The following is a 72,089-nucleotide window of genomic DNA, read 5'->3' as shown; positions in this document are numbered from 1 at the left end:
ATGTGACATAAAATTGAGATAAAATATAAATGGGAAGGAAAAATGACTCAAATACCTTTGATCTGACATAAATTTAAACTAAATTGTTCTTATTTATTGTATGTATGCAATGTAAAGTTATAGGCATGCATTGCATGCGCATAGATTTTATATGATGCATACTTGTAAATGTGTAATGAGATAGGTGGATAGTAAGAGAGGAGATAGGTAAGAAAATTGAGCAAAAAAATTGAACATGAAATTTTGTGGAATGAGATAGGTTGATGGTAGCTTGTTTGAAGTTTCACCTGAGACCAAATATTAATGGTTGAAACTTAATGAAAACGAAAGTCAAAACTCATTGGTTAAGGTTGAAACTATCAAGATTTCTAGTTTTAACATTTATTTTGAACCATAATAGGCTAAAACTATTCTATTTGGCATAACATTATTCATTTTTTTAAGGATCAAAACCGAAACCAACCAAAACCAAAACCGAAACTTTGAACAATGAGTTGGTAGGAGAGAGGTGAGAGGTTTTTTAAAATAACTTTAATCAAATCAAGGGTAAAATTATACTTGGGCTTATGTATGTAATAATTTAAATAGTATTTCTAATCTAGAATAGAGATATTTTGATGTTTCTTTTCTAATCTAGGATAGTGCTACCTAATCTAGAATAGGGAGAAAGATAATCCCGAAGCAAACAAGGGCATAAAGACCCACATAACATTATGAAACTAGTGAAAATACTGTTGACCATAGTCACTATGCGAATTTGACGAACCAAATTCATGTCAAATCCTATTTGAAATTTTCGTAAACACTCTTCTTTATCTTATTTTTCAATGCACTACACAAGATCTAATAGCATGCAATGATCTGAGTGATAGGGTTTGATAATGAGTTAGATACAACCAGTGTTTTCAAAGGCGGCTATAGCAAGGCGGCGACCCAATCGTCTAGCCATGCAACTAGGTGGCCTGCTAATGGCGGGCAGGCCGCCATTTGTCTTTTGGCGGCCCGCGTGGCCAGCTTAGTTGTTTCCTCCTCTCTTGATTGATGATAGCAAGCGATAGTAGTAACGGCGGCGGCAGCCGGCAAGTAACTCTTTTTTCTTCTCTTTTTCCTCTTCTCTTTCTTCTTTACTTCTTCCCTTTCACTCTCGGCGTTGGTGATGGTAAGCGGCAGCTAATGTGGTGATCGCCTTTTCTCTCTCTCAAAATGGGATTTCTCAAAGGAAGTCGGGAAGAACTGTCTCAAAAAAAGAAAAAATGGGAGAAGCTTTAAAAGGCCACGTGCTCACCCAAAAATCTCTCATTTTCACTAGTTGGCAAGCACCCATAGAGCAACTTTTATTAATTTTAAATGCATTAATAAAATATGTAAATATGTCTATATACTTATATATATGATATATTTGTAAATTATGATATTTTATTGTTGTGATTGTAAACTAGAAAAAAATTTATATATACTATATTAATATATGTATATATATCATATCATATCATATATAATTATTTTTTATTTTTTATTTTTTATATATTAAAAATACTAAACTGCCTTAGCACTTGGTGATGGGGTGACTGCCGGCCCACAACCGCCTTTCAATACATTGGTTACAACTATGCAAGATGTATTCAAGTCAAATCAATCTCGGAATCTAAAAATCCACTCAAATAAATTGTTGTTAGAGTTGTTTCGGTTGCTTTTTGATTCAGATGGGTTAAAATGCATCACATATTGGCATAGTGTCACGTATTCTGGCAAAATTCAAACCATGACCAGTATGAACCAATTGTGTGGAACTTAACTCTCTTTCAGAAGATAAGGACATTCTAATCATGTTGGTGCATACCCTTGTCTAGTAGTATTTTGATTTTTGAATATGGTTTCTTTTTCTTTCTTTTTTGTTGATCCTAGCACTGTGGGTTGCCCTTCATTTTATTGCCTTTTTGGAATTTGTATATCTCTTATTCATCGGATTCCCAAAAATTTTGGACAAAATTCTTGGTTGTTATTTTTACTGTTGTTTGACTTGTGGCACAGGATTCTTTTTTGTTCAAGTTCTTAGAGCATTTGAGTTTCTGTTCGCATACTAAAATATTTGTCTCAACATTTTTCTGTTTTCGGCAGATTCTACCTTAAGCCTACTTGCTTCTGGACCTTATGGTCTTATTTTTGCCTCGTTTGTGCCCTTTTATTTCAATATCCCTGTTACATCATGGTTCCGCATATTCAGCCTACACTTCAGCGATAAGTCATTCATATATATGGCAGGGCTTCAGGTTATCACCTTTCTCAGAATATCATTTTTTCCCAAGTAGTTTGTCTTATGTACTTATGTCATTTCTTTTTCTTTTCATTAGCTTCTTTTGTCATCATGGATATGGTCAATTCTACCTGGCATTTGTGGACTACTTGCTGGTTCCCTCTATTATATGAATGCCTTTGGCATCCGCAGTATAAAGGTTCTTTTATCTTATGCTCTTACTCGAGCTATGTATATGTATAATATGTTTCTGCAGTCTCCTTTCTCTAGCATTTAATTTTGTGGTCCTTGTGGTCACTCCTTTTGACTGTTTGTAAATTTGTATATATTTTTTATTTACTTTGCACATTTGTAACACTTGGAAAAACAAAATGACTGATCTCTAGCATCAAGGATCAGTTTTGAAAAAGTAGGTTGCTTGGGCTTTAGGCTTTGACAGTCCTATATTATTAACTATTATGGATTTCCGTGCTCCTGTCAGGAAAAAAAGGGCAACAGTATAAAGAGAATAGTGGATTCTGATAGTATTTGACCCAACATGTCTATCAAGTAATATCACAACAATTTTAATGGATAAAATGAGAAGAAATCAATAAACCACATCTCCAGAGGAAGATAGAGAAGAAAATACTTTATTTTCTACCCTAACTCATATACAGTAGCATATATGGAAGACTACAGTCTTCCAATCAAACTAATAACTAAGGAAAGAAATTAAACCCAAACCTAATCAAACTCTTAAAATAAATCAACTTAATCAATGATCAACATGGGCGTTCGAATGACCTAAAGGACTTTCGAATGCATCGACGAACTTTTCTTTTGACCAAAAGCATTCTGATCTTGTTCGAACGGCATGACAACCCTTGTTGTCAGGTGTTTGAATTCCTGGCTAGGTGTTCAAACGCCTGGCCCAAGATTTGTCCATTCTGACGAATCCCCTCCTCCCCCAGTTAGATGTTGTCTCGTTTGATAAGTTGACTCGAATGGAGCGATTAGACCTTAATTCCTATCTGATTCAATAATAAAGCAAATTACTTATGGTCTTTTCGTGTTACTTTTTTACTTAAGTCTCTTATAGAACCTTAATTAAGGATGCTCATCATCATTGAAGGTACCTCTAGATCTCTAAAAAGCTTGTTGATGATCAGTAATCCATTCTATAATACAAATAACTATTGGATTTTTCTGTGTCAGTTTAGTGGAAATTCATGAAGTTTGGGTATTCTGATATTTTAATTTGGAACTGGGCAGAATGTTCGTTTTGTTACCCTACCATCCTCAACTGTTGGTTAGATTTTAACTTAGGATGCTATTTGGAAAATTATAATCAAAGTAGAGAGTTTGTTTTGGATATGATGAAAATGTATGGTGTACAACATAGTAAGTCTAAAGTTTAGGGTATTAAATGTAAACTTCCCGAAATTTTAGTACTCGTGTATTGGATGTACAATCAGTTTAGTTGATTCAATGTTGGGTATTCAAATTTGCTTCCATATTCCATCATGGTTATCTCACACTCTAACGCTTATAATTTGTTTCATGAATAATGTTTTCCTAGTTGTGTTCTGATCTTTTCATTATCATATACACTCTTTTGACTTTGCATAAGGCAGAAAAGACTTTATATTCATGTATGAGATGGACAAGAAAATATAAGTTGAATTGTTTCCAGGTCTGATTATGATTTGCCTTATTTTTCATCATGATATTTTGGAGTGTAAAGTTTAAGAAGAATATGCAGTGCTTTTTTTCCTTTTTCTTTTCTTTAAACAGTTCTCTAAGAGTTTCACTTAAGAAGATAATATTGAGTTCTCAATTTCTCGTAATATAGCTTGTCTACTTTAAAATATTTCATCTATGTCCTCCCAGTGTTGTTTCACCTTCATCTACCTTGTGCCCATTTCAATATCATATACATTCTTTTAACTTTGCATTAGGCAAAGAAAACTTTAGATTCATATATTAGATGCACAATCAGTATAAGTTGATACAGTTGGCAGGTCTGATTATGACCTGGCTGGTATATCATCATGGTTATGTTGCCTTCATATACCTCGTGCCCATGTCAATATCATGAACATTCTTTTACTTTGTATCGGGCAAAAGTAAACTTTATATTTGTGTATTAGATGTACAATCAGTCTAAGTTGACATAGTTGCCAGGTCTGATTATGATCGGCCTGATACTCCATCATGTTTATCTCACACTATAGTGCTTCTGATTTGTTACATGAATAATCTTTTCCTAGATGTATAATGATAATTCAGTTGATGTAATATGTTTTACTGTTCTGAGAATTGGTAGCATTAGTTTTCTCAAGGTTTTCTCATCCTTTAATTGGATATGTAATATGTTTACAGTTCCCTGAGTCGGTAGCATCATTTTTCTCAAGGTCTTTGGCAAGCTCATCACGGACATCATCAAGTGGTAATATTTTGGGGAATATTTCTCCTTATGCTGGGCGTCCAGTTCAGGCAAGTCATCTGTCTTATTCTTTAGTAAAGTGAATATTGAAAATATTCATTTAAGCTACCATTTAAACGATCTTTATAAATATAAAAGGGAACTAACATTATTCATCTTCCTCCTCTCTTCTTTCACCATGCCTTCATTTGAATCAAGTTTCTAGTCTCCTATTATCTACGTAGATGTCTTGGTTTGTGTACTTTAGTGGTCTTGGTAGAATGTTTCTTATGCATAGTATTTAGTCCAATATAGAATAACTGACTGACATTTGTAGTGGGGCGTACAAAATGAGTAAACTTGTTTTCTGACATTGATCATTTTTTTCATATGCCTTGATAATGACATTATTGCAGGTTATCTAGAAGTTTGAGGAAATCCTAACATATAACTTTGGCAATTGGTCCAAACTCTATCATAATTCATAAATATTTGCTATTTGTGAATTATGATAGACTGTATGCTATGAAACACGGACATTTCAAATAGCATGCCGTGTCCGTGTCCGACACTCATTGGACACTCATTGGACACGTGTCGGATACTTCTACGACATATCCCATATTTAAAAAATTATAGAATAAATTCGGACACTCCTTAGACACTTTGACACTTTTGAGAAACTTTTTGAACATAAGATTTATCATGTACTATAAAAGTTGATAACATAAATTATTTATTTTAGGAAATTCTTGCATATGCTATAGAAATATAATGCAACAATCACAAGTTAGTACATACAAGAAAATTAATATTAATGTAAATTATTGTAAAATCACAAATTCGCTTATGTCATTCACTGTAGTTAAGTAATGGTAATTAGTTATTTATTCTCAAGTAGTTAGATATTTATTCTTATAATATAAAATTGTATTATCACGTATTAGCATTATCATTTTTGGCTTTGTAGTATTGTATACGTTTTGTTTTTCTCTCATGAATAATTTATGCATGCTTGTGTATTTATACTATAAGTTTAGAAAAATATATCTTTAAATGTATCGATAATATATATAATGCTTTTATTTATTTACTTTGCCATGTTCTAAACGTATCGTGTCCTGTTTCTTTAAGATTTGTCGTATCCCTATGTCCGTATCGTGTCGTATCCGTATCCCATAACCGTGTCTGTGCTTCTTAGACTGTATGTCTTCTTTAATTGCAGGTTATTTGCTATTCATAAATAGCTCATCAATCTCAATGGACTGTATGTCTTCTTTGATTGCCATATCATAGAAATAAATGAAATTGTCTGAACACCTGTTGTTTGGCCAAATAGCTTTCAGCCTCGATTACGCAAAACAAGTAGCTATTAATGATAAGTTGATAGCAGCCTTGTGTGAGTCTATTTCATTGTTCACTGAACCTACAGTACTTTGCTCACATTGCGATTTGGAATATTTCTGGCAGAGACATGAAGAATCGAAGTTAAAGGACATAGTGAATATAGAGAAAAAAAGTCAATACTATGAGATAAGATCATGATAATGTTATTAGGGGAAATTTGCGTTAACTCTCTGCCTTTTAAACTATTTAAGGTTTATAACTTCCATTTTCAATATTTATAAATCGAGCTCTACATTTTATTAAAAATGTGTAGAAAATATTCTGTCGTTAGATCAGTTAACTAAACTTAACCAAACTCCCTATGTTAAGTTAATTATATTAGGAAATTACAAAAATGCCCTCATCCAAGTTATACCAGTTATCCCAACTATACCCAAGCTAATTTACTCTCTTTCTTTTGCTTTCGGGTGTTTTTGCCTATGTTAGAAGAAATAAACTCATGCCCCAAAGAAAGAAGAAGAAGAAAGTAAGAGCATGTTACGCACTTTAGGAAAAAAAAATGTTTATAGTTGATGTAATATTCTTTTCGTATGTCATCTGTTTGAATAGTGTTAGTGTTAATCTGATAACCAGGTTATGTTTTTGCACATATTCGATAAAGGGTGTAAAACCAAATAGGTAAGGCAATATGTTAAATGGAAATATCCCTAATTAACATTTGCTCTACTCTGATATAGTGATATGGCATAATCTCTTTGAAATGCTGTAGGCATTCTCATGTTAAATAGTTCCCGTGATTTTGTTGCAGCGGAGCTATCAATCGACAACACACATTCCTGCTCCACTATCTGAAGCTTCTATTGCTACATTGGTATCAATGGGCTTTGACAGCAATGCTGCCAGGCAGGCACTCATGCGAGCAGGCAATGACATCAATGTAGCCACAAACATCCTACTTGAAGCACAGTCTAGGTAACAAATCCTCAGTGGTTCTCTCCTAGAATTACAAAGGATGTTACTTTCAGGGCAGAGACATAACACCACAGCTACGACAGAGGAAAACATTTGGATTGATATAGACTCAATTCTTTTGTCCTAGTTCACTCATCAGAGCTGGTTGATAGTCTTACTATATACTGGGAATTTCTCCAGAGAGGGAGGTAGGAAAAAAACAAATGCATGGATAGATGCTGATTCAATAGCGATGTAAGCAAATGGTTACCAATGTAAATTTTTTGTTGCCTTTTCGTGCTAGTTGGTTAGTGTATCATAAACAGACATTTCTCAGGCACCAATTTATAGACAGGATGTCATGCCCTTCGGGTGATACTTTACAAATGATTGGTCTGCTTGTTCAAATTATCTTTCATATATGCTTCCTTTTCTTTTCAAATATAACCAATTGCCCAGTTCTGTGAATGAGAAAGGGAACTATTCCATTTAGCCATTTCAGCGAACAGCTCCCATGCATGCTTCAAAACAAGCCCCTTCTCTCTCTCACTCACTCACAAAGGCCCCAAATCATAACACTCCCTCGCCAACCTAATACACTCCAACCAAAACAAGACCTCCGCATTCGGATCCCTCTCCACCACCACATCCCTCACCGTCACCTGCATTTCCTCCCTGTACACCCCAACCCTTCCCCTAACCCTAACCACCTCCCCCAGCCGCACCATCTCCGCCTGCTCCAGTGCCATCCCGGCCTTTATGTCGAGGTCGGACGGCTCGCGCCACCGCTTCCTGCCGAGGGAGTAGTGGTTGAGCCAGAGGACGCAGGGGACGCAACCGGAGCCGTCGTCGACGAGGAACTTTAAGAATTGTTCGCGGCGCTGGCGGCTGACGACGACGCCGAGGGTCTCGACGCAGGAGACGGGAGTCGAGTTGCGGGAGAAGGTGGGAGGTGTGGTGCGGTGGTTGACGAGAGAGAGGAGGTCGCAGGCCAGGAGCTTGAAGTGGACGGAGAGCGAACCCATGGAAAGAGGAAGAGATTTTCTTCCTTTTTTCTTTTTGTTTGCGAGGGAGGCAGGGAGTAGCTCTTCTGTGGGGCATTTGGTCGAACACCTTGGTTTGGAAGGCCATTGAAATGTTAAATTTGTACCTGTATTTGGGTCTAATCGAGGCCTAAAGCCTATTAAAACCATCAACCAAGATATTCCTGCTAGTATCCTTTATGTTGTTATCTAGTGATTTAGAATTTTTACATAATTGTCAATGAAAACTTTCAAAATATTATAATTTATCATTATATTTTTCAGAATATTATGACTGTCGCTGAAATGATTGGGCTCTTTAAAAAAATGCTTAGTTAAATATAAGATAAATATATATTTGACACATTACCGCTTTATATGTATCTATAAATTACACTGTATTTTCAATATTTATAAATTAAATCCTATGTTTTATCAAATATTATGAGCAAATTACGGCGAAAAGCCCTTCATTATTTAATTGGCAGAAATATCCCCCTTATTATCGAATTATAAATTTAGACTTTTTTAGTGATTTAGATTAATTTATCCTTTCTCTTACCTAACTCAACCGTTTAATCTTAATGCGCACATTGTTAACAATTAGAGCATATTTTTTTGCATAAGCGATACGTATAAATTTCATAGGTAATGCACGATGTTTTTTTTTAATTTTGATGCCCATATCATTGAAAATTGTGACGTACATTTTGCATAAACGATACATATATATTATATATGTGATACATGATATTTTTTTTTATAAAATCTCAATACACATATTATTAAAAATTAGAGCGTACATTTTGTATAAACGATACATATAATTTTTTTAGGATACGATAATATTTTGGAGATTTGTTAGGGCTAAATCAGTAAAAAAAAGTCCCAAAATTATAATTTGATAATGTGCAGCCTATTTCTGTAATTAGAAAAGTAAAAAGTTCTTTGCTGCAAATCGCTCCAAATATCGTATGTATAGTTTATATTTTTTTTATATGTCATATGTATTAAAATGATTAATCCAACCTACAGTATACTCTATAAATATTTGATACAACGTAAAGTAAAGCGTGAATTATAAATATTAAAAATATAGGGTGTAAATCACAAACATTTAATATCGTGTAAAATCCAAATTTTCTTAAATCTAACTAACCACAATTAAAACTAAATTTAGATTTAAAAACTATTTTGTACTTGTATAAATTACTCAAAGCTATTTAATATTACATGATATCCTCGTAAAAAAAGGAAAGATCTTATCTTATGAAAGAAAATCAAAATTAGTGATAAATTATTTACACTCTAAACTACACAAAACAATATATATATATATATATATATATATATATATATATATATATATATATTGTTAGATATCGAAGATCAAAAAGCGTAAAAAGCTCAAAAGAGATTGTACAAATTTGTATTGATAACCCCTCCCAAGTAAATCCATACCCTTAATCCTTTCTTTATTGATAAGCCAATCTGCAGCTATGCTGGTTTCTCTGTATAAATTTGTGTGATTTTACAAATCTGGTCATGTTTGATCGGTTAAAGAACGTCATTAATAGTAGAGTCATATTGAATAAGCACCTTGTTTACGTCATTCAGGATGTTATAAAGGATGAGGGCAGTCTTAGATCCAAAACCCTTTGAAAATTGAAGTTTTTCAAGAAGTGTCTCATGAATGCCAACGCTTCAGTCCCTAATATTTGACGGTGTCTGCTGCACCGATTACATCTCATTAGGCAGCCGAGCTAAGAAACCCACCCCTACCAATTATGTTGGGTCGACTTCAGTTTGATACAATTCAACTCAATGCTTAGAACTCAATTCAACTCAACTCAACTCGATGCCAATTCGAGTTTTATAAGTTAAAGAACAGAGCTAATTCCTAAACTTTAAGGAGGATCCGTCACAGAATTGACAAAGACATATTAGTGGTAGGGGTATAATTAAATTAGATTCGTTCAGATATGTACAAGACATAAATCCATATTCATTTAATTTTGTCCAATTTAGATTCGAATCGGCTTTTATATAGATAGATACTTGTAATATCCATATGTGATCTATTTATGATTAAATTATGTCGAATTCGAATCAGATTCAAATTCAATCGGATAATAGAATGGATTTTGATTCCTAATCAGTAATCGGTATACTATGAAAAAAAATATAATAATCTTATTCCAAAGCAACAAGTCACAATTTTTGGCACTCAATTAGAATAGTTTAATAACTAAAAAATTAGAGCAGAATATTTTAATCATCTTATCAAAAATAACTAAAGCTTCACATATTAAGTAAACATAATAGTAGTATGAAGATTAGTTTTCAGGAGATCCGAGATTATTCATAGTATATAGGTATTAGAGTAATCCAAGACTACTGTTTACATAATTTACTATTAGACTATATAACCATGGTCTACGAACTATATATATATATATATATATATCCAATGGATATTCACTCCCAATCTAGTCATTATACAATGAGTGTCAATCAATCCCTCAAAAACTAACTATAATGGCAATTCTAAAAAAGTTAAAATATTTTAGTGGCAATTATAATATTTTAAAGAATGTAGTGATATTTTGATATTTTAAAATGGCAATTATGATATTTTTAAAAATATATTCAGTTGCAATTATGTAAAAAGACCATAGGATATACTTAGCGGTGAAAATGAATCGGATACATGACGGATAGTGCTTATAGAGAAGGATCTTAAATAGATGTTGATCAAATTTTAAATAAATTATGTCTTTTATTTAGACATAATTAATATAAAAATATTAAGAGTTTTATAAAAAAAAAAATTTGTATGTCAAATACATATAAAATTAGAGAAATTAATCTCTACAAATAATATATAACACATCATTAGTAACAATATCAATATTTACTATTTAAATAAGAAAACTAAAAATTGTAAATCATTCAAAATATATATACAGGTAAATGGCTATCTGATATCTATATTTGGGATTTCTTTTAGAGTTAATTACGCTGACACCCCTGTACTATACTCGGTTTTTACAAAGACCTCCTAAATTTTTTTAGATTACAATGTCTCTATGAACTTTAGAAAAATTTTATTGTCACCCTTCTGTTAGTGTGCTGTGAGAAAAATTAGGTGAGTCCATATTTTCTCATGCCTTTATTATATATTTCAATCAAATTAATAAAAATTAAATACAGTTTTATTTTAAAAACTTTAATTAAATTAGGATAACTAAATTAGTACAACTAATTAATAACTAAATTAGATTTAAATACAGCTTACCCTCTTCCCCTTCTGTCGTCTTCACCCTCCTTGCCACCCTCTTCTTCTGTCCGATCCGAGTCCATCGGACATGACAGGGAGGGATGCGCAAATCTCGAGGGAATGACGATGGGGAGGACAGAGGAGAAGGAGAGGAGCAGTAACGATGGGGGAGGAGGGAGGGAATGACATGGGGGAGGAGGGAGGAGAGGAGAGGAAGAAGGTTAAGTTGAGGGCAATTATATAATTTACTTTTTAAATCTGTTTTTATTTAAAACTAATAATATGATATATTTATTAAGGGTATAATAATCATTAGCTGTATTCTGTCAATTCGAGTTGAAATTAATCTGACCCATTTTCACCCATAAACTTACTACTTTTGAGAATAACTCTCCAACCTACTTGTGCATCGCACTTTTCTACAAAGAAGCATTTATTTTCCCAAGCACTTCCTCTCATATACCAATAGTATTGATCTAACCTTCAGAGGAATGTTTAACAATTTCACTTTTGCTAGGTAGAATGTCCTAGTCAGGACAACATTGTGTAAGAAAATATCTTTTCTTTGAAAAATAAGTTTAGTAAGCAATCTATAGCTAAGATTCGAACCAAAAATACTCGTACAACATAAGCATATTTTTAAGTTACAAAGGATACATATGACACAGTGACATTAGTAAAGATGATTGAGAAATATACAGCGAATAGCCAGTATCAAGCCTAGTGCAAACCATTTATGATATGCTTATGATGTCATACAAGCACTTGATAAGTCACAGAAACAAAAATGGCAGAGAACGGTTATGCAGTTTAAATCCTTAACTCCAAGATACTAATCCAAAACTGCCCTCCTTCCCTCTTCTCTCCCTCATAAAGATCACGGAAAGAAGTGGGAGAGAATATAAAGAGAATCTCCCAATTATTGGATACCCATACAAGTATCACCAAATGATCTCAGGAAGGACAATGAATTAATATATAGGAAATAAGCTGAAGGCAATTGGGATAGTGATACATTTTGGTAAAATTCAAAATTTGTGAGCTGGAAGAGAAAAAGAAAATCTGATCATAAATAATCCACTAGCTCCAGGAGGTAACCAATGTGGTGGATCACAAATTGAAGATCTGAACTGGCCAACTGTGTTTCTGGCCTGTGGAGCTGATCCCTGTGGTCTCCATAGATACATCTATGCTACGATGTTCAGATGACCTGGCGATGCTGATGCGTGACCTTATAGTCGTTGCAGGGCACTCCTCTGACCCAATAGCTGCAGATGAATTTGTGATGGATTTAGCTGCTGTCATGGCAATCGGCTCTTTGAAGGTGAAGATAGTCTGAGACCAGTGAGTTTTGGGAGAATAGGGAGATGTGGATAGGAGAGCCGGTGTCTCCTTGCAGAATCGGCTTGTGAAGCCCGTTTCGAACCAAAGGACAATGCCGTAGCACCAGGTTACTCCAGATGGTGCATATGCTGAATCAACCATGTGTTCGGATTTCAGTTTAAGATCAAAGGTCGAGGTGAAATCCATCTCATCTTGCTTCATCGACACAAGATCAAAGAACTGCAGTAAGAAGAAAACAAGGAGAAAATGGTTAAGTCATGCTTAATAGTAAGTCACTAACATGACAACAAACTGTAGGAACAGAAATCTTCATATTGATGAACATGTTAAATATCTATACCTCCAAGAAACTAATTCTTCTAAAATTTTTAAAATATATCAAATTCGCACTTGAATAAGAGAGGAAGCCTGAGATATTAATAGAAACTTAAGTTGTTTTAAGTAAGCCACATGTACCGTTGCAGACAGTGTTTTGAAAATCGGAAAAGGCGGCCGCCATGGCGGGGCGGTGCACCAGCCGCCCCGCCATTCGGTATGGCGCTCGCATAAGGTGGGCTGCCGCCTTGGCGAGTCGCCTGAGCGCCAAAAGGCGCTAGGTGGGCCGTTCACCCGATAAGGCGAAATGGCAGTTCGGCCCGCCAACCAGCCTTATCGGGTTACAAATGGGTATAGGGTCGGGTTATTATCCATTAAGATAACTAACTCATTAACCTTAATATAAAAACTCTCTTCTCTCTCTCTCTCTCTCTCTCTCTTTCTCTCGCTGCTCTCCTCTCCCGAGTCTCGGCAGAGAAATTAGAAACCCTAAGGCGGCTAGTGGCATTGTGCAGCAACAACAAGAAGCGAACGAGTTAGCAGGGAGCGAGAATGGACGGCGAGAAGCGAAAGAGGTACGATCCTCTTTCCCTCTCTCTTTCACTCTCTCCCTCTCTCACACTCTCTCTCTCTCTCTCCCCCTCTCTCTCTCTCTCTCACTCCCCCCTTTACAGTCTCACTCTCTCAATTGAGCAAATCGAATGTCCTTTTCTTTAAATCTGTTTTAATCAGTTAATCAGTTAGACAAAATGACAAGTTAAAAGTTGACTAAATTATCTGTTGGAGAAGAAATGCTTATAAAGTTGTAAATTAGTAATTATTTATTAATCACTTAATCCGTTGAAATGTTTTAATCTGTTAAATGTTAATCACTTAGTAATTAGTCTATCAGTTTGTTTATCAGTAATTACTGTATGTAATGTATATTATATATATATATATTTTTTTTTATTTTTTTATATTAAAAATACTAAACCGCCTTGTCACCCGCCTTGTCGCCCGCCTTCCGCCTAGGCGCTAGGCGGTGGGGTGACCGCCCGCCACCCGCGGCCGCCTTTCAAAACATTGGTTGCAGATGATAATAGCATCTTCAAAACCACATAAAGAACACTAAAAAGAAAATTGATCCAAAAAGTATTCTCCAATATTAGATCGGTCATAAAATCTGAAGGTGTCCCTAATGAACTTGCTGACCAAAGAAATTCTGGTTCTCAGTCCCATGAGGGCTAAATGGTCTGCACGATTCTGCTTAACTGCAAGCTGTAACAGGCATTGTAAAGATCCATACAAACACCCTTGCCATGAAGTACGAGACTAGGCAGTTAAAATGGTTGATGACATGGCAGAACTTACATTGAGATGAATAAAAAGCACAAAATTAGCATAGCAGCAAGGTACACTAATAATTAATGCAATTTTAGAGGCCTAAAGTGGAGCCGCATAAAAAGTTTGAAAGCTCGTAGCTCAACAAGAAATGCATAGCCAGAAGGCGCCAAATCAGTTAGCTTCAATAGTTCAACCAAATAGTTTGGCATGCTAATAGCAGTAAATATTACAGAACTAAACAAATCTGGTTCTTTTTAACTTAGAGATGAACACAGACCCTTGAATCAAATGTTCTCACCTTTTATCCTCATATAGGCTAATCCTACGTGAAAAACCTAGACATATGTATCTAAACTCTAAGCAATGATATCAACTCTTTGCTTGAATAAATGCAGAATAAATATTAAGAAGTAAAATAAAGATGAATGCCAAGATTTTTATGTGGAAAAATCTAAACGGGAAAAAATTACGGATCCAAACTCGGATCAAAATCAATCACTAAACTTATAGTAGTTACAAGACTGACTTACAAAACAACTTGTCAATCTCCATGACTTTATTTTCCTCAATCTTGATCGCTAGAGCCCGCAGTTCACTGCTTCCCATAATTGATCTCCAATCTCAGTAACCCTCGAGATTAATCCTCCGTCTAGATAACCTTTAAGATAAAAGCTTGGTACATTATAAAAAAGACGGACCCTTAAACCTATAATAAAAATACTGTGCTTTCTATTCTTCATTGCAACTTTCCTCCTAGTGTTTAGGCTTTTTGTCAATTTATGTCAAAAAAAGGGAGAGTGATCGAGTTTAGGGGGAGTACAGAGTTTAGTTTAGGGAGAGTTGCATTGCATTTGCTTTATTTGCTTTATTATGTTAACTGTGCTGAATGCTTAGATATTATATGTCAATTGTGTGATTTGCTTAGATGCTAATTGAAATTTAGATCCTATGTGTTTACTATTTACAGTTTTGTATAATCTTACCTCATATTACTATCTATCTATAAACACTTTACTTCAAATTATTTTCACTTGATCTTGAATTGGTATGTTTTTTGTTGTAGACTTGAAGTGTTACATTTTTTAGACTTGTTGAATACTCATTTAGGACTATTTGTAATTTTTGTAAAACTAGATATTTTGTCACAAATTGCCAAAGGAGGAGATTGTTAGGTTTTTATTGTTGAAAATTGTGTACAAAATAATCTGAGTGCTTTTATTCATGTACATGAGCATTTATATAAGTTTTGAAAATATTCGGATTGAAGAATTTCAAGATTGAGAGGAGAAAAGTTACTGCGTTCGCATCGCGTTCGAACGCAGGTTCAGGCGTTCGCAAATACATAAAACGCGTTTAGGCTGTTCGAATGCGGGTTTAGGCGTTTGCAAATACAAAGAATGGTTATTCGTTGTTCGAACGCACCCTGCATACATCCACACATACAGAAAAGTGTATTTGCGCGTTCCAACTCAACCTGTGAAAATCAAGTTTAAATCCACGTTCGAACGCACTTGAGCCGCGTTCAAACGCACATGAGAACTAGTCAGCGCGTTCGAACGCACTCGGATCGCGTTCAAACGCACCCACGTAATATGCAAAATTCTAGAGTTATGTGAGTCTTGATACGACTTGGATTTGATCTTATCTTGTTAACTTATATAAGGATTGAGATACCCTTACTCTAGTAAGGTTGGTGATTGCTTTTGATAAGGAGTTCTTGAGGTTATAACGTTCTTTTACCAACAAGGTCCGTCTCTTCTACAACGCACCAAATTTTCGTCTCAAGGGTCATCTAGACGGAGAATCAATTTCGAGGGTTACTGAGATTGAAAATTAATCACGGGAACCAGTGAATCACGAGCTCTGGCGATTAAGATTAAGGAAAACAAAATCATGGGGATCAACGGATTGTTTTGTAAGTCAATCTTGTAATTACTACAAATTTAGTGATTGGTTTTGATCCGAGTTTGGATCCGTAGTTTTTTCCTGTTTAGGTTTTTCCACGTAAAAATCTTGGCGTTTATCTTTGCTTTACTTTTTAATATTTATTCTCCATTTATCAAAGCAAATAGTTGATATCATTACCTAGGATTTAGATATATATGCGTATCTAAGTTTTTTTCAATTAGTATCAGAGTAGGCCTTACTTATAGAGAGATCAACTAAGCATGGATTTTTATAAGGATGGACAATCTTCTATTAAACCTCCTATTCTTGATGAATCAAAACTATGGATATTGAAAAACTAAGATGAGAGTCTACATGAAGTCTATAGATGAGCGAGTGTGGATAGCCATTGTGAACAGTTAGAGTGCACCGATGTAATTGGTGAATGATTAACCTATTGAGAAACCTCTCGAGTCTTGGGATAGGTCGGATTATGAAAAAGTTGGCTAGAATAGTAAGGCAATTAATGTTATTTTCAGTTGTGTTTCCTCGGATGAATTTAGAAAAATATCTACTTATGAGATAGCTAAAGATGCTTGAATGATCTTAGAAACTACTCATTAACGAACCGTAGTTGTTAAGCTTTCAAGATTGAATACTAGTTTTGAACAATTAGTAGATAATCTACAAATTTTTGAGTCCACTCATTCTAAACCTAGCAAGTCCAAAGGTATATAGCCTTAGCAACTATCGAACAAATTTTAGAGGAGTCGGATGATGACGGCATATTAGATGTTGAGATGTTGGGTATGTTTATCAAAAAGTTTAATAAATTTTTTAAGAAGCCAAATAAGTTCAATGCTGAGAAACTTAAGAAAAACAACACTTTTAAGAAAAAGAAGAATCATGTGAATTCAAATGTTGGGGTGGGTAACAATAATGTTAAACAGAAAAACAAAAATTATGATAGTAAAGTTCAATGTTTTGAATATTCTAGTTTTAGACACATTGCACAAAAATGTCCTAATCGGCATAAGAAGAACGGTAAAACTATGATGGTCACTTGGGATGACTCAAATGAATCGGATAATGATTTTGAGAAAGACCAAGAGAATTATGTAGCTTTCATCTCCTCTCCTTTTCATACTGACTTTGTTATTGATTATAATATACAGCTGAACATGAAGTCTTATCACATGAAGAAGAATCTGAGATACAGAAGTTATATAATAATTTGTACCTAGAGTCATTCAAACTCAAGAAAAGTAACATAATACTATTTCAGAGACTCAAGGTAATTGAACCAAAAAGAAATCAATTTATAAAAAAGTACAAAAGAACGTATCAAAATGCTCACTCAACAACTCGTTGAAGCTAAAGATAAGATAAAGACTGCTGAAGTTGAACTAGAGCGATTGCTGAAGGAGGTGGCGTTTCTAAAAGAAGAACAAACTTGACGAGATTTTAAATGTTCATATTTCTGGAAAAGACAAGTATGGAATTAGATACACCGGTAATTCAAATAATAAAAATACTGTCTTTGCTTCTACATGTCTTCAAAAGAAAGAAAACTTGACACCATCAATTGTACCTTCAAAGCAAACCTGGATGAACATCTCAAAATCGAAATCGAATCAACGAGATGATGAATCTTCAACGGCACCAAAGTTAAACATAAAACACACTTCTCAACAAAAGGTAAATAGAAAAAAGTTTGTTCCCACTTGCTTTCATTGTGGCATTCCAGGGCATATTATGCTTAATTATAAATTATTACAAAAACTTAGGAGTGCTTTCATTTATGGGTTGAAAATTAAAAAAATTTGGATTAGGAAATAAGACATTTTGACACCTCTTCGGAGTGCTTTCATTGAGTGATCCCTTAGTGGGATATGCTAACTAGGGGGATTTTGATTGCTTATTGATATTGCTTAACTATATACTTTTGAGCCTGCTCTGATACCAATTGAAAAAATATAGACACGCATATATATTTAAATCCTAGCCAATGATATCAATCATTAGCTTGAATAAATGCATAATAAATATTAAAAAGTAAAGCAAAGATGAGCGCCAAGATTTTTACGTGGAAAAACCCAAATGAGAAAAAAATTACGGATCCAAACTCGAATCAAAACTAATCACTAAACTTGTGGCAGTTACAAGACTAACTTACAAAACAACTCGTCGATCCCCACGACTTTGTTTTTCTTAATCTTGATCGCTAAAGCCCACTATTCACTGCTTCCTATGATTAATCTTCAATCTCAGTAACCCTTGAAACTGATCCTCCGCCTAAATGACTGTTAAGTTGAAAGCTTGGTGCGTTGTAGAAGAGACGGACTTTTTTGGTAGAAAAATGTTGTAGCCTCAAAAACTCCTTATCAAAAGCAATCACTAACCTCACTAGAGTTAGGACATCCCAACCATTATATAGGTTAATATGATAAGATCAAATCCAAATCATATCGGGGCTCACGTAACTCCAGAATTTTGTATATTATGTGGGTGCATTTGAACGCGGTCCGAGTGCATTCGAATGCACTAACTTGTTCTCAGGTGTGTTCGAACGCGGCCTAGTGCGTCTGAATGCGTTGACTTGATTTTCACAGGTTGAGTTTGAACGCGCAAATACACTTCTTTGTACTGTGAATGTGCTGTGAACGTATGCAGAATGCGTTCGAACGGCCCATGAGTGCATTCGAACAGCCAATACGCGTTCTCTATATTTGCAAACACCTGAACCCGCGTTCGAACGGCCTTAACGCATTCTCTGTATTTGTGAACGCCTAAACCTGCGTTCAAACGCGGTCTGGGTGCATTCGAACGCGGTGCGAACGTAGTGACTTTTCTCCTCTTGATCTTGAAAATTTTCAATCTGAATACTTTCAAAACTTATATAAATGCTCATGTACATGAATAAAAGCACTTAGATTATTTTGTGCATAATTGCCAACACTAAAAACTTAACACTACGTTTAAAGGAACTTGCAAGAGGGTTGTCACTGTTGCACAAAATTAACTGAAAAACAAGATATCAAAGAACTTTACAGACAAGAAATGCCTTAAAATTATCATGAAATCCCTTGCCAATCATCTCGGTTTAGCTAAGAATTCAGCTTGAACTCTAGAAGATTAAAGTCAGGTTTGCTACTTATAAAATGTGCCAATTCTATTCATCTTTGAGGCCTTCTTTAGCCAATGCCATCTTCTTAGAAAAGGACTTAATTATGATGATCACTATGATAATGATAATGGCCACAAAAAGAGAATGATTAATAGGAAAGAAGCTTGCTTCATGAAGCATAATCAGCAACAGAAATTCCATGTTGCAAAAGTAAAATACTTACATGAAGCATAGCAGACTCCGTCACGATATCTTGACTATTCAATACATCTACAATAGGAGCACAAGATGCATCCTCTACAACTTCTTTGCCAATGCAAGACATATCAAAGCCATAGACATTTTCCCAAAATGGTAAGCTGGTTCCACCTCTTCCAAAACCAGCACCAAACTGAAAGAGCATTTGAGGAAAATGTTAGCCTAGAGAAGTTGGGATCGGATAAATTCAAGTAAGCAAGCTAAGGCCTTACAATGGTTGCAGTATCCGGAAGAATAGCTCCACCAGGTTTCAGGAAATGATCACGTGCATATAGAACTGAATTAAGCATAGATTCATATAGCAGGCAATAACCCATCCACTCACTCACTAGCACATCAACGCTATGAGGTGGAACCTGAACATGTTTGTCTAGATCTTCAACCATACAGTGGACCACACTAACCACATTTTTGGAATCTGGTTGTTCACATCTCATGCCCCAATCAGCCAATAGGCCATTATCTTTTGCAACCTGTATATATACAATCAGTTGAAATAGTTAACAAAACTGAATAAAATGAGGCCACTTGCTAGATATACGACTCATTACTTGAGTCGCCACACTAGCCATCTTTGCACTTGCTTCAACGGCAATCACTCTAGATGCCCCAGCTTGAGCTGCAAAAAGACTACAAAAGAAAGAGAGAATGAGCATTAGCAGATATAGTTGAAAAGATGTGCATAAATATTAAGGTTAAAGTTTATACAATGCCTATTAAGGTTGGATAATGTCAATAAGCTCAGTGTGCTGTGATATTTTCTGATGTACTGTGATTGGTCTATCAATTTAAACCTAATCCTAATAATATCAGGGGCCCACCATGGTGGTTAAAAAATATGAGAATTTAGGTCATGCTCCTAGAAATGGACATATGCTAGCTTTTAGGATTTCCTGAAATTGCAAGTAGGCTACCGCAGTACAAAGCTGGCTGGCTCTACCAATCCTTTCTAGTGTATTTCCATTCTGTCTACCACAGTACAACCCTTTAAATGAACCTGTTATTTTTAAGAAAGAGATGGAATAATAGGCAAACCAAGAAACTTCATATAAATGGTAAGAGTTGCTCCAAGAAGCTTAGTGCAAAAAAGGAAAAGCAATCACATAAAACAAAGTCACCTGTTAGTAACAATTAAGGTGAATATTCAATTTCTCCACTTGCCGACTAGTTCAGCATCTAAATTTCTTCTAGATTTACCTCCATAAATTAAAATAACCTAAATTCCAATCTCTAATCTAGGCCCATCAATTGTTACTCTCTTCATTGGAGAGAAACACAAGACTAAGTTCAAAAGGAAGTCTTCATTAAGTCATTTCATGCTGCATGATCAATCGGTCATAATACAAATGGGGAGAATTGGATGAATTTGGAATTCCACATGGAAGGAAGATATTGTCAATGACCATGAACCTATCTAATTACGAGATAATTAACCTAGACTCCTTTGCAACATATAACATCAATAAACTGATTGGAAGAGAGTAAAAGGTACTATTTTTGGAGATAATGGAACTTGATAGTTGATAATTGCTTTGCAAATGTATCATGATTTTAGGTTGAGTGCCATGCTTAGTAATCCATGAACAGGCTACAGTATGTCTATTGGAGGTGTTGGCTGCTTTCAGTTCCTAGTATATTGATGTCAGGACTAGCAGTAGCTATCAATGAAGAAACTATTGCTCTCCAATAAAAGTTATGATAACTATTCATATCCGAGAGGAATAGCTTATTGCCAAAATTTAGCTCTTGCATGAACTTATTTGACCTAAAATAAGAGAGCATCCTAAAGTAATCACTAATTACAGTAGAAGATGGCAACATTCTTATTTATCCTCCTTTATGGTCATAGGATTCTATTTAATAATACCTTGTCCAGCTAGTTATTTTTTATCGTCTTGACTCTCCTAGCTAGGACTTTTAATTTGGCATTACCACCATTACATAAGCATTATCTCTATGATATCTATAGTTCACAATTAGCACTATTTAGCTCAATTGCCTCTATTATTATGCATGCTTAGATTTTATTTTGAAATCAAAACCATATGACAAGAACTATACATGGATTACATCCTTATACCATACAGCTAATTCTGATATTTTATGTGCATCTACAGTTATATCAACTTGTTAGAATGGTATATAGCATTATATTTTGTTGCTGTACTTCAGTTACAATTTGATGTACAGAAGTTCATAATTCTTCCTATTGCTTATTATATTAAGAAAATCTTGTTAAGAGTTAATACTTTCAATCAGCTTTTTTGCAAAAAAAGGCATACTTAAACCCAAAAGATATAATGTCATAAACTAATTATCAAGTAACCAATTTCTATGTGTTATGAAAGACAGCTATGAGTGTTGTTCTCTTCTTCACATTTTTCTCTGGGATATATTAGACTTCTACTCCTAGTTGCAGCCTTTGCTAGAATAGCAGATGGCGAAAGGAGAGTAAGTCCCAATTATGTTGCTGCTAGAGGCAAAAGGATCTATCAGAGAAGTGTTCCAGACTTTGGTGAGTTACTATATTTAGACAAACATTCAATAAACAATCCAAGGAGTAATCAAGATGTAGTAAGTCACTTAGCTAGGAGAAAATGAAAATATAGCATCTGCCAAGCTACCTTAGGATCCCTGTGCCACAACCAACATCCAGTACAGTCGCTTGATCCATGAGAGTGGGATTACTCAAAAGGGCACATCTATAAGTATCTGTCCTAACCTGAAAAATTTTACAAACACAAGGGAAATTTTAGGCAGCATATAGTTACATATAATCTCAATTACATTTAGTTACTATGTGAAGTAGATATTTTGTGAGGTTGCATACCTTGTCGCTGAGCATCTCTCTGTGGATACCAAAGGAACCATAGGCCCCAAAATAGTTATCATTCACACTCTTGATTTCCCTAGCAGCAACAATACCTCGAGACACTCTTAGTTGCTCATTCTTGTTTTTCTGATGAAAGGATCCACTACTCTTGTCAAGAGAAATGCCATTGGCCACCATTCTCTCAATTTCTAAACAGCATCCCTTTTGCCCAATTTCAGTTTGAGCATCAAGCTCACCATTACTGCAAAGTTCAGCTAAATCTTCACTGCTTATAAGTTCTCTCATTACTTCTTTATCCATTGATGTAGTACAATCATCCTCATCTTCATCACAAGCAAAACTATGCAAAAGTGAGTCATCCTCCATATAAGGTTTTAGGTATGAATCATCCTCCCAGCGAACCTTCCCATCCATCTCACAACTATTTGCTACATGAAAGTGATTTTGAAGATCACCATTGCATTGAAAGCTTCGTCTGCAAACCCAGCACTTGTTTTCCGCCACCTAGCAACCAGAAAAAGAGAGTTCAAACCCATAGATGTCATAATCCTCCATTTCTAAACTCTCCTTAAGTTTTGCCAGCCGAATTTCAAAATATTAAAAATCCATCTTTTGGTATATAAGCATTATCTGTTACTATAAGATCAAACACAAATTGCAGAATAATAGAAATTTTCAAGACTAAATAGCATAAAACAGTAAAAGTTGTTGGATTATTTTAATACCAATTTATGGGAATAAAATGAAAAAGAGAAACGAAAATACAACCCAGCTTCAAATGTACTGCTATGCTTCAAAGATATCATACTTAGGAAACATAATACTAGAAAGAAGAAGACAAAAGCAATTTTTTTCTATTTCTGAAATGTTTATACAAAGAGGTAACAATGGAAGTACTCAAAGAAGTAACTTAAGGAATTACTCAGGATAAAATGTGAGACTACTAGAAACAATTTATCCACCCGTTCACTAAAAGTAACTCCATAACTATTATTTTCATTATACCACCGGGTATATGGAGTATGCGTACTAGCATATCACACGGAATAGAACAGATACTAAACCACAATTTATTGTAGGAAGCAATCAGATTCAAAAATCAAAATAAGACCCACAAATTTTTACACCAACTGGCTAGCAAAATACCTGGGACCTGATATAGTTGATGAGCTTGATCGAACCATAGAAATCCAACGCGAAATTCCGAACGACGCCATGGAAATCGAACGAGTGATCCAGACAGCAGTGCTTGAAAAGCGCCAAGGTGGAATCGAACCGAGAGGTGCAGAACAAGCAAAGGAAATCCAATACGGAATCCTCCTCTTCCGATTGCCACTCGTCCCATCCTTCAATCTGCTCTTCTTCTTCCTCTTCCTCTTCCTCCTCGTCTATTTTTACTTCTTTTGCGAATCTTTCGCTCTCGATGAGTTCGTTTGCCATTACGGGTTTGTTGGGAGGCTGCCTGCTAAAACCCCAGAGGAAAAACCCTAAACAGATTAGAAGAAGGATGAGACTTTGAGCCCGGGAGAGGTTTGTTTTCTATGCCAACGGGTGTAACCAGATTGGATTCGGTCGGATAGAACGGATTTAACTTCATTGGATTCGGATCCGGATCCGGATCCGGATCGGATATTTTGTCATTTGTTATCTCCACATCTCATTTAATCATTTTCCCATACTCACTTTTTTTCTAAATTTATTTTGAACCACGAGGGTGGTACCGTTCACTTGTAAAATAAGAATAAGTTTATTCTAAAATCAGCTTTCTTATTTGATATAGTAATTAAACAATATCTTACTTTATTCTAGTATAGTAATTTATTATTTTTTCTCATCTTATTCCATACAACTTTTAAAAAATAATATAATAATAACCCACAATAGAGTAAGTCTGTAATTTTAATAAAAAATAATATTATTTCAGAAAAATATTATTTACTACTATTTTAAGATATAGTCAAGGGTATTTTTATCATTGGATTTAAAACATCATCAATTCCTAATACAATTACCTTATTTTAATACCAACTTTATATCACATCAAAAATAATTACTACACCTTATACTAGTATTGAACTAAATATTACAATAGCTTATACTAGTATTAGCCCTCTTATTAAAAATTAGAATACTTATGTTTATTCCATCTTTATTCTACAAATGAACTGGGGCTTACAAATGCTTTTTTCTGGAAGAACTGGGGACTAACCTAATTAATATCATTAAAAAAATAAATTAAAGCTTAACAATATATATATATATATATATATTAAAGTAGTAAAAATAAAAAACAAAGTTGCAGCAAAGCTTTGGTCGGATAAAAGCAACTCCATTTAGACCCAAAAAAAATATTCGGCCAAAATGCAAATCATATAAGCATGTTAATCTCCCACTGAAAGATATTTGTTCACATTCCTTTCATATTAACCACCAAGTTAGAGATATTAAAGAATCTCAAAATATAGACAAGAACATAAAGTTTCCTCCAATGATCAAGCATCGACGGTTGTTTGAAATCGAATTATGCAGCACCGGCAAATTGGTGAATAATATCTTTATGGAAGCAATAATCAAGGAAAATGTGTTGACATGATTCTATAGTAGCATAGTAAACAGTAACTCGGAAGTACTTTGAAGAGAGAATCTCTTGTGTTCAATTTATTAGATGTTTGAACTAGATCTAAACCGATCTAGACATAAGAAATTTATAAGAATTTTTGTTGTGCTAACCTCACAGGTTACATGCCTTGCTTGCTCGTTTGCTTTGCTGACTTTGATCTTATTATAGCTATGACGGTCCGAAGATCGTTGGCTCTAATATCAAATGTTACGAACCGACATGTCCGATTCGTAGCGGTTGAGATTCAGGTCTGTACGGAATTTAAGATCCATGAGTGGAGGCACGGATTCCTAGGTATAGGATGGAGGTGATGATGGATTGGAGGCCGAGTAGTTGATAAAGATGGCTCGGTATTAGATGATGGTGGTGGTGGCTTGCGGATGCAGATGCAATAGATAGTTGAAGGCTATGATTGGCCTACAATTGTGATAGAGGATAAAAATAAAAACTGTACGGGAGGTAGAGACGGTTAAGATAACGAGACAAAGGGAGAAAAGTATATCTGCCCTACGGGACTAGGGGGATCAGCAGAAGAGGAATATTAGAAGTCAGACGAGACCGTGCCAACGCAAGAGGTGGTGCTAGTTGGTAAAGGAGGAGGGAGATGTAAAGGCCAGCGGCCTAGTTGAAAGAGATGCCAAGGCAAAAGCCAATTAATCTTTCATTCTAAGTATGCCTAAGATACAAGCCATAAGACCCTATTTATAAAGATTAAATCAAAAGGTTATAAACAAATTTAACTAAACTAGTCTTCCTTATCTTCTCGATTTAATCATTCATTTCGCCGCAGATAGATTCTGAATCTAGAGAAGTCGTGAATATTAAAGTTGTAGATCAGGAGGTTGGCGATCTTATCCAACTGGTTTAATATTATTTGGACGTCTTTAGAATATCCTGCGAAAATTCGCTTATTTAGTTATTTCTTTGTAAAATTTGTATCATCTACCTTTGAAAATTTCACATAAAAATAAAATAAAAAACTCAAAAGAATAACAATAAGCACCACATTGTAGTTGAATGGAGCTAATTAACACAATTTTACATTGCTATTAAGTACAGTAATGCATCACTTTTCGGACTACATAGGAATTTTGGTTCGCTCTTTTCATCCACAAACATTATACTGAGTTATTATTAGAGGAAAAAATAAGTCGCACTTTTCAATGATTTTTAAAATAAAATATAACTTTTGAACCAATTATGTTACGAACCAGATCTGGATTGATCTGGACGTAAGAAAATTGTAAAAATTTATATTGAGTTAGCATTAGAAGTTAGGGTTCTTATGAATCTAATTTCATTAGAATTCGACGTCTAGATGAAAAGGTATTAATTAAATAGTAGAGCAAGATCAAATAGGGTAGAATAGTAATTAACTGATGTTGAGGTGGTCGTCAGAGGATGGCGAATGGCCAAAGGTGGTGGTGGACGACCGTAAATTAGGGTGGCTGCTGGTGGAGGAAGATGGTTAAGATTTGAAAGATCGGAATACTTCTATGGCTGTGATCTACTTCTAGAAAGATAAATACAATCTAATAGCTACGGTAAAAGATAAGGACGAAAATATTAACTTGACTAAACTCATATTCATTCCATGATAATTATCAACACATGTCCACTCCTATTTATAAGAGTAAAAATCTTTATCGGATCGAATCCACATACAAATTATCTAATTTATTTGAAATTTAAAATAATAAGATAAAACTAATTAACTAACTTGACTCGACTTAACCCATATGGTCGGATCGTAACAATCCACCATGCGTCTGATACCTTGTCCTCAAGATGACTAGTATGCGAGATGGATCTTCTGATTTACGTTGTGCTCATAGGCCAACGAGTATGCATGCAGATATGACTCAATCTGATAGCGCAGGCCCACCTGTTTGTTCCACTAGTTGTCCTCAAGCTCCAAGTCATGCTCATGGCTTCCCAATTGGTTCGCACAAGTTGATCAAACAGGATCGCAAAAATTTAGCATGCCTTGAGATATGCACACTTCATCTCTCCCACTTAATACACAAAAACCTAACCCTAGGGCTAAAATTGGATTTTGGCCTAGGGGCATTACTATGGGCTGCTTGGGCATTGACGACAGCTTGGCAAGGTTGTGGGCCATCGGCAGTTTGACCTCCAAGTGGTCCTTGTAGTGGCGAAGCAGCGACAAACGACGGTGGCTGCAACAGCGGCTGCGACACCTCGCCAACAAGTGCCCCGACCCTCAGCGGCTACGATTGGTGGTAGTAGTCCCACTACCGTGGAGCCCCCACGACGGTGAGGCCTACGGAAGCCACCGCGATGTGGCTTCGCTTGAGCAATATCGTTGTGAGTGTGGCCGTCGGGTTCGGCCATGCAGTGGTTGCCGACAGTTGCATTGGCCACCACAGTCTTGTAGTCGGCCAGTGGAAGCCGATCATGGCCGCTGGTGGTCATTGGAATGCTGGACCTATGGCTACCTATTGCAGTTTTTCTCTAGCGAGTAGGATCATTGACGGAGCTCTTTCGACCTTCTACTGCCGTTGCTGCCAACCTGGCTCAAGTGCAGGGGGTCCTGTGGAAGGTATTGGACGTGGCGGAGAGGGCCAAGAGAGGCTGGATGGTCGTCAGTGGGAAGCTAGGGTTTTCGGCCCTAGCTCCCACTGCGATTGGGGAAGACGACTCAGGGAGCTATCTCTGTCGGCTGCTCCGGCATCGCTGCGGTGGCAGGCTCGGCCTACGAGGATGGAAGGCGCTCCTCCTCAATCGGATGAGAGGTTTTAGCCAATGGTTGGGTCTCCACTCCACCTCCCTCATAGTTTGAAGTTGATGGTCGTGGTTGGGCTACTTTCACTGTGGTCGGCGATGCTAGTGACGCTGGGTAGTGGAGGGCCCTAGTAGGGCCTCTACCAAGGCTTGGATCGAGTCCTTGATGGCGATTTGGATCTCCTTCGAGTTCTTTTTTGGCTTGGCTAAAAATTCTTTGAAAAATGCTTTTGCCCACATTGGCAGCTCATCATCAATAGTTGCTGGTAGTGGAGGGGGCGCCGGAGAAACTCTCACAGGAACAGAGATGAGTTCCCGATCTTTCATAGTCATTCCTTTCTCATTTGTCTTGGATCACATGATAACCATTGTCTAAGGAATGTCGACTCTGATACCAATATTACGTACCAGATCTTAAATAATTTAGATATAAGAAAATTATAAAAATTTATATAGAAGTAGCCTCAGAAGTTACGGTTCTAATGGATCTAGTTTTACAAGAATTCGATGTCCGAATGAAAGATATTAATTAAATAGGAACAAGGTCAAATAGGGCAGAACGGTAATTAACTGACGTTGCGTCGGTCGTTAGAGGATGGCGGATGACCAAAGGTGGTGGATGGCTATAAGGTAGGGTGGCTGCTGGTGGAGGAAGAAGGCTAGGGTTCAAAAAATCAAAATACTTCTACGGTTATGATCTTCTCCTAGAAAGATAAAGACGATCTAATGATTATGGTAAAAAATAAGGACGAAAATTTTAACTTGGCTAAACTTATATGTTGATTTTATCTTAAAAAATTTCTTTCAATGGAAAGCCATGTATCCTAAGCCCACAAGCCTTCTTACGTTCAAAAGTTATGTTAGAAGATTTTTTTTTTGTGTAATATATTTGGATTTATATCCTTCTTTGATTGAATTTCTTTGAGTAAATTCTTTAAAAGATTGCACATATCATCTCAAGCTTCTGCACAAAATTACACATATGCTTCTTATGATTAAATTTTGGATAATTAAATTTAGGCAGCAAATTGCTATTATCACTTTCATCATTATTATCTCTTGCATGAGAAGATTCAACCCTATCAGTACCAAAATCACTCTCATTGTCCTCATTGTTATTATTCTCTTCTTGTTGCCATCATATTCATTTTCATCTTTAGATGTAGACATAGACATAAACATATGCATTTTCATCTTACTACCATATTATTTTATCACTAGGGGTGGCAATCGGATCAAGTTAAGTGGGTTCGAGTCGGGTCAGATTCGAGTTGGGTTAACTTTACCGTAACACAAACGCAACCCGATTAATAAACGGGTTGCATTATTAGACACGAACACGACCTAATTATTAAATGGGTAACACGACACGACCCGTCTAACTCGTTTAATAAATGGGTCGTGTTAACACGACATGGTAACACGACTCGTCTAACCTGTTTAATAAACGGGTCGTGTTAACATGACCCGATAACACAACCTATCTAACTTGATTACCTTATATAAAATTTAAAATTTATTCTTAAACAAACAAATTAATCGATTTTCATCATAAAACTCATTCAAACATAAAAATTACAATTCTATTAATTTTAGCTAGATTCGCACAAAGAAGAGCAGCCGCCGCTTCAGGAGGAGCGCCGACGATAGCCACTAGGAGGAGTTGCTAGATCTGAAGTCAACGGGGATAAGGGAACAAAGCTGAAGTTTTTGAGTCTTTTCACTCCTATGTATTCTCCCTCCCTTAGTGGACCCTATAATCACTAGCACACAACTATTTACAATTTGTCTTACTTATACAGATATGAATCTTTATGATGCTAAACAAAGGAATTAATGACCTTGTAAACTGGGCCAAATCCACCCTCTCCAATCTTGTTGTCTACCGAGAAGTTGTTGGTGGTGGCTTCTATAACGAGGCGGAGGCGGCAGATGGGGGCAGAGGCGACAAATAAAGGCAGAGGCGATAGATAGAGGTAAGCGAATTTTTTCCCCTCTTTTGTTGAGGCGATTGGAGAGGAGTGGAGAGTGGAGAGGTGGCGTGTTATGGTAGATGTAATTAGATTTAGAGTTTTATTTTATATATATATATGTCAGTACTATAAACCCGAACATTATTAGACTAAACCCAAATTAGATTAAGAGTCCGATTATCGTGTCGGGTTATCGGGTTTGGTCAAATTTTGCCAGCCCTATTTACCACACAAAAAAAGTCACAAAAATTTAATTTTGTTGTAGTGATCTGCCTTTGGTATAATAATTTGTGTGTAATATTTTTTCTCTTCAGTAGTTTTTTTCTTTTGCATACTTTCACTTGACTTATTGACTAAAAGTTTATTATAATAGATAACCTCACTGTTTATCGTACTTCTTGTATCTTACCGCAACTTTCATTTATAAAGAAACATGTGTTAGAATACCGAAATGTATATAAAATGTATCTTATAAAGTAGACACAGAAATGCTCAATGCATATTTATATGCAGACAATATATAGACTGGAGGGTGCTATAAACTATATCTATCTCAAAAGAAGATCAAATAAATATGGGTAGACCACATACTATATTCACTACATTTAATATCTCAAAAAATTCTAAATTTTGTGTTGGGACCAAGAGATTAATATATACAAAAAAAATGTTCCTACTAAGAAAGCCTATAGATTATAAACACCACTAATTTTGAGTGAGATTAAGAGATAAACCTTATAAAATATCTAGTTTGGGTTATCTTCTACTGCCTCGTTTTCAGTGTCTTCATAATTTCCCCTCGACATCCGTCATACTTAAGAGAGGAATTGTGTTGCATAGTATTTTGCAAACGAGATGGCTAGAGAAAAGAGGAAGGAGAGGGGATTGTATTATGTTGTTCATTATTCTAACTGATATAATAATCTTACAATAGGTTATGGAGTGCGAGGCACTTCAATCAATACTACCTAAGGGTATAGATGTAAATTTAATTTATCATCTACTCAATCTAAAAACCTAATATTTTTCCTCTAACTATAAAATAATAATGAGATAATTTTATAGTATCTATTAACGGTGTCTACAGGGTTATAGATTTTTAAATGCCTAAGAGGAAATGTATGCTTGATACTGAGCCAAAGTATCGAAGAGCAAAGTGTGATTAAGTTAAGATTTTTATTTTGTTTATAAATATGATACTTCTTATAACTTTCTAATCTTATTAATTTGATTCAACCATTTATGATACTTAGCAAAATAATAAACTCCTTACATATTTGCTTAAAAGAGATTGGGTTGCAGGGTAATACTGTAATGGCTTAAATCATTTACACTAAAGGAACATAGATAACATCACATATTTTGTCCAATATGTCATGTACATAACCAATAAATAGTATTTGGTAGTATAACTTTTATAATTTTTTACATCACTCTGTCACCATCTATAAATATGGATCTAGGAATCTTTTGATACATTGCTATCTAAAATATAGATAGTAGGTATTTATATGGCTCAACAATCCCAGTGCAAGAATTATAGTCGATCGATAATGATTAACACCTTATAAAAAAAATATAAGACATTTTACATCTAGGAAAATTTGTATATAATACCGTCTTTCAAAAAAATTATGATTTACACACTATATTTTTACTATTTATAAATTGAGCTATAATTAAACTAATATGTGCATAAAATATTCTACTGTTAGATTTATTAGTTAAATTTAACTAAACCTCTAGGTTATGTTAACCATAGTAAAAAAATTATAAAAAAAATCTCTACTTAATAAAATATTCTCACGATGTTAGTTTAAATCTAACACAAATTATTTTGTACACATATCATAGGGTTCGATTTGTAAATAATAAAAATATAGAGTGTAAACTATAATTTTATTAAAAAGTAGGGTGTAATAAGCAAATTTCCCTTATATCTATTATATTATTTTTTTGGCAACGACATCAAAATAAATTAGTTAAATAGTTTTTTGTGCCGACTTTGATATTAAAAAATGAAATAAACATCCTCTTTTCGTCTCTCTCACATAAGTTGTAGCATTGTATCTACCTAAAATAATATTACTTCTATAATTTTTTATACTATCGGTCTCTGCATTTATGACTAAAGTAAGAACTGTTTAATTGAAGCCTGCTTAAATTACCAAAATACTCTTATAAATTCTGCAATGTAAAAAAAAATAACGAAAGTTGTCAAATATCAATGAAAGTTATTATTATATTTATGAAAGTGACTAATCGTTTTTTAATTAATACAGTAAGAGACTAATTAGAGATAGTTTAAATAAATAAAAACTCTTTAATTAATATTTCAAAGAAAGAACTTAATCTATATTGCAAATAAATTATAATATCTACCTAAAAACTATAAATTTTGATTCTACGTGTAATACCGGCTACCAAACACATGCCCCTCACGTGGGTAAAACCCATGTAATTACCACATGACCTGCTGGTCGATATTTCAACACAATGTACAAACAAAAAACTTACATTTCTATAAATAATATAGGGACAAGAAATCCAAAATATCAAAGCCACAACAAGCCCAAAATATATATCCATAACCAAAAATATGATAATGTCTAAGTAGGAGCTACAAACTATTTAGCTTAATTTATATGAATAAACTAAGAATAAGAGTAAGGATTAGAAGAAAGAAGACTCAAGCTAGTCTTTGCCAGATCCACTATGAACTCTGACTCATCTATTAATCTAAAAATATTTTCACCAGAAGGTGGTGAGCATAAAGCCCAGCAAGTTTCTATTTGTACAGTCTAAAAGTAGTGCGATGAATTATGCAATAATAAGTAAATATAAATATGTGCATCATGATTAAATTCATGCATCAGCAATCAATAACCTACCATGCAATCAATCCAAACTATCAAGTCCTCAAACTCGAGCTCACACTGAGCTCTACCCATAGGCCATGCCAACACCACATCACATAATATGCATCATCTCAGACTGCCAAGTCTGCAACATAGGCTCATGCAGAGCTACGCCGGAAAGCCACATCAATCCTCACACCTGACCACACACATACCCCAAGGGAGGGTATACCCTAGCGGTAGAATCGCCAGCCCATCACCCGGTAAATAGCATTACCGATTGTTCACCGCCGCTGACTAAGAACCTCAGTCGTAAGCCCATTACAAAGGTTAGTATCGCATATCGATACTACCATCCGAGCCCTCGACTCTACATCATTGCAGCATTGTGCGAAAATCATGAGCTATCGCTCACGAACGTCCTAACCATGCGTCAACTAGGTTTGCGTCATCCTACCCTTTTCTCTCTCTATCTTAAATCTAACAACTTATCTTTAAAAAAAATTTAGTGCATAGCACAACGTGGCTGCCCATAGTGTGGCTGGTCTTGTTCCATCCATTGGCAGGCAAGCTGAGGGTGCCACGCACCCCTAGCTGCTAGCCCGACCAACCTGGTCGAGCCAGCTAGCGCGATGGGCCCCGCCGCCGCCAAGCCCTCCCTCTCCACTTCTTTCTCTCTCTCTAAATCTCTCTATTCTCTATCTCTTCTCTCCTCGGTCTCTCCCTCTCATGGTTGTGCCACTATTGGAACCCACCGTCGCCACCTCCACCAAGCGCCCGGTGAGCTCCTCTCCCTCTCCCTCTCTCTCGCTCTCTCTCTCTCTCCCCCCTTTTTCTCTTTTCTTTTTTCTTGGGCTCGGGCTCGCCGGAGCCGAGCCGCCAACGAGAGGTCGGCTGCTGGCTAACCAGCAACGGCCGATACCCTCCCCGTCGACCCAGGTCCGCATTCCCATCCTCTTTCTCTTCTCTTCTTCCTCCTTTCTTCTTTTCTTCCTTCCTTTCTTTCTTTTCTTCTTCCTTTCTTCTTCTTCTTTTCCCTTCTTAGTTCCTTCTCCTCTTGCTGCTACAGTGCTGGGCCGAGCCCAGCACTGTAGCAGAGTGGATGTTTATTTATTATTTTTTTCTTTCTTTTCTATTACTTATATAATTATTTTCTAATATTAGGTAAATTATTTTATTTAGATAATTAATTATTTTGATAATTTACACTCACTAATATAATTTTAGCTAAGTATAATTAGTATAATAACTGATTAATTATAATTATTAGTATCTGTATATAAATATAGCTATAGCTATATTATTAGATCAGTATATATAGATATATTGATAAAAATCCAATATTCATGTTTATATTGTATATAACTATTTTAGCATTTTATTATTATATACTGGTCTATATAAAATGAAATACTAAGCTATGATAATTATTTTTATAGAAACATATAATAATTATTTTATGTATAACTAGTAAAAGCAGTCATTGCCAAATAATTGAATTATTCTTAGTTAATTTAATGTACACGTATTTTTAATTATATTATTTTATATCTGATTCTTTTATGGTTTTATATCAAAAGAGATTAATTATTATATACCTAATATATAATTAGAACAAGGATATCATAATTACATATATATTATAAACCCAGTTATTTAATAAAATTTAATAAAATTATTATATGTTACACGAATGGATTCTAATGGGATAAACGGCTAACATCATACTACTTAAATATTTTCAGATCTCGAACCCTTTATTTGAGACCCCAAGGACATTACTAGCGACTAGTGGCAGTTGATCGATGGACGTGAGGGATACGTGTGTTGGGTCTTCTGATCGGATGTGAGTAGTCTTATCCCCTAGACACTTTTCTCAAATTAGGATATATATGTATAATTATGTATATGTATGTTTTGACCTTCAGCATGATTATATGATATTATCTAGAGATAATTTTAGTTGAGCATATTTTATCATATATTTGATTAGACTAATATGGGATATGAGTATGCTGATGATATATGGAGATGATTGGAGATGATTATATTATTATGACTTTGTATCAAGATGATCTCTAACATGAGTATGCATGTGATAGACTAGCAGGAATATACATATGTTAGATATATGGTTGGAGATTGCATTGCATTATTTTCATTTTGACTTTTTTATCACCTAAATTCCTAATATGCATGACTTATTATAGTACTAAATATATGCACGTGATCTATCATATAGAAGAAAATGCATAAATCTCATTAATAGGAAAGTTGATAGAAAAAGCATGAGAGTAACCTAGTAGGCGCTAGGGTTAGGGGTGCCTGGAGTGATAATTATGGTCGCTGATATGTAATATTTTTTGGCCCATGTCCGAGGTCAGTTGAGTCTATGCGCACAAACAATTAGACACCTGCCGTTCACCAGGACATGCGTGTGGCGAGTTACCCTCATGTGATTTTTTTTAACTAGTGGGATACTCGATCTAGATGGATTTTGATATACCCTTAGCATATAGTAGTGTATGATTATGACTGAGATACCCTTAGCATATGATAGGGTATGCTTTAAATCTACATATAGGATGTTGAGATCGGGTATTGGATGTTGACTGTATATAATGGTCTAGTATGATGATATTATACCGAGATATCAGTAATGATGGTGATGTTGAGAAATGCATATGATTTTATTATCATGTGATGTACCTAATTTTCAATTGGTCATTATGCATCCATCATATGTGAGTGTGCATTTGGTATCATAATATGGTCATAGTCGTCATGCATCATACGCGTCATATTGAGAGAGTTATGATGATGGTATGACATAGAGATATGTTTATTCATTGTCGAGAATTATATACATTTATCAGTTATGACATGATATCTACCTTTCATTTATGTATTATTGAGAACACATTCATATACTCATTCATGACATGATGCTCTTTCTAATTTATATTATCTGGTACATGATTTATTCTCTATTTAGCATCACTGATTCGGGGTAAAGTCTATTTACTGAGTCTTTTGCTCATGACTCTTTATTTCTTTTCTAAACCCCTAGATATTATAGTACGTAATAGCGACTTGAGATATCCTAAGGAGATATTTTAGAGCAAATATGAGGTGAGCTATAGACGTGAGATAGTATAGAAGATAGTTTATTTAGATATTGAATTGTACCATTATTTAATATTTGTACTCCATTATATAGACGATGATTTGTATAATACGGGTTGGATTATAGTGTACTCATGTATTAGTGATTTTAATTGTATCTTGATGGTTTGTCGTGGCCTGTGTGGGCCCTGCCAAATTATATAGCTGTCCAGTATGATTGTTGTGGGCTTGGATATTCATATATTAATAGGTTTATTTGGTTGATAGTATGATTGATCTCTGAGATGGATTATTTTGAGTGCAAGTGTATCTGTGCGTGACGGGCCAGCTCGTCCTGTTGCGTGCACTGCGCGTACATTAAATACCCTAAAGAGTATAACTCTCGTCGATCGATAGTAAATCGTCCATTGCCTGTGAAACGGCTGCCTGATTATTTGGGATCAACAGACTAAGACCCCAAACGCGGGCCCTAATATATATAAGTATAAAAGTATCCCCCTCCCCTAGCCTAGCTAGGGAGATGTCAAGTACTGTCGAGATGCAACAGTCACCCCATTTATGGTCGTGCATGTGTGTAAGTGACATGATATTATTCAACATAGTAAGCATAATGTAACACCCATCGTTATCATATTTTGCATGCGAAACAGATGATCATAACCAATAATAAGTATACGAAGACATCATAATATGTGAAATCTTACCGAACCACAAAATACAATTACCATGCATGATATGCAATAATAACGGAAAGAAAAACATATGCACATACATGATATGGATGTAATAATTTCATAACGTACGAAATTTCATTCTCTACACTACTCTAGATTATAGAAGTTTCACTTGCCTGAATCGCTTTCCTGATACTAGCTGCAACTACGCTATGAGATCATCCTCATGGGGTACAAAGTCCACCTCAATAAGAAAATTAAATAAAAAGCATAAGCGCAACAATCTTATCAATTAAATAATCTTACTGACGTTGACTACAGGCTTGGGTAGGTTTTATCTCATAATTCCTACCTTTGTTAATCAGGTAGAGCCGGCACAGCTGTACCAAAGCCTGACGCGTTATTAAATGCAAATTATCGCTCAAATCACTATTATTAAATTTATGGAAGATCGCATAGACAATATTTGTAACGCCCCCGCCCGGCACGGGCACGTGCACGCCCACACACCCACACGGCACGCACGACGCACGCGATAGGTCGGGTAGGCCTGTCACACATAGATACTCTCCTGTATACATACAATTATGACATCATCAAATACTACCTGCTAACATATCCATGATCACATAACCCATCACCAATTAAATCATATTATTAACCAAATAAATCTGTTAACATATGAATATCCTAGTCCACAATAATATACATTAAACCACTACATAATCTAGTAGGACCCACACAGGCCACAATAAACCATCAAGATACAACTAAAATGACTAATATAAGAGTACACTATGATTCGACCTGTATTATACAATTCATCGTCTAATACAACAGAGTACAAATATCAAATACTGGTACAACTCAATTCCTATATAAACTATCATCTATATTGTCTCGCATCTATAGCTCACATCATCATCGCTCTAAAATATCTTCTCGAGATATTTCAAGTCGCTATCACATACCACGTATCTGAGAGGGTTAGAAAAGAAAATAAAGAGAGTCATGAGCAAAAGACTCAGTGAATAGACCTTATCCCGAATCAGTGATGTCAAACAGAGAGTAAATCATGTATTGGATAATATGAATCAGAAAGAGCATCATGTTATAAATGAGTATATGAATGTTCCTCAATAATACATAAATGAAAAATAGATAACATGTCATGTCATAACTGATAGAATATATAATCCTCGACAATGTATAAATAAATCTCCATGTCATACCATCATCATAACTCTCTCTCAAATATGACACATGATGCATGCCGACCATGACCATGCTATGATATCAAATGCAACCATATATAATGTATATTGATAACTCGATAATCATGTAACTAAATGATAATGAAATCATATGCATTTCTCAACATCATCAATCATCACCGACATCTCGGTATAATATCATCATACTAGACCACTGTGCACAGTCACCACCCGGTACTCGGTCCCAACATCATGCCCGAAGGCTCAGAGCATACTCTACCATTCATAAGGAGTATCTCAAATATAATCATACCCTGCCATCTGCTAAGGGTATCAACATCCATCCAAACCGGGCACCCTTCTAGCTAATAGAAATCTCGTGAGGATAACTCGCCACATATGCCCTGGCGAACGGCATGTGTCCGAATGTCTGCTGCGCACACAGACTAACCACCTCGGACATAAGGCCAACAGGATCGCGACTATGTAAAGCGATCAATCATCCACCAAGCGCGTCCTAACCCTTGCGCTCACTCGGGATCCTCACGTTTTCTATCAACTATCCTATCAATCACATTTCATGCTTTCCTTCTAAATGACAGATCAAATGCATATATCCAGTACGATAACAAGTCAATGCATAACAGGAATTTAGGTAGAATAGGAATCAAGAGAAAATGATGCAATGTAGTCTCCAACTGTATCGTCAACACATGCATACTCGTGCTAATTTATTACATGCATACTCATGCTAATCTATTACATGCATACTCATGCTACAGATCAACTCGGTATATAATCATAACAGTAGAATCATCTCTAATCATCTCTATATATATCACCAATGTACTATGTTAGGTTTTATTTATTGGCAATTATGTACAAAATATTCTAAGTGTATTTTTTTATGTATATGAGCTTTACACAAGTCTAGAATATCTCTGGTTTGAAGAATTGCAAGATTATTGAAGAAAAGACGTTGAGTTCACACCGCGTTCGAACGCGGAATCTGCATTCACACAGACAAAGAGCCACGTTCACAAACGCGTTCAAACGCGGAATCTGCGTTCACACAGACAGAGAGCCGCGTTCACAAATGCGTTCGAACGCAGAATCTGCGTTCACACAGACATAGAGCCGCGTTCACAAACGCGTTCAAACGCGGGTACTGCGTTCACACAAATCGAGAGCTGCGTTCACAAACGCGTTCGAACGCGGATACTGCATTCACACAGACCGAGAGCTGCATTCACAAACGCGTTCGAATGCAACCTGAAGAATTCAAGTTGTCGCGTTCGAACGCACTCGGCCCCGTTCGAACGCACTCGGCCCCGTTCGAACGCACCTGAGATCAAGTCATGCCGTTCGAACGCACCCGGGCCGCATTCGAACGCACCAACGAAGTTTGATAAAATTGAACTTTCGTGAGTACGAATAAGACTTGGATTTGGCTATATCTTGGAGATCATATATAAGGATTGTGATGCCCTATCTCTAGGGTGGTTGAAGAAACATTATTGAAGGAGACTTCTTGAGGCCACATCGGTTCTTCAACTAACAAGGTTCCACTCATCATTAAAAAGTTAATCTTTCGTCTTAAGGGTTATCTAGACGAAAGATCAATCTCGAGGGTTACTAAGGTTGGACTTCAATCACGAGAAGTAGTGAATCGTGGGTTCTAGCGAGTGAGACTAAGAAGAACAAAGTCGTTTGGATCGATGGGTTTAATAAATAAATTAAATCTGCCATAAGTGCTGGGCCGAGCCGAGCACTATGCAGAGAAGAAAGAAAAAAAGAAGAAGTAGAAGCCGAGGAGGAAGAAGAAAAAGAAAGAAAGAAGAAGAAGAAGAAGAAGAAGAAGAAGAAGAAGAAGAAGAGGAAGGGAGAAGGAGAAGAAGAAGAGGGGGAGGGGAGAAGGAGAAGAAGAAGAGGGGGAGGGGAGCTGAGGGAAAAGAAAGGAAGAAGAGATAGAAATAAGAAATAAGAAGAAGAAGAAGAAGAAGAAGAAGAAGAAGAAGAAGAAGAAGAAGAAGAAGAAGAGAAGGGGAAAAAAGGAGGAGCTTGCAGACCCAGGCCGGTGGGAAGGGCACCGGCCGCTGCTTGCCAGCCAACGGCAGCGGCCAGCCTCTCGCTGGTGGCTCAGCTCCGACGAGCTCGGGCGAGAGAGAGAGAGAGAGAGAGAGAGAGAGAGAGAGAGAGAGAGGGAGAGAGAGAGGGGGGAGAGAGAGCTTCTCACTGGTGGCGGCGGCTTCGGGAAGGTGGCGGCGGGCCGACGTCGGCGACGAGGAGTTCGAAAGATAGTGGAGAGAGAGTGGAGTGAGAGAGAGACCGAGAGATATAAATAGATAGAGAGAGAGATAGAGAGAAAGAGAAGGCGGTGGAGGGGGTTGCGGCAGCAGCAACAGGCACGTGGTGCCCCCACCACGCAAGCTGCATGCGCAGATTGCATGGGCACGAGGTCGGCCACAGTGTGGCCGGTCGCGTCGTGCCCATAATTTTTTTTTTTTTGGTTTGGGTCGTTACAATATTTAATTAATAAGCTTCGTCAAATAATGCAACTTGGTTGATATCATTTTCCTATATTTATCTGTATTAATTCTCCGATAGGAGCAATTAATACAGATACACCCGGACCACCGACTCCTTTAATAAGATTGAATAAGTCCAAAATTATAATCAGCAAAAGTTAATATCCACTTGGAGCTAGTTTCTGATATGTGTTATTTATAATGGCACTCTCACGCCATGGTCTAGCTCATTAAGATTATTTTATAGAACAATTAATGTAGCGAACACTATTATCATCTAAAACATTGATTAATTAAGACTCTCGATCTAATTTAATAATATTGATTTACATCCATGATATGTCTAGCAAGCGACCCTCTAAATAATTAAATACATCATTGATATTGATAATTAGACTAAGGATTTGAGATTATATTAAAATAGATGAAAATCAATTGACCTATTTAGATTAGGCCTAAAGAAAAGGGCTGGGCTGCAACCAACCCAAAGGCTACCAACTTGATCCACTAAGATATGGACTCGAAGCCCACACTATCCACCAAGCCACATAGGCTAAGCTACACCCACAATTTAGGGCTAGGCTGCCTGCAACCCATGTTTGGGTTGGGCTGCTTGTAGCCCCAAACCCACCACACACTTGGGCTGGGCTACAGGCAGCCTAACCCACCCCAAGCTCGGGCTGGGCTGGGTAGGGCCGTGCCCAAACTAGCACATAGGTTGGGTTGCGCCCAACCTAACACACAAGCTGGGGTGCGCCCGACAAATGGGCTGGGGCACGCGGGCCCGGAACGTAGGCCTCGGGCTGGGCCGCACCCGGCCCGGCCCGACACGTAAGCTCCGAGCTAGGCCGCACTCAGCCTGGCTCAACATGCAGGTCGCGGGCTAGGCCGCACCCGACCCAGCCCGACCCAACGCACGAGCTGAACTACACCCAGCCCGACTCGTCGCTCGGGCTGGCTGCACCTAGACTAATCACCCCCTCCTTCCTCAACTCGACCAAAAGGAGGGAGGAAGGTAGGCTACCGGCTAACTCGGCCATTGGCAACCCAGCGAAATGCACCGACACTCTCCCCTCGACTAGTAGAAGCCGGCCAAGGGGAAGCTGAGCCGCTAGAGGTGGCCAACAGCAAGCACCCCATGACATAAGCCATGAAGGCACCGAAGGGAGCTATCGGGGGCATCCTTGCGAAAAAGGGGAGCTCATCGGACCGGCGCGGCAAGGCACGAAGCTACCGGCCAGATCACGGTGAGATCGAGAGGGAAAAGTTTCGGAGAGAAACTCAAAATAATTAATTAATTACAGATCTGACTTACCGGGAAGGGGAGGCAGCTACGACGCTTCGATCCACTAGGTCCATGGTGCTGGCGGTGCTCCGGCGCGGTGGGAAGGAGATGGGGGAAGAGTGAGCTGGCACGGAGAAGAAGGAATAAAGAAAAAAAAGGAAGGAAGGAGAAGAAGAAAATAGAGAGGGAAGGAAAAAGGAGAAAAGGGGTGCACGTGCCGTGCGTGCCCTTAAGTCAATGCACGTGTCGAGCACGTGCGCGCCCAATATTTTTTTTCTCTGGTTGTTACACTACGTAGTTTTGAAAAAAAATAATCTCTTATATATTTAACAATTGGAATTGACATAGAAATAAATAATAATCATGCCGAGTTATGTTTTTAGTTATTAACTAATTATTATGATATCACGATTATCTTCTATTAATCTCTTATTTTATTAATTAAAGAGTAATTGGATATTTGTATAAAAAAAGAAAGGATTAAGAGATAAAAGAAGAAGAAGAAAAGAAGAAGAAGAAAAAGAACAAATGTTATTAAGAGAAGTACAAAATTTTACTAGTTTTGTCTCTAGTTTAAGTAGAAAGACACTTATCATTATGCACGACAATAAGAAAAAATATTGAGATAATAGTAGTCATCAGAGGAAGAGCGAAGCTAATCACAAGGATCTTTGCAAACTATGAACTGCCTATCAAAATGACAAAAGGCTGCGTGTTATATGTGTTTCTTGGCTGGGATATAAAGAATATTTTATAAATTATTAGTGGAATCTCTCCTGATATTTGCTACTAGATTTATTCAAATTATCTGCACAAATCATAAGAACATAATATTTCAAATAACTAGATGATATTTAAGTGTACAACATACAAAATATACGTCTAATTTTGCTAATTAAAATCCAAATAACAAGTACAAATGTTGTCAATAAACTATGAAACTATAATAACAACTTCAAAACTAAAATAATAAATATGAATGTTATCAATAAATTGCGAACTAAAAATAACAAGGACATATGTTGTCAATAAACTACGAAACCTAAATAATAACAATTACGAATTTTGTCAATAAACTGTGAAACCAAAATAACAAGGATGAATTTTGTTAATAAACTTGAAACCTAAATAACAACAAGGACGAATTTTGTCAATAAGCTACGAAACCTAATTAACAAGGACGAATTTTGTTAATAAACTGTGAAACCTAAATAACAAGGACAAATTTTGTTAATAAACTGCAAAACTAAAATAACAACAAATACGAATTTTGTCGATAAACTGCGAAATCAAAATAACAACAAATACGAATTTTGTCAATAAACTACGAAACTTAATTAACAATTTCGTGTTGAATTTTCTCAATAAACTGCGAAACCAAAATATTAATAAAGACGAGTTTTGTCAATAAACTGCGAAACGAAAATAAGAAAGACGAATTTTGTAAATAAACTTCGATAACTTAATGAAAAAAGAAACATTAACATTACATCACAACTATTCATATCTTCTCACATTCACTAAAAAAATGGTAGTCCCACAAAATCAAGAGAGCTTTCTCAATAAATAGCCGCACAAATCCTTACAAACTAAAAATATCTTTACTACAGAATATGGACAAAAACAAAGAACTCCGACAAAAATTTAAGAAAAAAATTTAAAATAATAATCTCAATGCTACTAGTCGAAAAAATAGAGACAGAGATCTTGCTTGCTTACTGGTGATAAAGAATACCTTTAAAGGGAATCTTAGACGAGATTTTGAAGATATCCTCTAACAACTCTTTTTCGTTATTTATGTACGAATAAAGATAATAATAAAAATATTACCTTTTTATTTCAAATTAATAATTGAGGCAACAATACTCGAATACAAAAAAAAGCAAAATTGTAAGAAAAATAAGCTAAAAGCCTCGAGTACAAAGAAAACTGAAAATAATCCTAGCCAGTCAAATCAAAAATCATAAAAAAGATGAGACCATAAAAATGGAACTTTGCACAAACAATTTCCCGGTTCTAAAGATGCTCTTCTTTCCTTCCGTTTTTCAAAATCTTTTGTTCTTCCCCAGAGAAAAGATGCATTTTCCGTTGATGGTGATACTAAAGCCATACACCACCGTTGATCTATACTGTTCAGGTATATATCTAAGCAAATGCAAGAAATTTACCTGAATTTTTCATTTAAAGAGGTAAATAGAAAAGATTTGCCCATAACTTGCAAACATAGTAGATACACAAACTCGTATATCATGAGAAGGGGCTCTCCAGAGTAGAATCAACTGCTGCTTCTAGCTGATACACAGATTTGAACTTTTGATCTGAAGCTGTACCAAATAGAGAATAGAAGCTCCATAAATAGTCTAAATTGGGTATTAATTCAACCATGTTTCCCAGCTGTTAGAGCAATCCAGATCACTACACGCATCAATATCCCCTGGTCCACTTACAAAGGCGTGTTAAAAGTTCAATAATTGCAATGAAACTCTGTCAAAACTTAACCATCAGTTAGGCAGTAAAATCATGACATGATAAATTTTTAAGATCATATTGGCCAGAGAAAACTGGACTACGTTCTTAGTGGACAATTGAAGTAGGCTGATCTGAGAATGAAATATAATTCTAACAAAAGCACATTGGAACACACACTGCTCCAGAAGTGAAATGACATCAAAATACTTGCCAGAATGCTAAAACAAGTTATAACATGAGTTACACCACAAGTGCTCTGCAGTCCAGCCCTGATATCTTATACGTAACTGTCAATGAGAGACTTTCTCATCTCATCAACAATTGAGGTTGGTTGCGCTTCTCTCAGTTTGAAAACGCTCTCAATGACAGAGAGCTCAGTCGCCGTGGTGTCCGAGCCACAGAATGCTGTCCAGTCATTGACAGTCATACCAGCAGCAAGAACATCACTACCTCTGTTGACTGTTCCAGCTACAAGAGGGACTTGGAGGAGTGTGGAGAGCTCATCAAGATCCTCAATGGATGTATGCGGATGTACCTGTTCGGTTAGTAAGCCCAGATATAAGTTATCACATCTGACCTAAATAGTAACAGTATAATATATCATCCTTAGTAACTTACCAAGCCCCCTCTATTCGAAAACACACAATAGCTTCCAACTAGAATGTTCCCAGCTATTGTCTGTCGAAATACTTCTACTCCAAGTACATCTGCAATGAGCTCTTCGGTTTCCTGTGAGGTGGAAAAGGAAGAAAAAAAACCAATGAGCTGTGCACTTATGCAAAATCATAATAAATCTAGGAAAAGCTAACAGAAGTAAAATACAAGATCCATATGACCCAGAGGGGTTTGAATTATGCACAACGACAACATGGATATAAAAGGCTAGTTCCTTATGGAATTAGAAGATCTTTTCCTACACTCCATCACAGTCTGAAGCTTCAGTTAGACATAAACGAACAGTATACAGTACCGCTAGGAAACCAACATTGTCATGTACTAGCCTTTACTGTCTTTTTAATAATTCCCCTTCAATCCTAATTACATGAAAAAAGAAACTTACTCTGTCCAGATCAGGATGTGTAAGAGCAACATGGTCGTTGCAAGATATGCAATTCCCCAGAGCAGATAGTCTTTCATCAATTCGTTGAACAACAACTTGATCAGGCAGACAATTTCTCAGATGTTGAAGCTCTACAGAAGGAAACAACAAAAAGAAGCAGACAATGTTAGAATTTGTATCATTATACTGAGGTGATGTGCACAATCGCATTGACACACTAATTGATGACTGCAACTTGTTCACACCAAGTCATATTGGGTCCTTTACTCCAAAATAAGTGCCAACATGACATAATAGGCATATGAGTACACTAATACAGCAGTCCAGCCATACAATAGGACGATAGTCAATACAGAATCAGATCAAGTAATTAGGATTGACATCGCTTTCTTGAGATTTACGTCCAATCATGTCTAGAAACTGAGGACAAGTTTCTGACATGACTAAATGGAAACCGAGTCTTTAAAAAATGTGAACATCATTTTAATCAACATTATTTAAGTAAGGCCTAAGACATCTATTATCTCGTCATTTTCAGATCCCAGGAGTATGTCAGATGAAATAACCTTGGCGAGATCCATTTATGTCGTTAATATAGGTCAGAAGGAATAATTTCTTGACATAGAATACACCAAGGGCAATTTATATAGTACCTCCTGAGAAGCAATTGCTTCTTGTATAGATTGTCTACTAACTTTCTATAACCATAGACTACCTTATCCTCACAAGTTACCTGTATTTCTCTAAGTGACCCCCAACAAACTTCCCCCTTTTCTCTATCTCTATCTCAATGATGGGGAAGCTTCATAAGAAGAATAGTTGTATGAAAATAAGAAATTGTTCATCGGTTCTAAAACACTGAACAGAAGGAAAGAGAAATAAGATTAAAAGATCAATATTCGTTCTATTCCTTGATTATAGGTTGACAGGTCTTTATTTAAAATGTCAATGATAAGTTCATACCATTCAGTAATTTATGAAGAACTGAACTCAAAAGTGAAGTCTAATTGTAGTATCTCTTGCTTACAGAATCCTACTAGGAGTCATTTTAGTAATTACAGGGGGTAATTTTCCACGTCTCATCAAGCTTCATTCAATTATAAAGTTACAAGTGAGATCTAGATAAATCCTTAAAGTAGAAGACTTCACATACTTCATACACCTTCAGCACTTCCAACCATCAGATTTTTACATACTTAAAATCCCTTAGATTAACTGCTTGAATCTTACATCTTGCTTTCACGATAGGTTAGCAACACCTAAAATCCAAAATAGTAAGATTTGACATATCTCAGCTTTATTAAGCATTCAGTAAATCCATTGATGCAAAGTACCTCAAGAAACAACTACTCCGATAGAAACGTATTAGGAACAAAACTAACATATTCTTAGAAGTTAGAAGTGCCTCAGTTAAGGTAATAGATCAAACATAGAAGATAGAAAAACAATTACTAACATAAGCAAAAGAGCTTCAAGAATCAATCATTAATCATTATGCGATAGTACTTACATACAAGGTAGCTTGTTAAAAAGAATCCTCCTGAAATCAAAGGTAAGCACAAAAGAAAGAATACCTTAATCTACCTTAAAGTAGCATCACATAGAAATTCCATGAACAAAAATATGACAGTTATATATGCAGTCATAATTCATTCTCAAGGGGTAAGAATGATTAGACACTATCAGCTTACCAATATCTATGTCTTGAGTTAAGGACCTCAAGGTAATCATCCATTAAACATAAGTCTAAGCAGTTCAACTTAACATAAGAAATCAATTTCCATGTTATCAATAATTGTATAAATTTTCAACAAATGCATACCTTGATCGGTGGTAGTGTGTGGAAGGAGCAGCCCATTCTTGTTTCCTAAGTCAACACAAAAGGCAATAACAGTTACATATGAAAAGAAATTCATACTTCTTGTGAACATTCCATCAGAATACTAACCAGCACAAAGTCGCCCAATTATCCGAGTCCCACCTATAGAAGTTTTGACCACCGGAATAACATCAGCAAGCTCAGCTTCAAAGGCACTGCAAATTGTTCACGTAAACCAGTAAGCAACTAAAAGTCTCATCAGAAATCAAACAAATCACTCGCAACCATCAAACCTGTAGAAATTCTCCGATCCACCAATTGCAACCAAACAGTACGCATTGGTCAACTTCGAGAAGACCCCAATTTCACAAGAATTTTCAAACTGAAGCCCTGTAAAGGCCCAGAAACAAACTAAATAGATTGTTCATGGAACAAATAAAAATAGGCACTATCTTTGCGAGCAGATGGCGATATAAATGATCAACACCAAATGAGTATAACTAATTCATGTCTACGCGATTCAAACATACGAGTAGCCATTGGCGAACTTCCCGCAAAAGACTCTTGAACACCTGCTTTAGAAGAAAAAAAAAAAACTCAACAACAAAATGCTTATTTTCACTCGCTTATAAACACTCAAAAGGGGGCAGAAAGAAGGAATCAAGGAAATAAAAGAGAAAAGTTCGGAGCTTTAGGTGTTCCACCTCAGAATCCGGAGCGGCGAAGGGGTTCGGAGAGACGAAGCGATGGAAAGAAGCGGGAGCGAGGGGGTGGAGAATACGCGATGATACGATGGATGACTTCTCTACTCGCTGGATTAGGGTTTCGAGCGAGTTCAATTTATAGGATTTGGGTTTTTGGGGGAAAGGGTGTATGGGAATTTCTTCCGACGCGTGTGATGCCAAAAAGGGAACCGTGGAGAGAAAGAAAGCTAGCGTGCTTTCCAGGTTAACCCGCTTAAAGGACGGATCGGGTCGGGCAAAGATAAGTTTATCTTGCTACTAACGGGCTCACCCGACCCGTTAGGCTATATATATATCATATATGTACCCTTTTAAATTTTGTATTGACAAGCATACCCTTCAAACAAATTGTTTTGTACGCAAGCGAAAAGTTTTCTTTTGATGGCTGTACGTTATATTGTGAATCATCATGAGGGCATTTTGGGAATAGGAATATTTTATTTATATTCCTGTGTATAGAGGGTGGGTTTATTGCTTTCCCAAATCCAAATCCTCTTTGGGCTAGCAGATGGATTTATGGTATCAAAACAAGTGCTCAACTCATGTGGAGTGAAAAATCTCTACTATAAGGTTTCATCTTTTTCCAATTAAACGTGTATTATTACAGACAATGATGCACTATTATATGACGTAGGAAAAGGAAAAAAAATATGGTTTTTTAAAATCTTCTCCATTAAATTAAGATAAGTAACTCTTTAAGTTATTTATTTATTGGTTGTGTGATTTTTTTATTTCTATATTAAAAACTTCGGTTAAGTAATTTATGCCACAATGTCATCTACAAATAATATGATCTTATTAAGCAATTCATCTACAACAAGTGCAAATCCATTATTTTTATATAGCTATCTAAATATTGCATATAGTGTAAGTGGAAAAGAATGGTGGGTTTATATAGATAAATTCATTGAATGCCCCACAATTAATGATCTATTATCTATTAAAAATATGATGGATTAGTGTAGCAATAATTAATATGTAGTGGCATTATTATTGAATGCCATTGAGCAAGATTTGGCAGCCCTTATGTTCAAGTCTACTGCTAAGGAGATTTGGGATCATTAAGTGAGAGGTCAGCAACGATCTCTAAAAATACCCCTCTATTGAACGAATCAAATAAATCTTCCCCAATATCTAATATTTTGGTCTCTCATATATCATATACTCAGACAATTATTTTAGAGAGATGAAAATTATTATGAACAAAAACTAAATCTTCTACCTACTGTGAAATGATCATATTGTTATTTTAGTAAGTGAATGAAATAATATGTACTCCAACCTCTCAAAATATGATGTTGAACACATTTGTTCGAGTAACTTAAGTGCTAATGTTAAATTAATTTATATTATTTTTAATAATTAGGTCACACATGTAAATAACTAAAATGTATATGCTATAATTTAAATAAGCTTAAAATTTAGTGATTCAACATATTTTTCACTTTTTCAAATCACATCACAAATAATAAATACACTATTAACCCTAGTTCAAAACCAAACACTAAATTACCTTAGCCTAGTTAAAGGTACTTAAATGAATTTAGGTCAGCTAATCTAGTTTAGAGCTTAGCCACAAACCAAACAAGGCCGAAGAAATATCTTTTAATGTTTGTTTAAGCAAGCCCATAATTTTTTTATGGGCTTGGATGATGTGGCTGCATACATGAACTAAAAATTTTCACATAAGATTATTGTTAGGTTTACTTTAAAACCTTTTATTAAATCCTTATTATTAAGCATTTACAGCTTTTTCCTCAAGTTAGCTATTTTCATCTGAAACCATCATGCGAAATGATCAAGAAACTAATATTTGATTTGAATGTAGAGAATTTGTAATGTCTCTCTTGCTCCAAACTCTTTCTTATCAAAGTCCAGTTATTAGCATATAGTTGACTAAATTTTGTCAAATTTGAAAGAGTTAATACTTGGGAGCAAAACTTTTCAGCCCATAATTCTCCAATTGTTTGCACATACATATACAATTCATTCCTCTGATCCCTTTATATTGCAGATAAGAATGTTCTGCAATAAATCAGAATGTCTGCTGAGCGAAATCAACCAAAACAGCAGGAAAGATAGCGCGAAAATTTACTTCTTTTCTGCATATTAATGAGAAATTAATAGTTAGAAGATGCCACAGTGTAATGAGTAATCTTGAGTATGAATAGATTAACAAACTTATATTTTTCTTCTTTAATTAACTGCTCAATAGCTAGTAAAAAGCCCTACATTTTACCTTCTTTGGCTTGCCAGGCATTAAATAACTCACAAACATTGAGATATTCATTATTACCTTTCCATTTCTTGAGGTTATGAAATTACTAGAATCACCGATCTTGATCACACCAAAAGCTATATCACCTTATGAACTATATAAATCGTCTCAACTGAAAGGAGAACTGAAAGGAGAACTGAAAGTTTCTACTTCCTCTCTATACTAGATGGATACCTCTCAATGTCAAGATATGTATATTGAGTGAGTCAGAGTTAGTAACTATCTAAACACGGAGACACCTCAGAGAAGTCTCTAGCAAAATTCGATACTTCCTTTAATATGCACATCTTCTTAAGGCTGGTGATGAAGATAGCCTTTAATTTTATAACCTTCGAAACTTTAGCTGATCTTTCCTTTAAATAAGCTGGCTGCCACTTCCACCCTATATGTGATTATACACCAAAGATTTAGTTTGTATTTTTTAGGCATTAATTTCTTTTCGCCAAGCTTTCTAAACAATCTTGAGCATCTCTGCCACTTCCACCCAAGATTTCTCATGCTTGAAGCTTTAATAAATTATTAGTCTACAAACTTTCTATATGAAAAAAAAGTCCTAGAGAGATCTTTTGACTTGGAACAAAGGAAAGTCCTAGGACCTACTTATCAATAGAGAGATTAGAGATAGCTTATAAAGGATCAGAAAAGATAGAGAGGAAAGTAGGTCATTTGTGTCAACCCTCCAATGGATTTCTATAAGAACTTGTCTCCTATAAAGCCAATTTGACACCTAAAAGAACTCTTTAGATAAGATAAAAACTACTTTTAATAAGAAAAAGGCTAAGACCTAAATTAAAATTCAAAGTAATTTTCTTCATCATTTCCTCTCAGCAGTCCAACATTTTCTCCTCTACTAATAGAATTTCTTTAATACTTTTTCACTCATCCACCAAAAACTCTGTTAGTATCTCATCAGTTTTGTTCAGAGCCTCGAGTTTCTACTATTATGAATGATAGTAAGTTCTAGATACTTTTTCTCAAATTCCAAGAAAATTCATTGATCTTATAAGAAGTTAAACACCCTCAATCAACTCTAATAAAGCCTATTTTGACAGCAAAGTGCTTCTCACCAAATGAATTAATCATTGACTACACTAGAATAGATAATAGAATATCGAAAATAAATAGGTCTAGACAAGTTTTAAACACATCACCTCTAGAAAAGCTAGCTATAATACCATGTTAAATAATTGATTGATCTTAATCTTTTAGAGAAGATCAAAATTATCTTTGAGTTCAAATGGTGAAGTCAGTAAATTGAACATTTTCTGTGTTCACTAATGAACTAGATGTAATAGACAGTTAATGTTATCAAGTCCTACGAGGTACACTTTATATGTTTAACTGGATAGGTTCATGATAATTAGAGCAAAAGGAGACATAATTAATGCACTTAGACTTCCTTAATTGTAAGGAAAAAGAAATCACAAGATAATCAACTCAAGAGCCTCAATTTACATGAGTAATAAAATCAAACACGGAGAGTTAATAGTAGCCATGAGTTAGTTCTTGTGCGTGTTAGTTGACGATAAAGAAGTATTACATACAAAAAGATAAAAGTTACAACAAAGAAAATATCTAGGTACTAATAAGATCATCTGAGAATCGAAGAGAAGAGAGGATTATTACCGGTGGACGATCATCTTGGTAGCGCTGATAGGCCATGAGTTCTTGTTCTGCTCCAATGCTCGCTCGCGTCATCTCCCTCTTGTGCTGCTTCCTCTTGGCACGAGCTTGCGAGAAGACCAGCGAATAGTCAGGCGTGCCCGTCTTCTGATCCCACCCTCCAAATTGAGGAACAGACATCCAGCCATTCCTCTAGAAGACAAGCATAAAACCCCCCCACCCCTTCAACAATTAGCTAGCTACTTGAAAAGCATTCATTGGTTCAATCTTAAAATTACTCATAGCATAGGATTACAGTTTGGATCAAGAATAAACTTCTAAGTATCACTACATTGAAGCAAATGTGATAATGCCAAAGAAAAAGAAAGTGAAGTAACCCATTATTAATACTAAGTTTATCCGGAATATTGCACCAAGAGGAGGGGGGAATAAGGAAGAGGAAGCAGTCTCTGGAGTACCTTATCGTGGTTCGCCATTGACGAGATTGTGGAGAGGAGGGTAGGGATCCTTGCAGTATGGTGCTGCCAACTCTTTATATATATATTTTGTCGGGAGACTCTGGACGCCAGAAACTAATAGGGGATTCTCCGCTTTGTATGGGTGACCACTTCTCTAACGAGTTCTAGCCCAAAATGGGCTTGTAGCCCAAAGTTGGATAAGATTTCAAACGAAATCACTAGATGAGTCTTTTTATTCTTTTTTGCCATGTCATCTTTAGCATGCATGTTGTGTCATCTTCTCCCACTCCCTATCCTCACCTCTCCGGCTCATCGACGACGATCTTCCCAGCCGACCAACCACAAAATCCCTCACTCACCTCTTTCTCTCCCTCAACACCTCCTACCTCCCACATCCGGCTAAATATCTCCACCTCCATCGTCGTCCCCAGCCTTTCATCCTTGCTAGGTGTGGTCGTTCGGAGAGGGTGTAAAGGTAGAGACGGTGGTAATGGAGGAGGGGGTGAAAGTTGGATAATATCTGATTCAATATAATTCTGTATTCGAGCTTTTCCATCTACGAGTCTAAATTTAACTATCCATCTTCATATCCGAATTTATCCGTATTGTCTATGCGGATATGAATACAAGTAGAAGAATAGCATTTAGATCAATACATGAAAGAGATATTGATTCCTAATTTGACTAGTTTTGAAATATGAAACATACTAAGCCAAACTCAAATCCAAATTGGTTTGGAAAAATCAAATCATATTAGGTTCAGAAAAAATCGAACAAAAATCAAACTTCAAACTAAAAATTGAGTAGGAGATGAAAATTCAAATTCTACACCAACAATGAAAATCGAACTTAAATCGATGTGTAAAAATTCAAGAATGAATGGAAAATCAAAAGCCAAATATGAGGATAAAAAAAGTCACATCCAACAAACTAAGATACATTTTATTAACACGGAAAATCTCTCTTTGCAAGAGAGAAAATAAAAAGTATAGACCTGTTTAAAGTAGATCTATCTTATTTCACTAAGAAAAATAAGACATATTTACAACCACTTTTAAATTCAAATATCATTGTGTTAATTAAGTAACTTCTTAAATATGAACCGCATGATTAACTATCTTTATGAAGGAGACCGCCTCCCTTTAGTAAGCACTGAGCAACGGAAATGCAAGTGAGTCGATGGTGGTAGATATCAATAAACAAATTTTGCTCCTTTTGATTCTACTAAATCATCCTTAGTTGTAGCTTATGCAATCAGACACGTGCACAAATTTTTCTCACTCAATAATTGAATATAAACTCTGTAAAAGAGATAAAACTTTTTTAAGAATAGAGTAGAAATTCATACAGTTATATTTCTAATTTGTGTCTTAACATCTGACTCTTTGTCTTTAAGAAGTGAGGAACATCTATGATTCCTGCTAGGACAAGCAATTAAGAAATCTTTTTTTTCTTCTAAATTTGAACATTCCTTTTGTTAGCTTGAGAGTGTCGTTTGGACATACATGTGAATCCTAATACAATAATTGACCTGATTTATTTGCATGATCTAATCTTCCATAAACTATGTGGTTTGACCATACATGTGAATCTAATTTATACAATTTAAATAATATGATTTTGTCCACAAATTAATCATTTCAAAAGTATCGCTCTTGTAATCTCTTTTTCGGCGATTTCATGACAAAATAAAACTATTAAACAGTTCTCTAGAATTTATAAAATTATCTAAGTTCAAGACACATGAGTTTATCTAGACTTTTTGTAATAAATCTCTAAGAAGATCACAACCATAAAACAACATCGTGAAATGCATTTGATTAAACAAATTGATTCAGTAGTATCTTTTCAAATATAATCCCAAATAAATTTTGACAATTTAATTTGTAGCAAAAAGATCCTAGCACATATATACCATATCAAGTTTAAAAAAATATATGTAGATTCAATTTCAATGTCAACATAAGATTCTCCAATCTCTTGAGAGCTTTACATCCTCTTTTGATAGCTCCGTTCCCCTCTCCTCTTGCTACTTCAGTCTCTCATCCTTTCAAACTTGCTAGGCTTTCTCTTCACCCTTCCTTTCATGCTTGCTCTACCTCCCCTTCTCATGGCTTCTTTGAATGAAGATCTCCTCGAGAAATTCTCTGAACTTCTTTTTGGCAAAAAGAAGGAGGAGATCCTTCCGCTTGTTGAGGATAACACAATCCCATCTAGAAAGCCAAACCTCTATCTAATTGGTATGTTGGTAAAAGACAAACTATTTAATTTTGCTGGTCTCAAAGTGGCTTTATCTCAAGATGGAAACCTAGAGTGCTCTCTCAATCTTATTGAGACAGGAAAGTACATTTTCATGCTTGTTTCAAGCTTGAAATCCACAAATGGATAGTGCGGTTTGGAGCCTCGTGGTCCTTCAATCTGGACATATTTTCCTCTCACAATTCACTCCTAACCTCCCAATGGACAACTGGTCCTTCTCCCTTGAATTTTGGATAAAATTTCATGGTTTGCCACTTGATTATCTCTCAAAGAAGATAGCATTTGAACTGGCTTCTAGGGTGAGTGAGCCTGTCTACATGATTCTCTTGACGACTCAAAGCGATCCCGACTTATTAGAGCTAGGGTGAAGGTTGACATCTGCCAGACTTATCGGAGCTAGGGTGAAGGTTGACATCTACCCATGATCCTTTGTTCCACATTTCACATGCATTGTGCAGTGGATGTGAAGTAGTCCCAGTCTCTTCCTAGTTCGCTATCAATCTCCCTTCTTAATGGTTCTACCCAAGACATTCAGGTTCGTTATGAGCAACTTCCTCACTACTACATTTTTCGTGGTCCTATAGGCCATGAGCACGCGAAGTTATGTAGCATGGTGCCCCTGAGCTAAAAGTAAGAATGAGTTCCCGATTCACATGCATGCAAAGTTGCTTGGAATACTTAAGCCCAATGTTCCCGCCAATCCAAGTCTTATCCGTGCTCACGAAAGTCCAAGATTTTCAAACTTCGTTGGTGCGTTCGAACGTGGCCCGGGTGCGTTCGAACGGCATGACTTGATCTCAGGTGCTTTTGAACGGGCCCGAGTGCATTCGAACGCGACAACTTGAATTCTTTAGGTTGCATTCGAACGCGTTTGTGAATGCAGCTTTCGGTCTGTGTGAACGCAGTACCCGCGTTCGAACGCGTTTGTGAACGTAGCTCTCGGTCTGTGTGAATGCAAATACCCGTGTTCGAACGCGTTTGTGAACGCACCGCATTCGAACGCGTTTGTGAATGCGGTGTGAACTCAACAGCTTTTCTCTAATAATCTTGCAATTCTTCAAACCAGAGATATTCTAGACTTGTATAAAACTCATATACATGTAAAAATACACTTAGAATATTTTATACGCAATTGCCAATAATTAAAAACCTAACAAAATCTTTTGCTACAAATATCACCAATGATGGTCTTCACGACCTTAGGTTCATTGGACCGGCCTTCACCTAGTCAAACAGACGAACTACCGGCCACAATCTGTGAGCATCTTGACAGAACCATAGCTTCACCGTCTTAGTGCTCTTCCTTCGCTTTGGCCCATGTCCTTCACCTGCCTACTGTTTCCAGTGATGACAACTCTATTTTGCTTACTGCTATCCCTGAATGGAAGTGGTTAACTCTATATTTCTGTTTTAAATTTTGGTGGACGAAGATTTACTCTTTTACAAAATTTTGCATACCTATCTGGACTACTTCCTTTGGCTCTAACAAACCACTTTCCATTTTTCTATCCTCCCTTATAAACCAACTCAAAAAAATAGGCTCGAGCAGTGCTAGCAATCTTAATAAGCAAATAGTTGTTGTGGAAAAGCCGATTCTCAACATCAAATCTAAACCTGATGAGTAACATGATTGGTCCTTTAAAAGAGGCCTCAGAGCGAAGCATGAAGTCCTCAAGCAAGAGCCGTACTGGCATCAAAGATCCCTCATTAGATGGCTTAGTTGCGATGATCAAAATAATAATTTTTTTTTTCACTCTACCACTTATATCCGTAAGAGGAAGAACATGATCTCTAGTCTTTTGCTTAGTAGCGGGCAATGAACTCTACAACCTCACCTCATCCAAAGGGAGTTTGTCTCCTTTTTCTGAAACATTTTCTCTTCCTCAAATCTAGAGCCCTCGGCTAACTTTAGTCGAGTATATTGGTCTACTATTACCAAGATCCCCTTCTATGCTGCAAAAAATCTAGGGACCTGTTACTAACTAAATCTGGAACGATTTGTTTGTAAAAAAATTATAAAAAATATATGATAGTCCTACAAGTTAGGGTTCTTTTTGCTCTAGTTTTAGTAGATTTTAAATTTGGAGCAAGTAGTTATGGCTAAAAAGGTGAGGAAAGATCAAAATTGGGCTAAAATAGATAACTAACATTGCGATGGTAATTAGAGGGTGTCAAACGGCCGTGGGATGATAGAGGTCGATGTAGGCTAGGTGGCTCATAGAGGAAGATCGTGGCTAGGGTTCAGTAGCTTGATAAATTTCTAGGGTTAATATCTACTCCTAGGAAAGTGTAAGCAATCTACGGCTACGATTAAATAGTGAAAGCTGGATAAATGAATTAACTAAACTCAATATCATTCCGCACATGATGATTAACCCATGACCACTCCTATTTATAGGAGGTAGTGTCATAGAGGGTCAGATATAATTTATCCTATTGGGCTTACATTCTCTTTAATTTGAAATTAAAAGTAATAAATAAAATTGATTAATTGGACTTGACTAGACTCGACCTTTGTAGTCAAATCATAGCAATTTACCATGCTTCTAACACCTTGTCCTCAAGATGAGTAATCCCTAATGTCCTTATACTCGTAGAGTTGATTGTGTTAATTAGTGGACTCATGTTCATCCTCTTTGAGCCCACCTAGGAATATGGCGTTGGCTAGCTAGCGTGTACATTTATGATTGGGGGGGTAAAATAGTCAAGTCTGCTATGCTGATTGGTACCATTTGATTGCCACACCCTCCGAGTGGATTGATGCGAATGGGACCTTTTAGTCAGGCATGTCATCGTATGTGTAAACCTATTCCGCTACATAGGTCTAGTCTAGTGGGTCTTCTCTAAAAAATTTTAGGAAATAAAGCTTGACGATTTGAGCTTGAATCCCCAAGTGTTGTCCATTATAGCGAGCTGCCCGACCTCACGGTGGATGCTAGTCATGTGGATTAGGAGCCCACGAGTCTGGCTCGCATCGAGCTGAAGCTGCATATTGGTCTAGCTTAGTCAGCTAACGTGGGCCCACCGGGTCATTCCACCGGTCATCCTCAATCTCGTACTCAAGTCCAAAGTCATGCTCATGGGTTCGAAACTGATTTGCATGCGGTGGTCAAACTAGTTTACGAAAATTCTACTTACATGGGATTCATGCACTCCATCTTTTTCATGCAATTGCCCTAACTCTAACCTTAGGGCTAAAAACAAATTTCTATTTAGGGGTGACAATGAAGGTTGTTGTCGCCTTGGTGGTGCCTGAGTAGGGTTGCTAGCCAATGGCAATCATCATTCGACAGGTCCTCGAGATGTTAGAGTGGCGAGGGTGGAGGGCAAAAATCAAGCTCGAGCTTAATCTATTGTAACAACACCCATGCTGACATTGGCCCCTAGTGGCTGCAAATGGTTTCTATGGATCCACCATAGTGGAGCTGTAGCAATAGAGAGGCCTGAGAAAGCCGCCTCGACATGGATTGGCTAGGGTGGTATTGCTATGAGCATGGCCGTCAGGTTCGAGAATGCGACAATTGTCAGTAGCTATGGTGGTCATCATTAGATGGCAATCAGGCTAGGGAGGCTAACCGTGGCCATTGTGGTCATAGAAGGGCCGAATCCAAGGCCACAAGCTGCGAGTTGTCGACAGCAGCCTCCTTGACTGGTGATGGCACGAACGACCGGCCATAGTTCAAGAATGAGTCACCTGAGGAAGGGAGCGACAGTGGTGGCTTGGACTGAGAGGTTTAGATCGCTGCTGGTGGAAAACTAAGGTTTTGGGCCATAACTTCCATCACAGCTGAGAAAGACACCTTGGTAATCATCGCTAGCGATTGCTCCGGTGTCATAGCTATGGCTTAGAGGGTCTGCTTAGGTGGTCAGAGGAGAGCTCGTGGCCGATAGAGTTGGTGGCGTAGGCTGCAATTTGGACCAGGTTTTCCTCAACCTCATGGTTTAAAATTTCTTATCATGGGGGTGCCGATTTCGTCGTGGCCAGCAAGGCTGGTGGTGTAGGTTGCGCAAGCGGCACAAGGGTGGTGCTGGGTTAGGAGGGCTACTGTCAAGGATTGGATTGTCTTTTCAAACCTCTCAATGTTCTCCATAGTGGATTATGACCTTCGATAAATTTGTTAACGAGTCCACGGACTCGAGTATCGCTCCCGCCCACATAGGTGGTTCATTGACTATGGTGGTGATCACCACAGGGATAGATATGAGTTTTTAGTCTTTTATGGTCGTGATCACCTCTGGGTTAGCTTTGGATCGCATGTTCACCATCAATTGAGAAACAATAGCTTTGATACTACTATTATGAACTAGATCTAGAATACTGCTCATAAGAAATTATGAAATTTTAATAAATGATAACCTCATGAGTTAGAATTCTTTTGGGCTTCATTTTAGTAGATTTGGAGTTCGGAGCAAGAAGTTATGTCGAAAAGGGTGAGTGAAGGCCAAAATGGGGTTGAAATAGATTATTCGATATTGCGGTGGTCATTAGAGGGTGGCGGATGATCGTGAGATGTCAGAGATCAGCCTTAGGGAAGGGATGGCTCGTGGAGGAAAATGGTGGCTAGAGTTGGTTGCTTGGTAGGTTTCTAGGGTTAAGATCTACTCATAGAAAAGTGTAAGCAATCTACAGCTACGATTAAATAGTAAAAGTGAGATAATTAAATTACTTAAACTCAATATCATTCTGCACATAATAATTAACCAATAATCACTCCATTTATAGGAGTAGCGTCACAATAGGTCAGACCAAATTTGCCCTATTAAGTTTACATTCAGTTTAATTTGAAATTAAAAGCAATAAGCAAAATCAACTAACTATACTAGACTTGACTCAATTCAACTTAGCTGACTCGACCATCATGATCAGATCATAACAAGGCTCCCTTATGACGAGGAAATCATAGTAGTGCTCTTTTTTTTTTCATTCGGACCATGCTCCTAGTTCGAATCTCCACTCTGCCTGATTTTTCAACTTTCTTGGCAAATCTTGAAGCCTAGCATTTGTGGAGAGGTAAGAAGGTTATTCTCTTAGGGTCAAATAGACCAAAATCTTAATAAAACCAATATTATCCTTATTCTGAAGAAGGAAGCATCTAGTTCAGTTGGTGACTATGGGCCTATCAACCTCTGTAATTTTGCTACAAGCTCATCTCAAAAATTCTTGTAGCTAGGATGAAGCCTCGCCTTCACTCTAATATCAATCTCCTAGATTGCTTTTGTCCTAGGTAGACAAATTATTTATAATTATGTCATTGCCCATGAAATGGTAAGGCAGCTTAATTGCTCTAAAAAAAGCAAGATCGACTATTTATGCTAAAGGCAGACTTTATAAAGCCTTCGATAAAATGGAGTGGCCATTTTTACGTGATTGCCTAAAGCTTTTTGGTATCCTAGGTGACTTCTCCAACCTAATTCTCACATGCATATCCACGACATCTCTTTCCATTGACATCGATGATTATCAACCATCATAGGGCTTACGTCAAGATTGCCCCCTCTCCTTTTACCTATTTATTTTAGGCATTACTAATTTTTTCCTTCCTCTTTGAAAAAAGTATAAATGTTAGATCTCTCAGAGGCATTAAAATGGTGAGAGGTGCCCCGACTATCTCTCATTTATTATGTGTGGATAACCTACTATTATTTGGAAGAGCCATGTTGAAGGAGGTTACAAAATTAAGACTCTCCTAGACCTTTTTTTTGCTCAATATACTTCTCCTAAGACATCATCTTCTTGGATATGGTCCTCAATTGTCATAATGAAAGATTTTATCAAGGCAAAGGCTCGCGGTTTAGTAGGTGATGGCTCCTCCACCTCAATTCTACATTACTCTTGGCTTCCTTAGTTCGACTCAAGTGAGGTCCCCACCCCATTTGGGACCTTCTCTTCCAAATCTGCATCAGCTACTTAACTAATAGTGCCTGACCCAGCTCCTTTTCAAGCAGTTATTCCAACTTCTGGAGGGTCATTTGGAATTGTAAGGAGGCTCTTCCTAGAGTCAAAACTTTCATGTGGAGATGTATCGCAGATGCTATTTTGCTGCATTCCAAGTTGCACTCGTGTGTGCCATCCATTGACAACTTCTACCCTTTTTAGCACCTCCCACTCAAAAATGGTGGAGCATATCTTTCTATCTTGCCACTTAGTGTGCGCAACTTAGTTCACTAGCAAATTGGGGATTGTTTTTGAAGGAGACCACATTAACATTGACTCGTGGATTAACTCTCTTCCTACTCGTATCTCCTCCAACGATCTACAATATCTCTTTAGTGTCCTTTGGTGTATCTAGAAGGCTAGGAACAAGGTCTTAAAAATGAGGAGCTTTCACCCTGTTCAGATTATTGCCAATGTTGATAGCTTGATGACCTATACTTTTCTAGTTCATAAATTTCACTTCAACAACTTGGCCCTCCCCTTCGATGGCTGCCTAAACCCTAGTGTCTGGGCAATGATTTGCTTGACCCTCTAGTTGTTGTTGTTGTAGGAGGCTTTGTTCCTGCTCCTCTGATTACTCTCTCTCACTTGGGTTGACGCTGTGTGGTGGGGTGGCTTGGATGGAAATTTTGGTTTATCATACATTAACCTCCCTTCAACTCTTGTCTAGGAAAATCACCTACTTTCCCTATTGTAGTAGCCGTCTTCACAAGGAAGCTCTTTATTGCAATCGCCCACAAGGAAGTAGATCCCAATCCACGTTGCAATACTGGACAGAACTTAACATGAACTTTCAAAGACAGTAGTGATTGATCTAACCATGAAATAATCTGATATTTAGATATGTCATTCCTCTAGAAGTTAGGAATTCAACGCAACTAAAATCTCGTCGATCAAGTAGGTAGATCAAAAGATATGGGGGAAACAATGACCAAAGGACAAGAGATGGCGAGATTGTTTTGAATCAAATATGGACCAATTCAGATGTAATAAAATGATTAAAATTCAAATGATGGTAGCCTCACGAGATAGGGTTCTAATGGCTCTATTTTTATATCAATAGAATATCTATATGAAAAGATATAATTAAAATAGTGGAATAATGTCAAAATAGAGTAGAACGGTAAATATTCAACATTGTAGTGGTTGCTGGAGGGTGGCGGACGGCTAAGGGTGGTGGTGGATGGTCTAAGGTAGGGTGGCTAGTGGAAGTGATGGTGACTATTGATTGGAGGTAGAATTAAGGTTTCTAACTTATATCTACTCCTAGGAAAATATATGATTAATTTACTTCTACTCCTAGATTATCTTACTCTTACTCCTAAGATAAATTCAAGACAAAATAATTTCTCAATGCTTAGATGCTTGGATGAATAAATAAAGAAGTGTAGCCCCTCTATATATAGATGTTAGGTACAATGAATCCTACTCGGACTAGCTCTAAAGGCTTATACGACTAGAACTAGAACTTGTTTTAGAGGCTTATATGACTTATTTAGACTTACTATGATGGCTTATATGACTTAACTAAACTTGTCTTAAAAATTTATATGACATAATTAGACTTACCTTAAAGGCTTAGAAAGAGATAAATAGACTCAATCTATCAAGCCTAATGCCCATATGATTCTATCCGATTAGACTCGGATCATGTTAGAGATGGACTTGGATGAAAGAAGTTAATGATGTAGTTAGAGTTAGGATTATGGAAGATGATAATGGCTGTGGTGATGGATTAGTATTTTGAATAAGATGAGGGGGAAGAAGAGAGCTTCCAGATATGGCTTATTGCTGGAGTAAGTAGGGAGAAGCGAAGAAAGCTCGGGGTAGATACCGAGGGGGAGGAATGAGGAGGGAGAAGATTGACTCAAGCTTAGATGCAAAACAAAAGCTCTACTAATCAATAATCTCAAAGTGGTTGTTTTTCCATATATTTAGAATCTAGAAAACCTAATGCAAAACAACTAAACCTACAAACATTCGAAGGCCCCTTGACCGTATTCGAATAGCTAAACATAAAGTTCTATATGTACAAATGCTATGTAGGCAACGAACACTCTTCGATTGCATTCAAACACAGCCACCAGAAGTTGTCTTATTTTGATCAAAAATAATAATAAAATAATAATAAAATAATCCAGATCGAGACGGGTTAGTTATGTTCAATCCGTATCATAATCAAGAACTGTAACACTCTTGCCTTATTAAATGGTTTGAAGGAGCTCACCAAGTCAGGAGTGTGCCACTAATGCATCGATTTTTTAGTGACTTGCTTATCATTGTTAAAGGCTCAAAAGATAGACTAGACTATCGATGCTATTATCAAAGAATGCATTGGGTTGCTACTACTTTTTTCGCAAGTCAAAGTTTATTTTACTAGCCGGTGCAACAATGTAGTGGCTCACAACTTAGCCTATCTGGCTATGCTTTTTTATAAAACTGTCTCAATCCTTTAAGATTTTTATTGTTCTCAAAATCTATCAATGAACTTTGTGTGCACTGACCTATCCGGAAATAAATAAATTAACAATAAAGCACCATGAAGAAACATGAGAGAATCCTCTCAAAGGCGTTAAAACAAGTCCAAAGACGAATCTAAAAGAAAATCTGCTTCTAAACTCCGTATCAAAGAAAACTTTGTTTTTTCTAATAGTTTTCAAGCAAATCGAACGCAATAAATCCTAAAACGCCATAGAAATCTCAATCTGCAGAATAAATTTTAAAGCCTTTAAATAAAACTTTCAGATAATGAACCTTTGTCTACGCACTTCTTATAAAAATAATAATAAAAAACATAAGAAGAAAAGATGGTTTAAGAAAAGAAACTAAGAAAGTAAAAAGAGTCCTCCAAATTGATTGGGAGGGAGTTCTCCAGTAGTATAGAAGTTTTTGCGAAAATTCTATGCGTTAAAGTAATCTATTATGTATAAGAATATCTAAAGGGTACTGAATTAATCAAATTTGAATTTCTTATTAAAAGGTTTAATTTTTAATACTAAAATGTATTTATTCAGGAAAAAAAATACAAAATAAAAACAATTTTAGATTTAAAGCAGGCCAGAGATATTCAAGTCCAGTGCGGGCCCATGATCTGAGTAGTGCATATATATTTGGTTTTTAACAGCTAAAGAATAAATAGATATGAAAATTTTACATTCTTTTAACTTTAAGCTAAATTAATTAGGAAATTTAAAGGAGATGCTTCGAGCTTTGCTGCCAATAAATTAATCTCCACCGAGAAATAATGTTCCAAAATGTGCACTTTTATCGATAACTTATTCGAGAAACAAGAAAGTCCACTAGTTCATCAACCTTTATCTTCTATTTATTTATTTATTATTTAGTGCCACACGTACATGCTTCCCAGATCCACCAAACATGCATGGGCCCATAGATTCTACATCACCATCATTTTTTTTTCTTTTAGGCATCACCTTCATTCACCTACTCCTCTGTAGAAATCTAGAAATTACCACAAATAAGTAAATGTAATATATATGGGTAGGCCTTCTACGATTTTCTCAATATATTTAAAGATTTTACATAATTGAAGAGCCATTATGTTACGAAAAAATAAATAAAATATTCACGTGAAAGTAAACAACATCTTGTGGGATCTAAGTGTAATTAAGAATATTTACATTGAGTTAATTATTTTTTTGTTCATGTAGCAAGGATTATTAGAGAGTTTTAACATAGTAGTGATAAGAAGGAGAAAAAAAAGAAGAGAAAGGTGATAGATTATATAGAATATGATTATCACCTAGTTAAGTTAGTTAGCATTTTTTAATCAATAAAGAAAGTTGATTAGGTATGAGGCGTAAGTCAAATAAGAAAGTGACTAGAAACCTTCTGACTACCAAAAGCTTTAATCCAACTACTAATAAATTATATGGAGGTGCGGATTCTCTATGAGACGAGTAGTAGGAAATTTCTGTCGGTGGCATTTTTCACTTGATTTGCAGATAGGATCATTTTAAGGTAATCTTAGCAAATAGTTTGTGCCAAATCATATGTTATTTGCAAATAAAAGCTTCTTTATGCAAAATGCACTTCTTTTTTTTTAGTTATACACAGTGCATATCTATGCTATATATTACTGCTAAGCAAATCTTATTGCAAGCAACAAAACATGGGATTTATGTTTACTAATATGACTATAAAATGGAATTAATTTGCAAATTATTCACCCGTTGCAAACCTCTCAGTACACTGAAAATTCTCTCTACTGTTTTCTCCGCAAACCATTCTGTACTAGTCTATAGCCGAGTTTTTTTGACTATTTTAAATAAGTCTTTAATTTTTTAAATAGAAGTCGCCTTTCATATCAATAATTTCAAATAGTTTACAAGAGCAATAGAATATACGTACTTTTATATTTAAATTTTATAGCGTCTTAGACGCGTGAAAGCAACAATGGAAGGATGAGTTTGTTCAAAAACTGTTTGTCTATAGCTAGTTGGCTAACATTAATTATGTCCACATTGTTTGTCTTTTTATTCTTTATTGTTGCCTTGACATGAAAGTTACTCCACCCAGCAGCTATATAGTGTAAGAGCAAAGTCAAATAAGTCCAATCCAAAATCAAACGTTACTAGTTATCTGACAGTCAAATAAGTCCTTATAGGTTGCAAATTAATTTTAGAATCGTAAGACGTACGTTGCTTGGGATCCTCTAAGCTTTTATTTACATAGTAAGGATGATGCCTTGACTCCGAAACAAAGCAAGACCCCGATCAGTATCTTTTATTATTATTATTATTATTATTATTATTATTATTATCTATTTTTTTGAGGAAGACAACAGCTGGCAAACAAAAAGCAGAACAGCAAATGGATGTAAACCTTGTGCTCCCTCTTCCTTTTTCAAATAATCCACTCAGTTGTGGGGGCGAGATACTATACATGGTTGGTTTCACAAACTCTTATGAACGTGCCTAAAGAAATATCGCTAATTTCCATAGAGATTTTTTATGTTTGGAAGCATTCAACGTGCATCACTGTTACCAAACTAGTTTGGTAGTAGCCAATTGCAAGAAATTGCTGCAGTCAAGGATGCAAAGGATCCGCTCCCTTTCTTATACAGTCTACATATAATAATAATAATAATAATAATAATAATATTCCATGCAACCTCGTCTATGATAAATAACTCAGTATATCCGAGAGCTACCTGAAGCAAATACAAATCCCTCATCATGACCTTCATGGATCCCTTCTTGGTGGCCTGCACCATCCTCTGCCTCCTCCTCCACTTCGTCCTCCGCCGCATCCTCCTCCTCCGCGGCTGCCTCCCCCTCCCACCGGGACCCTACAACTTCCCCGTCCTCGGCGCCCTCCCCCTCATCGGCCCCGCCCCTCACTCCGGCCTCGCCAGCCTCGCCGCCCGCCACGGCCCGATCATGTACCTTAAGATGGGCACCTCCCGCGTCGTGGTCGCCTCCACCCCCTCCGCCGCCCGCGCCTTCCTCAAAACCCTCGACGCCCAGTTCGCCAACCGCCCCGCCGTTGCCAGCGCCCGGGACATCACCTACGAAGCCCAGAACATGGTGTTCGCGAACTACGGCCCCAAGTGGAAGCTCATGCGCAAACTCTCCAGCCTCCACTTCCTCGGCGCCAAGGCCATCGCCGACTGGGCCCCAGTTCGGCGCGCCGAGGTGGGCCGCATGGCGCGTGCCATGTACGAGGCGTCGCTTAGGGGCGACCCCGTAGTGGTGCCGGAGATGCTGGTGTGCGCGTTGGCGAACATGGTGGGGATGATAACGGTGAGCAAGAGGGTGTTCGACGAGCAAGGGGAGGATTCGAACAACTACAAGGACATGATCGTGGAGCTGCTGACTGGTGTGGGGCTGTTCGACATCGGAGACTTCGTGCCGGCGGTGGCGTGGATGGACCTTCAAGGTGTGCAGAGGAAGCTGAGGGGGATACACGAGAGGTTCGACGGGATGATCACGAGGTTGCTCGAAGAGCACGCGGCGACGGCGGAGGAGAGGAAGGGGAACCCGGACTTTGTCGATATCATCATGGCGAACAGGGAAGGGGAGGACGGGGAGACCATATCGGACGTGAATCTTAAAGCACTCATCTTCGTACGTTCTTCCTCCTACCTTTATATCCCATTACTACGATTTAAAAAATCTATATCTATATATTTTTTTGACATAAATGAGTATAGTAGAAAAATTCCTGTGAGTAGCCTAATACATTAAGGAGAATAATGCCAAATAACTCACTAATAAATGAACTGTGTTAGAACGACAAGTGAGCAGGTAAAATGAAGGAGATAGGAATCGGTGAGAAAGTTACACTTGATCTAGAAAGTTATATTGATTGTGGTTGAAGGGAGCACGCGTAATTAGTGACTTCTGACATCACGTCTACGTCAAACTTGATCATCTTCAAATTAATCCACTTTTAAGTCTTTTGATCTTTAAAAAAAAAACAATTTAAGGGCAATTCTAGAATAGTTATTTTTATTTTATTATTTTTTAGAATAATATTTTTATTTTAAGAATAATATTTTTATGTTTATCATTATCGTAGAATAAAGATATCATAATTATTTTTTGATGTGATATAAAGTGAAAGAAAATAGTATTTTATATTTTATAAAATTATGATAACTAAATTTCTTTTTGATTTAATATAAAATAGATTGATGAGATAGATATTAAGGGTAAGTAGTAATTAAGTTAGTATGTAATATAAAATATAATTTTAATAAATAATATTTGTATTTTAGAATAAGACTATTATGATGTTTAGTCTATAATTCTATCTTCTTAAAATAACGAGTTGCATTTTAATATAAAAAAATTATTATTTCTAAAATGATCGAGAACTTAGAAAGAGTTTTAAGCTTTTAAAATGGTGGAATTTAATGCAAAGGCTAAGTTTACAACATAGTAAGAAATAAAGGGTGCAACAGAATCAGATTATATGGGTTTATTCAATTTTATATAGTTTTATTTAAATGATAAATAAATTTATTTGGATCGTAAATAGGTTATTAGTCATAAATTAGTTGATGGTCGTATAAATCGATTAGATAGATTGAGATAATAAATATAAATACAGATTAGCGCAGTTAATCTATATATATATATATATATATATATATGATCCGGATTTGATTATACTAAATCTTGAACTCATTTATAGTGTTCGGAGTCCAAATATTAGAATAGACAGGAGTAGGTGAGAAAGTTACATTTGATCTATATTTTATAGTACCCCATTAACGCTAGATGGGTTCCACACTACCACTCCGAGGAGCAAAGATGAGATAACTCAGTTATGACATCACGTATACGTGTAGTTTGATCATGTTGAGATAATCCTCAACTAAATCTTTCAAACTTCTACTAAGAGAGTTTAAGCTTTTATTAGAAGCGCTAAGTTTAGAGTGACTTGACCCTTTCAGCAAAGGGTCGTCAGGTTTGAATGTAGTCTAATCAGATTGGAGATATAAACGGGTCAATTCATCTAATCCTATTATTAAACAGGTCGAGTTCGTGTTTATGATATGATAACATTTGACTAATTTGTCTATGATACGAAAAAACTTAATTTATAATACGAAGAAACTCATTTATAACTCAAAAAACACTTATTTTTTAATTCAAATAATTTAAATAATTTGTGCCACCCAATAATCTGCTTATGACTCATGAAGCATTTTAATACTAATAAACACACATACTAATAAATATTAATCCACAAATACTAATCACACACTTGTAGAAAATTTATAGTAATTAATAAATTGTAATCTCTCTCCGAGTTATCAACTGAATAGAAACTAGCAAACATATGTGTAGAAAAAAAATAAAAATAAATATTGATACTAATTATGTTGATTAAAATTATAAAATTATAAAATTAAAATTAGGACTAATCACACATTTGTAGAAAATTTATAGTAATTAATAAATAATAATCTCTCTTATAAAATTGAATATTAAAAATTAGTACTAAATCGCAAAGGCAGCTGCTATTGAGGCGTCTTTTTTATTTGTGGGGTGGCGGGTGTGCCGTTCTAGTGATCATCTTTAGGTCTTTAAGAGTGGCAAAAATTTTAACAAATTTTATTTATTTAATTTTACTATTAAATTAGCTAATGTTAGGGTAAAACTTAAAATTGTTAAAAAAAAAGCATGAATCATATCAAAGGTCTAACAGTGTTATAATAACGAAAAATATATATATATATATATATATATATATATATATATATATATAATGTCGCAAGAATTAAATGGTGCAACTTAGAGACAGCAATCAAGTCAGTCCTCTCGAGTCCAGCCAAGTTGAAATCTACATGAACATGATCTATTTTTAATGGGTATAGTTTATTTGAATTTAAATGTTCTCTTTGAGTTATAAAGAGTTTATTGGATTATAGACATGTTTATTCAAATTAGTTATAAAATAAGTTATTTGGGCTATAAATAGGTTATTAGGTTATAAATGGGTTGACGGGTTATATACAAATTAAAGTTAAATGGTCAAATAGATTGAGATAAATAAACATAAATATGACTCAACCCGTATATAATCTGAAGCCAATTGTACTAAACTCATCGCATTAGGTCAATAGATCATTCAAATAATATAGGGTAGTTGATGTTGATTTAATTTTTATATACATAGATCATGTGCTTATAGATTAATTATTAGGTAAGACAAAAGGCTCGTCCTCTCCATTGTCTATAGGGAAATTTGGACTCCACTAAGATAATTGTCATGTTAATAGTGATGTTTCAAAACCAATCTTCTAAAATCTTTAGTAGCTTACAGGAAGTTTCAACTACTTTGGAGTGAGAGGACTTAGTTCCAAAGTTTGAAAGGGTTAATGCCAACAATCTGAATGAATTAGGTTATAAAAGAAATTTTTGCTAGCAATTGAGTGGCTTTCCTTGGATTGCAAATGGACTTGTCACATCCAAAAGAGCAACTCCAACAACCATATCGTTACTTGTGGCTAAACAACTTCTCATTAAATCCCCAACTAATAACAAATGGCAGCATAGATAGAGTTTTAAACTCAAATCTTGGTTTGTGTTGGATATTTGTTTGAAATAAAATTGAAATCCTGCATCAAAAACATTTCGTTGTAAATAACAATGATATTGATATTAAGAGACCGAAGTAATTTTATTGCCTTCATTGAAGAGTTTTATAGGAGTAATTATATCTACATTCTCTCAACTAATATCATTTATTTTTATATAGACTCATTCATTTATTTTTATTAGTTAAGCTGGCTTTGGTTTTACCTTCCAAATTTGCTCTCGAGGCATATAAAAAAAGAAAGAGAATTGTATAAGTCATTTATTAACTGCATTAAATACATATTATACTTAGTTAGATATGCTGATATTCTATAACAATATAAAATTTTATTCTCAGTCATCCCTAAAAGGAAACAACTGATTAAAACATGCAAGTACTCTATGTTAATTAAAAATTCTCTTCTTCTTCCTTTGGCCAATTACTAGTTTGTGATTTGAAATATAATTCATAGTTACTAGTTAATATATGCAATTTTCACACTTATTTATTTTTGAGTTTCATAGTTTTATTGAACATTTGTATTTATGTTTTACAGTATTATTGCATAATTTGCAATTATTGAACATTTATAATTTACAAATTTCTCAATTTTATTATATGATATGTAGTTATTAAACACTTGCATTTACTATTTCATAGTTTTGTTATATAATTCACATTTATTTAATATTTATAATTTTTATTTCTTAGTTTTATTATGTAATTTGCAAATACCGGACATGTATTTTTATGAGTCATATTACGTAATTAATAGTTATTGAATACTTGTATTTTCTATTTTACAGTTTTATTATATAATTCATAGATATTATATTCTCTGACGATATCATATTCTTTAAATTTAAAATAAAATGCACTGCTAATCTCTTATATTTCTCCTATCTAAGATTATAAGCCTTTAATCTTAGTTATTATCTACAATGTACCTCTCTTTAAATATATAAAAATATTCAATAACCTTAGGTAGAAGATGGATATTTACTCACAACAATGTGATTATTAATATCATAGAATATATGGTAATTTGCACTTCTCTATTAAGTTTGGATGTAAAAAAATTTATAGTTACTCATTAGTATAAACCACAAAGGCAAAGTGATACAAATAAAGTCTAGAGAAATAGTTTGATTTTAAACATAACCACGGAAGATAATTAAAAATTTACCTTTAATTCAATCATATATACACACACATCATGCATACTATAGAAAGTAAGCTATAACTATATTATAATTGCATACAACATAATGATCATGAATCCTGTTTAATTATATCATTAAGTAAAGCCTTTTATTCTCATAATTAATAAACATTCTTGAATTCCCCATGCTTAATTTTCTTCTTGATGAAATATAAAAAATTCTAACTTTGAAATTACATTTGAATTCAACTTAGGTTTATTATAAAAGCTTTTGAGAAGAGTAAAATGGCAAATAGTACACTAACATACTATATATATATATATACTTATCAACTATTCTTAAGAGCTTAAAAAACTAATAGATCATTTTTACTGCAGGACTTATTCACCGCCGGCACCGACACATCCTCAATCATCGTCGAGTGGGCGATGGCCGAGATGCTCAAGAATCCTACCATCCTAGACCACGCACAATTCGAGATGGACCGCGTCATCGGCCGCGGCCGGCGGTTCGAAGAGTCCGACATACCAAACCTCCCATACCTCCAAGCAATATGCAAAGAAGCCCTCCGTTTGCACCCTTCAACTCCCCTGAGCCTCCCACACTTCTCCTTCGTAGAGTGCGAAGTAGAGGGCTACCGAATCCCCAAGAACACCAGGCTACTGGTGAACATTTGGGCTATTGGCAGGGACTCAAATGCATGGGAAGACCCGCTCGAGTTTCGGCCGGAGAGGTTTCTAAGTGGCAAGGGGGCTAAGATTGATCCACTGGGGAATCACTTTGAGCTCATACCATTTGGGGCTGGAAGAAGGATTTGTGCAGGTAAACTAGTGGGGATGGTGTTCGTGCAGTACTTGTTAGGCACGTTGGTGCACTCGTTCAACTGGAGACTTGCAGATGGTGAGATACATAGTATGGATGAGACCTTTGGACTCGCCCTACCGAAAGCCGTGCCACTTAGGGCAATGCTCACTCCAAGATTGGCACCTTCAGCCTATGAATCATTTACAGTTTGATAAATCTTGTATTAGTGGGAGCCTTTTGCATTGGAAATAGCCATGTATGATAGGTGAAAAACCTAAACTTTGGTTCGTCATATAATATTTGAGTTTGAAATATTATATGCTTTAAGGATTTCTTTTAGGTAGTTCATCATGCGTGTTTCTTAAGTAGTATCTAAAGTTATGGGCAAATTATAGTTTATTTCTCTGTGGTTTGATAAGAATTTAGTTTACTCCTATTTATTTAGAACTTAAGGACTTATTGTTTTTTAAAGTCCAGATTAAGTTGTAACTATTAGAAATATTATGCAAAACTAACTGTGCCAATATTTTTTGTCATAAGTAAATTGCTAAACAATTAAATTACTCTGACCATTTTCAAACTACTAAATAGCTGAAGGAGAAGAAGGATGAGAAGGCCAGAGGAGATTTTGTTAGACTATCTCTATAGGCCATTTGCAGCCTTCAAATCCCAACTAATTCTTTCAGCACTTAGCCATTATTTAGAGGAGATTTTGTTCCCTATTTCAAGAAGAGATTTTATTCCCCATTTTGACGAAAGCAGTTGCTTTCAATAATATTCCTTCAATGAGGTATACAATCGAAAAAGACAATCCATAGGGATCCAAGCATTAAATACCTGCATGATTTTCCATGTATATATATATATATATATATATCTCCTTAGGGCTTGGCTGATGAGCTTATGGATATCATGTCAAGATGGGTCCTCTGCATCCCACCAAAGTAGAGAGGAGAGAGGGCTAGAGATAGATATCTCTTTGGAGGAAGAGCTCATTAGGAAATTATGATCATAGGCCATAGCTAGTATATTACTGCCACTCCCTTACCC

At 36.0% G+C, this 72,089-nt stretch overlaps 5 protein-coding genes across 6 annotated transcripts in view; 2 read left to right on the top strand and 3 right to left on the bottom strand.

Moving 5' to 3' along the window:
- LOC140791394 (rhomboid-like protein 20) overlaps nt 1-7,346 on the top strand; it is a 12,452-nt gene extending 5,106 nt beyond the window's left edge. Inside the window, exons 5-8 of the mRNA XM_073141951.1 lie at nt 2,119-2,270; nt 2,352-2,453; nt 4,619-4,732; nt 6,817-7,346. Of these exons, the coding sequence (XP_072998052.1) occupies nt 2,119-2,270; nt 2,352-2,453; nt 4,619-4,732; nt 6,817-6,984 (536 nt within the window). The 3' untranslated portion in view covers nt 6,985-7,346. The remainder of the gene's footprint in view (nt 1-2,118; nt 2,271-2,351; nt 2,454-4,618; nt 4,733-6,816) is intronic.
- Nucleotides 7,336-8,144, bottom strand: LOC140791395 (CST complex subunit STN1). The gene has a single exon (XM_073141952.1). The coding sequence runs from the start codon at nt 7,982-7,984 to the stop codon at nt 7,514-7,516; it is 471 nt and encodes a 156-aa protein (XP_072998053.1). The 5' UTR covers nt 7,985-8,144; the 3' UTR covers nt 7,336-7,513.
- Nucleotides 8,145-11,957: 3,813 nt separating this feature from the next.
- LOC140791482 (probable protein arginine N-methyltransferase 3) lies at nt 11,958-23,876 on the bottom strand. Its single transcript, XM_073142076.1, has 7 exons — nt 23,498-23,876; nt 22,349-22,855; nt 22,143-22,240; nt 20,070-20,148; nt 19,731-19,991; nt 19,484-19,651; nt 11,958-12,824 (listed from the first exon to the last, which is right to left on the bottom strand). The coding sequence occupies exons 1-7, from the start codon at nt 23,789-23,791 to the stop codon at nt 12,372-12,374; spliced, it is 1,860 nt and encodes a 619-aa protein (XP_072998177.1). The 5' UTR covers nt 23,792-23,876; the 3' UTR covers nt 11,958-12,371.
- A 20,024-nt stretch (nt 23,877-43,900) lies between these two features.
- On the bottom strand, nt 43,901-47,643 carry LOC140790343 (eukaryotic translation initiation factor 6-2). 2 transcript variants are annotated; one of them, XM_073140376.1, is made up of 8 exons: nt 47,427-47,643; nt 47,253-47,297; nt 47,016-47,112; nt 46,852-46,937; nt 46,726-46,770; nt 44,904-45,034; nt 44,462-44,572; nt 43,901-44,378 (listed from the first exon to the last, which is right to left on the bottom strand). In XM_073140376.1, the coding sequence occupies exons 2-8, from the start codon at nt 47,260-47,262 to the stop codon at nt 44,121-44,123; spliced, it is 738 nt and encodes a 245-aa protein (XP_072996477.1). In that variant the 5' UTR covers nt 47,263-47,297; nt 47,427-47,643; the 3' UTR covers nt 43,901-44,120. The 2 variants fall into 2 exon arrangements, with proteins under 2 accessions (XP_072996477.1, XP_072996476.1); XM_073140375.1 differs by having other exon boundaries at nt 47,253-47,294.
- A 17,186-nt stretch (nt 47,644-64,829) lies between these two features.
- On the top strand, nt 64,830-71,351 carry LOC140790719 (flavonoid 3',5'-hydroxylase-like). The gene is made up of 2 exons (XM_073140923.1): nt 64,830-66,107; nt 70,613-71,351. The coding sequence occupies exons 1-2, from the start codon at nt 65,217-65,219 to the stop codon at nt 71,249-71,251; spliced, it is 1,530 nt and encodes a 509-aa protein (XP_072997024.1). The 5' UTR covers nt 64,830-65,216; the 3' UTR covers nt 71,252-71,351.
- The last annotated feature ends 738 nt before the right edge of the window (nt 71,352-72,089 follow it).

This window comes from Typha latifolia, chromosome 6 (assembly GCF_019914945.1).
Source record: "Typha latifolia isolate L0001 chromosome 6, TyphaL0001v2, whole genome shotgun sequence".
Classification (NCBI taxonomy): Eukaryota; Viridiplantae; Streptophyta; class Magnoliopsida; order Poales; family Typhaceae; genus Typha; species Typha latifolia.
This window is presented reverse-complemented; position numbering and strand designations above follow the sequence as displayed.

What these genes read in the sequence shown, in the direction of transcription:
- LOC140790719 (XM_073140923.1), top strand. Translation starts at nt 65,217, where the DNA reads ATGACCTTCATGGATCCCTTCTTGGTGGCCTGCACCATCCTCTGCCTC. An exon ending in ATCTTAAAGCACTCATCTTC is followed by an intron (nt 66,108 to 70,612) that starts GTACGTTCTTCC and finishes TTTTTACTGCAG; the next exon opens with GACTTATTCACCGCCGGCAC.
- LOC140791482 (XM_073142076.1), bottom strand. Translation starts at nt 23,791, where the DNA reads ATGGCAAACGAACTCATCGAGAGCGAAAGATTCGCAAAAGAAGTAAAA. An exon ending in GAGAGATGCTCAGCGACAAG is followed by an intron (nt 22,241 to 22,348) that starts GTATGCAACCTC and finishes AAAATTTTTCAG; the next exon opens with GTTAGGACAGATACTTATAG. An exon ending in CGGAGTCTGCTATGCTTCAT is followed by an intron (nt 12,825 to 19,483) that starts GTAAGTATTTTA and finishes TTCTTACTGCAG; the next exon opens with TTCTTTGATCTTGTGTCGAT.
- LOC140790343 (XM_073140376.1), bottom strand. An exon ending in ACACACTACCACCGATCAAG is followed by an intron (nt 45,035 to 46,725) that starts GTATGCATTTGT and finishes TTCCTTCTGTAG; the next exon opens with AGCTTCAACATCTGAGAAAT. An exon ending in TTTCGAATAGAGGGGGCTTG is followed by an intron (nt 44,379 to 44,461) that starts GTAAGTTACTAA and finishes CTAACCGAACAG; the next exon opens with GTACATCCGCATACATCCAT.
- LOC140791395 (XM_073141952.1), bottom strand. Translation starts at nt 7,984, where the DNA reads ATGGGTTCGCTCTCCGTCCACTTCAAGCTCCTGGCCTGCGACCTCCTC.